Raw genomic sequence first — 72,089 nt, 5'->3', positions numbered from 1 at the left:
TTCCCTTGGTTTATGTTTGTCTGACTAGACTAGGATTACAGATTTGAGGGAAGAATGTTGCAGAGGTGAGGTGGCCTTTTCATCACATCCTGTGGGGGTAAGGCATCACTGGTGACATGAACCGCAATCACTCGGTTTAGCTTGTGTCTGCCAGGTTGCTCCTCTGCGAGGCTATTTTTCCCTTCCACCCTCTATATGTTAAAATTGAGTCACTAAATCCTGCCCACACTTAAGGAGAGGAAAATTAAACTCCACCTCTTTAAGGCAGAAATAACAATAAATTTGTGAATGTATATTAAAATAACCATGGTAATTAGTAAATATTCCGTTAAAGATACTTTCAGGCTTTGCAAAGATACTGTTTCCTCCTCAAGTTTCACCCACTAATATGGATCCCTCATTGGATCTTGCCAACAGCCACTATCACTGTAGTGTTCTAATGGTGATTTTCCTTTGCCCTTATGTTTTCTACATAAATTATTTGAAATTCTTCCATGGGAAAGATTAGTCTCTTCCTTCTCATTCATTTAATTAACAATTTATTTGCATAGTATGGACTCATGTCTCTTTATATTTTACTTTGGATTATGACGCATGCCACATCCTTGTGTTTTGAGCACTTTCTGGCCTGCTGGCACATCAGGATGCTCCAGGATCATCTTATGTTTTCACTGCCCCAGTCCTAGAAGCAACCATTGCTCCAGAGATCTGAATAATTATATTGGAGAATGTTATTTAGAAACCAAGATTTATGCTCATTGCTTATGGGATGCATGTATCTCTTAGCAGACAGAACTAGGAATAGTGTGTCCTAACCCATATATATATATATATCATCTATCAATCTCTAGGTATATGTGTCTATCTGTCTATCTATCTATCTATCATCTATCTATCTATCTATCTATCTATATCTATCATCATCTGCCTAACTACCATCTCTCTGTGAGTCTATCTTATCTACATATCTATCTGTGTATATATTGATATTTTTAACTCTAATCTGGCACCACAGGATTTTTTCTAGTCTTGTACCCTTTCTAACTTATAACTTCCTTCTGTAACAGTGAGGAATCTAGCTCACATTCTCTACAACGTATTCATTTTCTCTAGCCTAGTGTAAATGAAAATGAAAAGTAATGTCAGAATTAACTTTTGTCCCTGTGATAAACAAAATTACCAACTAGATACAGTGTTTACACACAGCTCAGTTTGTGTAAACCTTATCCAGTCAAAATACCATTTTCCAAAGTTAGTTTGGTCAATATCTTTTTCCTCTTGGTTGGTTGCTTGTTTTAATAAGCAAAGAATAAAGATCAGTGTTTGTGGTGTAGCATTTGGCAGTGTTTGACAAACCTGTAGAGTTATGGATCCATGATCCAGTACAGCCATAGCAATGATTATAAAATGTAAGTTCTTTTATCAAGGGTAGAGCAAACTTATAGGACAACGCAGCTCTGGCTACCATTTGCAGGTGAAAAAGAGTGGAGAGTAAACGTCAAACTGCAGTTACCTCATCTGTAACAACTAAAAGAATGCTAAGATGATTATGAATATATGTGCCAGAGGAGAGAAAAATGAACTTGGGTTTATAAATGAAATTCAAGTATAACTCCAAAATGGGAACCAAATTCCTGGGACTACATATTGCACTAGATTTGGTACATTATAAATAAATATGAATAGATAAATGGAATTTTTTCAATCCATAAATTATTAATTTTGAGACACCATCAATATTTTCAGAGGCTTGAAGGAAGAAAAATAGTAAACAAAATATGCGTATTTAAAAACTCATACTGACTAGAAATATTAAATATGAAAAATATGTCAGCTGGGTGCGGTGGTGCACACCTATAATCCCAGCATTTTGGGAGGCCGAGGTGGGCGGATCATGAGGTCAAGAGATTGAGACCATCCTGGCCAACATGGTGAAACATCGTCTCTACTAAAAATACAAAAATTAGCTGGGCACGGTGGCACATGCCTGTAGTCCCAGCTACTCAGGAGGCTGAGGCAGGAGAATCACTTGAACCCGGGAGGCAGAGATTGCAGTGAGCTGAGATCATGCCACTGCACTCCAGCCTGGCAACAGAAGGAGATTCTATCTCAAAAAATAGAAAAATATGTCTAACCATTGAAGAAATGCAGTTAGAGGTTCAACACAGTGATCAATAATCAGATGATTCTAGTTGCCTCATAATCAGAAAAAAAAACACATAATAAGGACAATAGTGAACAGAGATAACTCTAGAGGAAAGGAAGCAAGAGAATGAGGATTCTGAAAGTCTGTCCTCAGAACTCAATGGAAACCTCTAAGACTAGCTGAAAGTGTAAGATGCAAAGGGGAGAGAGTGACACAGGAAATAAGGTCCCAGTTGTTCATATGACAGGTCAAGAACACTGGCATCAATTTATAAAACATGGCATTTGTAATGAACTCATGCACTCCAAACCTGCCTGTAGCCCTTCCTCTGCAGATAGACTACAGCTCTAAAATGATGTTATAAAAAAGAACATCTGCAGGGACAGAATGTTAAGTTAGATATTCAAAATGAACCAGAGGATGTGTCTTTAGGAGGACCTTTATGGGTATTTAGTCTGACTCCCTGATTTTTTAGTTGGGTTAAGTAGGCCCAAAGAGAAGAGTAATAAGGCAGTCGGTAAGGAGCTGGGCTGTAGTGTAACTGAACTTTGCAAATTTAGTGACAAGACTCTAAAATTCTAGGGCTCATCATTTTCCATTCTGGGAAATTTGAATTTCAGACTCAATGCTGTTTGTTCTCAGGGGATTGGCTTTTAGACAACGGGTTCCTGGTGAGCATGTGTTGCCAACAAATTAAGAACTGACAGTCCTTGGTTACTTTGCTTACATTCTCACATCCCCATTTGTCATTTTAGACCTCATTAAGTATTCTAACCTTAGTCCAATATAAGTTTTAAACATATATGTATGCATATACATATGTAAAGCTTCTTTCATAAGTTTCCTGATTTTCTAGGGGCTTTATTACAAAAACATATTCCATGAAGTACATAGCTCAGGCAGTCAATCACATTTCCTTTCTAAATCTCACTTTGTTAACTCATGCTTTTAGCTGCATTTATATCACCAAACACAGCAATAAAAGGTAAATTTAAAGTTTTTCAAACTGAAATCTATACTTAGTATTTGTGGTGACACTCTGCAAAAATTTGAAGTCAGTTGAGCTTACTGTCACCAGAAGGCACTCATTGCTTTAATCGTGAATGCCACAAGCCTAGGTGAAGTTCTCTCTACAAGAGCTTTCATACACTTATAATTATTTCACACTCTAGAACAATTACTAATGGCAAAGCAAGGCAATTATAGTCACTCTGCAAAGTGGGACCACAGTGCTGCATAGACATTTAATTGACTAGGATGTTAGTGTAATGCAATTTTCTGATTAATCAAAATGTCTGGATTACAAAGAGTTATTTCACAATGCCAGTATAATGAGTCATACACATTTTAAATTTAACAAAAGAGGAACAAATTAGGACCTCTAATACAGGAAAACTAACATGCTTCAAAGAGTAATTATGCTTTACTATTAAAACTGATCCTTAGGGGAGTGAAGTCAAGACAAATGGCAAAGTACAAACTACCAAAAATCCATCTCTCTATCTGCACAATTATATTGGAAGAAATTGGCTTAGGCAAATGTTTTGAATCTCCATAGTTTATTTTGAACACTCACAGCTTCCAGGGGACAGCTTGGCTGGTACATTATGGTAATCTTTGCTTTATTTAAGCCACCAGCAGAGTTGCAACTACCATCCCCCAACCACAGTCTCTACAGTCTCATTTCATGTGGCATTGGGGTCCATAACCCACATTCAAGGGTGAAAGGTCTTGCTGGAGCCAGGGTGGGCAATAAAGACCTGGCCTTCCAAATATGAGGGCTCTGTGCTCTAATTATGGAATGCTTCTCTGATAAATGTGGTGTGGGCATGTAGGCTGGTCACCAGTTATCCAACCTCCATAAACTGAAGTAGCCACCAAGGGATTCAAAAGGGATACACCTGTTTTTGGAAACTAAAAAGTAATTGCATATGTGAGAGAATTTAGAAAGCCAACATACCTGCCTAGGGAAAGACAAAGGCCCAGTAATGACCTGAATAAGACCTTAAGTTTTTACCTCAGGCTAATCTCCAATAAGGAACACCATAAAACATTTTTTAAAGCCCAACAAGCCCTGGAGGAAGAGAGAAAATCTGCTTTCCAGTTTGTGCATTATAAGGTTCAGAGTCCAGTCAACAACAAAAACAACAAAGAAAGCATAAAAAAGGGGAAAGTATAATCCATTTAAAGGAGCCAAATAAATCAAAACCCAAGGAAGCCTGGATGAGTATATCAGACTTACTACTAGACAAAAACTTTTAAACAACTGTCCTAAAGATATTCAAAGAGCTAAGGAAGACAGGGACAAAACAGGAAAATGATGTCTGAAAAAATGTGTATTCCAAAAAGGATATGAAATTATAAAAAAGAGCCAAGAAATTCTAGATGAAAAGTACAATAACTGAAAATACTCTAGAGGGGTTTAAGAGCAGATTTAAGCAAGTCAAAAATAATAATAAATACACTTGAAGAAAGAACCGTTGAAATTATTGACTCTGAGAAAAAGAAAGAAAAAAGTAATAAAAACTGAACAGAGCCTAGGGAATATGTGAGATACCATCAAGCAAACAAACATATGTAGTATGGGAATCCCATTAGGAGAACACAGATAGACTGGGGCAAAAAGAATATTTGAATAAATACTGCCTTAAAAATTCCCAAATTTTATGCAAAAAGATGAATCTACAAGTCAAAGATGCTCAACAAACCCTGAATAGGATAAACTCAACAATACTCATACTGTGATACATTATAATCAAATATTAAAAGACAGAGAATACTGAAAGCAACAAAAGTGAAGTGACTGATCGCATACAACAAACCATCAGTAACATTATCAGGCAATTCCTCATGAGAAACCTTAGAGGCCAGAAGTTGGTGGTTGAATATATTTAAAATGCTTTGAGGCTGGGTGTGGTGGCTCACACCTGTAATCCCAGCACTTTGGGAGGCCGAGGTGGGTGGATTGCCTGAGGTCAGGAGTTAGAGACCAGTGTGGCCAACATGGTGAAACCATGAAACCCTGTTTCTACTAAAAATGCAAAAAAAATTAGCCAGGCGTGGTGGCAGGTGCCTATAATCCCAGCTACTCCAGAGGCTGAGGAAGGCAAATCTCTTGAATCCAGGAGGCAGAGGTTGCAGTGAGCAAAGATCGCACCATTGCACTCCAGGCTGGGTGACAAAGAGTGAAACTCCACCTCAAAAAGAAAAAAATGCTTTGAAAAATTTTTACTTGATGATTTTATATTCAGAAAAACTATTTTACCTCATGAATGAGACATAAATGAAGACACTCTCAAATTTTAAAGCTAAAGGGGTTCATTTTTCCATAGACCTGCCCTGCAATATATGCTAAAGAGATTCTTTCAGGTTAAAATGAAAGAAAGTTAGACAGTAACCTGAAGCCTCTGATATGTTTTGGCTGTGTCTCCACCCAAATCTCATCTTGAATTGTAATCCTCATGATCCCCATGTGTTGTGAGAGGGACTGGTGGGAGGTAATTGAATCATGAGGGTGGTTTTCCCCATGCTGTTCTTATGAGAGTGATTTCTCACAAGATCTGATGGTTTTATAAACTTCTAACATTTCCCCTGATGGCTCTCATTCTCTCCCCTGCCGCCTGTGAAGAGGTGCCTTCTGCCATGATTTTAAGTTTTCTGAGGCCTCCTCAGCCATGTGGAACTGTTGAGTCAATTAAACCTCTTTTCTTTAAAAATTACCCAGTATCAGATTTTAAGTTTTCTGAGGCCTCCTCAGCCATGTGGAACTGTTGAGTCAATTAAACCTCTTTTCTTTAAAAATTACCCAGTATCAGATACTTCCTTAATAGCAATTGGAGAACAGACTAATACACCATGTTTAAAAAAAAAAAAAAAGGTAAGGCAAAAGTAAATACGTGGACAATTATAAAGAATAATTTTGTTTTCTGATTTTGGTTTGTAATCTAACTTTCTATTTTCTATAGAATTCAAAAGACAAATGTGTAAAAATAATTAGTAATCTAAATTATTAAGCACACAATGAATAAAGATGCAGTCTGTAGCATTAATAACAGAAAATAGGATGAAACTGTAGAGAAATAGTTTTGTTTTGTTTTGTTTTGTTTTGTTTTGTTTTTTTGAGACAGAGTCTCACTCTGTCACCAGGCTGAAGTGTAAGTAGCATGATCTCAGTTCACTGCAACCTTCGCCTCCCAGGTTCAGGCGATTCTCCTGCCTCAGCCTCCTGAGTAGCTGGGACTACAGGTGCACACCACCACGCCCAGCTAATTTTTGTATTTTTAGTAGAGATGGGATTTCACCATGTTGACCAAGATGGTCTCAATCTCTTGATTTCGTGATCCACCTGCCTCGGCCTCCTAAAGTGCTGGGATTGTAGGCATGAGCCACCGCATCCAGCCAAGAAACAGTTTTTGTATGCTATTTAAGTGGTATCAATTCAAATTATATTGTTATAACTTTAGGATGCTAGATGTAATCCCTATAGTAACTATCAAATAGGTATCTAAAGAATATACGTATAAGTAAGTGAGATAAGAATCAAAAGTTTCACAACAAAAAATTACATAAAAAGGCAGTAATGAAGGAAGTAAGGAACAAAAATTTATAACGCATATCAAAAACAAGCAACAGGAACAAAAGGCAGCGGAAACTTCTGCAGACTTAAACATCCCTGTCTGACAGCTTCGAAGACAGTAGTGGTCCTCCCAGCATGGAGTTTGAGATCTGAGAATGGTCAGACTGCCTCCTCAAGTGGGTCCCTGACCCCTGAGTGGCCTAACTGGGTGGCACCTCCCGCAGGGGTCGACTGACAACTCATACGGCCAGGTGCCCCTCTAAGACGAAGCTTCCAGAGGAAGAATCAGGCAGTAACATTTGCCATTCTGCAACATTTGCTGTTCTGCAGCCTCCGCTGGTGATACCCAGGCAAACAGAGCCTGGAGTGGACCTCCAGCAAACTCCAACAGACCTGCAGCTGAGGGTCCTGACTGTTAGAAGGAAAACTAGCAAACAGAAAGGACATCCACACCAAAACCCCATCTGTATGTCACCATCATCAAACACCAAAGGTAGATAAAACCACAAAGATGGGGAGAAACCACAGCAGAAAAGGTGAAAATTCTAAAAATTACAACACCCCTTCTCCTTCAAAGGAACACAGCTCCTCACCAGCAACAGAACAAAGCTGGACGGAGAATGACTTTGATGAGTTGAGAGAAGAAGGCTTCAGATGATCAGTAATAACAAACTTCTCTGAGCTGAAGGAGGATGTCTGAACCCATTGCAAAGAAGCTAAAAACTTTGAAAAAAGATTAGACGAATGGCTAACTAGAATAAACAGCATAAAGAAGGCCTTAAATGACCTGATGGAGCCGAAAACCATGGCACAAGAACTACGTGATGCATGCACAAGCTTCAGTAGCCAATTTGATCAAGTGGAAGAAAGGGTATCAGTGACTGAAGATCAAATGATTGAAATGAAGTGAGAAGAGAAGTTTAGGGAAAAAAGAGTAAGAACAAATGAACAAAGCCTCCAAGAAATATGGGACTATGTGAAAAGACCAAATCTACATCTGATTGGTGTACCTAGTTCAACCATTGTGGAAGACAGTGTGGCAATTCCTCAAGGATCTGGAACTAGAAATACCATTTGACCCACCCATCCCATTACTGGGTATATACCCAAAGGATTATAAATCATGCTGCTATAAAAACACATGCACATGTAAGTTTATTGTGGCACTATTCACAATAGCAAAGACTTGGACCAACCTAAATATTCATCAATGATAGACTGGATTAAGAAAATGTGGCACATATACACCATGGAATACTATGGAATACTATGCAGCCATAAAAAAGGATGAGTTCATGTCCTTTGTAGGGACATGGATGAAACTGGAAACCAATCATTCTGAGCAAACTATCACAGGGACAGAAAACCAAACTGCACGTTCTCACTTATAGGTGGGAATTGAGCAATGAGAACACTTGGACACAGGGTGGGGAACATCACACATTGGGGCCTGTCATGGGATGGGGGGAGGGGGTATGGATAGCATTAGGAGATATACCTAATGTAAATGATGAGTCAATGGGCGCAGCACACCAACATGGCACATGTATACATATGTAACAAACCTGCACATTGTGCACATGTACCCTAGAACTTAAAGTATAATTTAAAAATAAATAATAAAAAACAAGCAACAAAGTGGCAAAATTAAGCCCTGTGTTACCAGTAATTACTTTAAATCTGAACAGATTAACAATTCCAATCAAAGAACAATAGCAGAATTAATTTTTTAAAAACATGATACAACAATATCAATACAAAATCTACAGGAGACACGCTGTATGTCTAAAGACAAAAATAACTTGAAAGTAAAAGTATAGTAAAATATATTACATGAAAATAGTAACTAAAATAAATCTGAGTGGCTATAATAATATTAAAACAAAATAAACTTTAAATCTTAAAGTTTAAAAGAGATAAAGGAGACTATATCACTAAGAGAGTCAATAGAGCAAAAAAAGTTGTAAGCATTTATGCAGCTAATGACAAACCCTCAAAATATATGACATAAAATTGACAGAATGGAAGGGAGAAATAAACAATTCTATAATAGTTGGTGACTTCAGTGCCCTACTTACAGTCACAAATAGATCAATCATATAGATGAAAAGTTAAAAAAAAAAGACTTGAACAATACAGTAAACCAACTACAGATGCACCTTGAGTTACCATGGGGTTACATCTCCATAAAGAGAGTTGAAAATATAAGTTGAAAATGAATTTGATATACCTGATCTACAAAACATCGTGGCTTATCTGGCCCATATAAACATGGTCAGAACACTTACATTAACCTACAGCAGGGCAAGATCATCTATCACAAAGCCTATTTTATAATAAAGTGTTGATTATCTTACTTTATTTATTAAATATTGTACTGAAACTCAAAATTCTCACAATTATAGATGCAAAAATTTTAAACAAAATATTAGTAAATTGAATTCAATAGTCTGTTGAAAGAATTATTCATTATGGGTGAATAGCATTTATCCCAGCAATGCAAGGGTGGTTCAGTACAAATATATCAACTAATGCAATACATATTATTAATAGAAGAAAGGGGGAAAAACCTATACATGATTGTTTCAGTTGATTGTTTCAGTTGAAAAAGGCATTTGAAAAATTCCAACACTATTTCATGATAGACTTTCAGAAAACTAGGAATAAAGGAATAATTCCTCTACATGACAAAGGGTATTTATGAAAGACCCATGGCTAACACCATAATCAGTGGTGAAAAACTAAAAAGATTTCCCACTAAGAACAAGGCAAGGATACTCCTTTTTACTGCTGCTATTTAACAGGAGGTTCTAGCCAGAGCTATTAGATAGGAAAAATAAAAACATCCAAAATAGAAAGAAAGAGGTAAAAATATCTCTATTTGAAGATGACATGAACCTATATGTAGAATATTCCAAAGAATCCAAAGAAAATCACCAGAGCTAATAAACAAATTCAGCAAGATTATGGGTACAAGATGAGAAATTTTGTTTGCTATACCATTGATGAAAAATCCAAAAAGAAAATTAGGAAGTGACTCCATTTACAATAGCACCTAAAAAGAATTAAATACATTGCAATAAATTTATTTAAGGAGTTTAAAGACTTATATACTAAAAATGATAAACTGCTGCTGAAAGAAATTAAAGAAGAAACGAATAAATGGGCAGACATCCCTGTTTGTGTATAGGAAGACTTAACACTGTTAAGATGCCAATATTACCCAAAGAGAGATACAAAATTCAACAGAAAAGGAAAAGCTAATTTTCAAATTCATATAAAATTACAGAGGGCACCAAATAGCCAAAACAATCTTCAGAAAGACGAATAAATTTGGGGTACTCCTACTTCCTAACTTTGAAACCTCCACAAAGCTACAATAATTAAAACACTGTGGTACTAATAGATCAATGTAATGGAGATCCCAGAAGTAAACTTTCAAATATATGGTGAATTGTTTTTGACAAAGATGCAGAGGCCATTCAATAGAAAAATGATAGTCTTCAAAAAACAGTGCTGGGAAAACTGGAGACCTACTTGCAAAACAATGAAGTTGGACCCTTACTTTACAACATATGCACAAATTAATACAAAATGGATTTATGATCTAAAGGCAAGACCTAAAACTATAAAGCTCTCAGAAGAAAGCATTGGAGAAAATCCTCATGACATTGGATTTGGGAACATGATACCAAAAACACAGACAACAGAATGAAAAAATTGGTCAATTGGACTTGATCAAAATTAAGAACTTTTTTTGCATCAAAGAATACTATCAAGAAAGCAAAGAGACAACCTACTGAATATGATAAAATAACTGCCAATCATGTGTGACAGGATAGTAATATCCAAAATATATAAAGAACATGAATAACACCACCACAATCAAAGAGATAACCTAACTAAAAGCAAGCAAAGGACTTGAAAATTCTTTGACATTACTCAAAGAATATACACAAATGACAACAATTGAAAAGATGCTTAACATCATTAGTCATTAGAGAAGTGCAAATATCAATCACAATTAGATACCCCTTTCTACTTAGTAAGATGTGTATGCTAAGAAAAAATGGAAAATAACATGAAGTGACAAGAAAGTGGTGAAGTTAGAACACTTGTGCATTGCTTGTGGGAATGTAAAATGGTCTATCTGCTGTTGAAAATAGCGTGGTGGGCTAGGCATGATGCCTCACACCTGTAATCCCAGCAGTTTGGGAGAGCGAGACAGGTGGATCACTTGAGGACAGGAATTCGAGACCAGCCTACCTAACATGGTGAAACCCAGTCTGTACTTAAAAAAAAAAAACAAAAACACAAAACTTCTCTGGGCAAGGTGGTGCACCCCTGTAATCTCAGCTACCTGGGAGGCTGAAGCAGGAGAATCACTTGAGCCCTGAAGGCAGAGGTTGCAGTAAGCTGAGATTGCACCACTGCACTCCAGCCTGGGTGACAGAGCAAGACTCTGTCTCAAAAACAAAAAGAAAGAAAAGAAAATAGTGTGGTGTTTTCTCAGAAGTTTAAACATAAAAGTGCCATGTAACCCAGCAATTCTGCTGTAAGGTGTACATCCAAAAACCTGAAAATAGAGATCTGAACAGACATATGTACATCACTGTACACAGGAACATCATTCGCAATAGCCAAAAGGTACAAATCACCCATGTGCCCATGAACAGATGAGTGGGTAAACAAATCATGGTATGAACATGCAAAGGAACATTATTCAGCCATAAAAATTAATTTTTAAATATATGCTAAACATGGATGGACCATGAAAATGTTATGCTTAGAGAAATAATCTAGACACAGAGTGACACATTTCTCATGATTCTCCCTACGTGCTGTACCTAGAATAAGCAAATCCATAAAGACAGAAAAGTAGAATAGAAGTGACCAGCGACAGGGAGGAGAGAAGGAAAGATTATGGTTGAGTAGATCAAGTTTTTGTTGGGAAAGTGAAAAAAATTTAGGTATAGATAGTATTGATGGTTATATAACATTGTGAATGTATTTGATGCCATTGAATTGTACACTTACAAATAAATTAAATGATATTGTTTATGTGTATTTTACCAAAGTAAATCACCCTCACAATTTTGAAATCAGGATGGAACAAGTAAGAATACTGATTTTTAGAAACAAACAAAACCCAAAACTACAAACATGTCAGTTGGGATAAGGGGTTTTTGGCAATAAATTTGAAGGCAAGTACTTAAATTGTACCTAAATATAGTGGAAAATGATAAACCTAGTACATGAAATCTCTAATGGCAGTTTTATGAGATGCAAAGAAACATGTTTTGAAGTTATAGTTTTTTTTTAAGTGAAAGCAAGTTTATTGAGAAAGTAAAGGAAAAAGAATGGCTACTCCATAGGCAGAGTAGCCAAGTTACAGTTTTTTAACACAGAAACAGAAAACTAAATGCCTCATGTTCTCACTTATAAATGAAAGCTAAATATTGACTACACATGGACACAAAGAAGGGAACAGCAGACACCAGGGCCTACTTAAGGTGGAGGGTGGCCATCTGTACACCAAGCCCTGCAACACACAATTTACCTATAAAATAAACGTGCACGTATACCCCTGAACCTAACAAAGTTATAGTTTTTTTTCTTTCTTTTTTTTTTTAGACAGAGTCTTGCTCTGTCGCCCAGGCTGGAGTTCTGAAGTTCTTAAGATCACTATGCCTCCTCTTATTTTGACTTTTTACCAGCCAAAAAATATAACCAAATATGCCTAATTATAACTCTAGAAAATCGAACAATGCAATGTAGGGAAGAAAAAATCCACGATCTAGAAAGCTATAATGTAAGTTGAGTTCTCCACTGTTATGAATGAGTTACTGAGTGCTCACAGAAACATTATTTAAAGAATTTCATTGGCCAGATGTGGTGGCTCATGCTTGTAACCCCAGCACTTTGGGAGGCCGAGGTGGGCAGATCACGAGGTCAAGAGTTCGAGACCAGCCTGGCCAACAGCGTGAAATCCCGTCTCTACTAAAAATACAAAAATTAGCTGGGCATGGTGGCAGACGCCTGTAATCCCAGCTACTCAGGAGGCTGAGGCAGGAGAATCGCTTGAACCCGGGAGGGGGAGATTGCAGTAAGCCGAGATTTTGCCACTGCACTCCAGCCTGGGCGATAAAGCTAGACTCTGTCTCAAAAAAGAATTTCATTGAATGAAAGTAGAACACTTCATGCCCATTGGGCATGAACTCAGGATGGAAGAGGCACTTATGCGATTTGCTGTCTCTGACTCAGCTTCCAGAATGTCATGGTGTACATCATGTAATGCACATCTTTAGAAAGAAGAAAACATGATTGGAAGAAATATGGAAAAAATTACTTTTTAAATTTTAGTTCCTGATCCAAAATTTTCAATGGTATCTCCTTATCGAAAAGATAAAACCCAAACTTTTTAACAGGGAATCATTTGTGACAGAAAGTATATTCTCAATCACTCCTAGTAAGTACTAGGACTGAATACTCAAATCTTGCTAGATTGAGATATCTTCTATTGAGTATACGTCTCTGCCATGGTTATGCTCAGATGTGTGCAATTACTTAATTTCTCCCACTGCATTTGATTGTAATATGGCTATTTCTGCTTGACACCACAACCCCAGGGCCCAACATGAATTAATGAATTAGTTAAGCCTGTTAGGTCCTCTCTGCATCCTCCCTCCTTATTATATTAACCCCCTCCTCACCCCTAGACTCTTACTGCTCAATGCATATTAAAATCTTCTGATTACTCTCTAAAACACAATTACGTCCCACACTTTGGTGCAGATATCTTTCCCTGTTCTCCAGTTTATTTCCAACAGCAAATTTCTAGATTCTCCACATAGATCTTACATTTTTTCCCCACTCAGCCAAACTGCATGACTCACATTAGCCCCAAACATCCCCTATTATATTAGATAACCACCCTCTCTCAGTTTCAACTGCCCATGTGTTTCTCTGCCCACTAGAATTATACCCAAGTATCAAAATCAGCTTAAATTGTCACTTTTTTCAGGTAACTTTCTTGTTCTTGTTCTACCTGAAAATGCAGTTCTTTCATTCTGCTTCCTTGGCACTACGGCCACACCTCTTTTATGGCATGCATTATGTTGAGTTTGTTATACTTCTGCAAATATTTACTTCAGCTCAAATTCTGTTGAAGTCATGAATTCGGCTAGTATTTACCTCTGTCTCAATGGAATCCTGCTGAGAGTAGATGCAGGCTTAGTGTGTTAGAGAAGCTGAGGAAAGGGGTCCTGAAATGAGTGGAGAACCAGAGACAGGTGTAGGAGGAAGTGGGAGAGCCTCTAACCCGGTGTTCTACTAACAAACTGGCCCCTTGCAACTACTCGTCATATACCAGAAGTGCACTCAGAGAAATGCACCACCTGAATGAGCTGTGTAACACTAGGAAAGCACATCTTTAGTTGGAACATTACTGGTTTCACTTAAAGCCAAGTATCACACACCTTATATACACCCTTTGTTTTCTATTTTTCATTTCTAACACTTGTGTATTAGTATTAAAGAGAGAAATATAATTTGAGTGCTTGTCATCAGTGAAGAAAGTGGTTGGCGTAAGTGAAAAGATGAAAAGAGCAGACATTCTGAGGGTCCTCAATCTGGACCTTATTGATTTTTAAAGGATTCTGGGGCTTGAGTGTCTCAACTAATCCAAAAAAGGCCAGCGGCAAGATCCATACAACTACAGATCTCACTAGGTACATCTCCCATTCCATGAATGTGGGAGGAGGTGAATATATCAGCCTTGCCCAGTTTCTCAGCTTACATTTATTTGGGGGTCAATCCAATACCATCATATGAATTATTTGGTAACTGGAATATTTGAGCAAAAATGTTTACTTTTTGCACTTGAAAATACGAAAAGATACGGACATAGAGTGCATCTTTATTAGAGAATACTGAAAGTCCCTATAAGTCCAAGTTTTTAAATCCTCAGTTGACTGTTTGGCAGAATAGCTCATTGTTAGGTAGAGCTCTTTTCTAGGGCCCAAACTACATGGCTTAGATACAATGCACAGAGAAATGGGCCAACCCCACCTTTCTAGCTCATTGGTTATTAGCAAAAAGCTTCGGCCTGGGCTGCAGTTATGGCTATAGTTGGCTTCACAAGTGTGTGAAGATTTCTGCTAGATGCAGGAGGAAAATAGGGTGATGACAGGGCTGCTGCATGTTGCTCTGGAGGCTTCTCACTGCACAGTGAACTGCCCGATCACAGCAGCCCTAGACAAAACTGGATAACATAGTTCTTAATGGTTTCTTCCTCATTGAGCATCCCCTGATCTGAGTGGCTGTGAGGCAAGTTTTCATAAGGCAAAGATATTAGCTCAGAGGATCAAGTAGAACAAATGTATTGTTGCTGAACACTAGGGGTTTGGCCTAGGTGTGGTTGCTCACTACACAGAAAGCCAGTCACTAAGACGAGTATTGCCAGGGAAGAGCTTTATTGTGGATGCTGTCAATCTAACCGTCAAATCTGTCTCTCCCAACTAAAATTAGGAGTTTATATAGGCAGGAATTAAGGGGAATAAGGAAGATGATCAACAGGCAGCAGGTGGTTAGATGAGAGGTCTAGCATCTCATTGTAACCACCTGTGGGAAAACAGGAATGAGAAAGAAGGAACAGGAGTTAGTCAACTGGCAACAGTTCTCATTGTCCAGTTGTGGTTCTCTGTAAAGTTTCAGGTCCATGAAACTATGTGGGAGTCCTAAAGATTGGTTTATTGAGAAAGAAATTCAGATGACAAATGTTAAACTTCTCAACCTTTAAGACTGGGAGGTCAATCCCATGCTTCGAATATTTTTGCCTGCCTAAATCTGATGTTGAATTTAATTCCCAGTGCTGGAGGTAGGTCCTCGTGGGAGGTGATCATGGGGATGGAAACCTCATATGGCTTAGTGCTGTCTTCCTGATACTGAATTCTCCCAAGATCTGGTCATCTAAAAGTATGTGGCACTTGCCCCAACTCCCTCTCTCTTGCTCCTGTTTTGCCTTCTGCTGTGACTGAAAGCTGAGGCTTCACCAGAAGCCAAGTAGATCCCAGCACCATGCTTCCTGTAAAGCCTGCAGAACCTGAGCCAATTAAACCTCTTCCCTTTATAAGCTCTTTTCTTTATATTACCCAGTCTCAGGTATTTCTTTATAGCAATGCAAGGATGGTCTAACAGTCAATTTCTGTTTATTCCCCAAAAAAGCCCCCATAAACATCAATGGTATAGGAAAACTGAGCTGGTTTCAAGATCAGAAATTTGGCCCATATTAAGAATAGTGGAATTATTGTATTGTGCTCCTACCGAGTGGTGTTGTAAATTGACAGCTACACATTTTATTCTGTTCTGTGGAAAATTATGATCCATTGAGATTTTATGTTTACAATTATTACTTCTGTTCATTTTACCATCTCCTCTCCCTCCATGCAGTAGGGGCATGTTGCAAATCACAAACTCCAAAAAATTAAACACAGGACATTTTAAAAATTAGCATTGGTATTGAACACTCTCCCCCAAATCAGGATAATTTGCCATTCATTTTTCTGTAATGAACTTTCCACACCATTCTTTCACCAATTTTCTTATTGGGATTTTTCTTCTATTCTTACCCAAAGCTGTTTTACAGGTATTTTTTTTAGTCCATAACTCACCTTTCCATTTCCTTAACTGTGTGCTTTGAAGAACACAAGCTTTTGAATTTAACAAAATCTAATTTAGCAAAGTTTAAAATGAGTAAATCATTTGTATTATTTTAAAGTGCATTAAATTTATTTTTGTATGTTCCATATTATTATTGTCCTATATAGAAATCATCATCTAACTCAAACCTACAAAAATTTTCTCATGTTTTCTTCTACAAGTTTTAAGTTTGAGCTCTTATATTTAGATCTATGATGAGTTGAGGCTTTATATATGCTTTGGGGAGTCAAAGGTAACATCACTTTTTGAAGACGTGTCTTCCCCTTGGATTTCATTGGCATATTTTCTGAAAATCTCCCAAGCACGTAATAGTTTATGGCTGTGATTCTGGACTCATGTATCCACAATTGTTTTGAATGTCCACATAAATTTATAATCCACTTGTCAAATTTTAGTTCAAGTGGTGTTTAATTAATAGAACAATTTGAGGAAAACTGACATCTCGAAAATAGTTTTCTTGCCTATTTTGGCCCTATTTCTGCCATACACATTTTGGAAAACTTTTTCCAGTACTAAGAATAAATATTGGGAGCTTTATTGAAATTGTATTAAATTTACAGAAACACTTAAAGAAAACTGTTATTAACTAATCATTGAAATTTTACTTTAACTTTTGTGGGTACATACCAGGTGTATATAACTATGGGGTATGTGATATATTTTGATATAGGCATGCAATGTCTAATAATCACATCAGGGTAAATGGGGTATCCATAACCTCAAGCATTTATCCTTTGCGTTACAAACAATTCAATTATACCTTTAAAATGCACAGTTATTACTGACTGTAGTAACCTTGTGCTATCAAATACTAGGTCTTAGTCATTCTACATTTTGTGCCTATTAACATTCCCCACTTCCCCCTCACCATGCCCCCACTACCTTTCCCAGCCTCTAGTATCCATCCTTCTACTCTCTATAAGTTCAGTTGTTTTCATCTTTAGCTCCAACAAATACGTCAGAACATATGATGTCTGTCTTGCTGTGCCTGGCTTATTTCACTTAATGATCTCTAGTTCCATCTATAATGTTGCAAATGACAGGATCTCATTCTTTTTTATGGCTGAATAGTACTCCATTGTGTATATGTGCCATATTTTATTTATCCATTCATCTGCTGATAGACACTTAGGTTGCTTCCAAATCTTGGCTATTGTGAGTAGTGCTACAGTAAACATGGTGCAGATATATCTTCAATATACTGATTTCCTTTCTTTGGGGTATATAACTACCAGTGGAACTGTGGGATTGTATGGTAGCTCTATTTTTAGTTTTTGAGGTACCTCCAAATTGTTCTCCATAGTGGTTGTACTAATATACATTTCCACAGTGCACAAGGGTTCCCTTTTCTCCACATCCTCTTCAGCATTTATTATCTGTCTTTTGGAAAGAAGACATTTTAACTGGGGTGAGGTGATATCTCATTGTAGTTTTGATTTGCATTTCTCTAATGATCAATGATATTAACTTTTCATATGCCTGTTTGCCATTTGTATGTCTTCTTTTGAGAAATGTCTATTCAGATTTTTGCCCAGTTTTAACTCAGATTAGATTTTCTTCTAAAGAATTGTTATAGCTCCTTATATATTCTGGTTATGAACACCTTGTCAGATGTTGATACAGTTTGGATATTAGTCCCTGCCCAAATCTCATTTTGAGAGGTAATGCTCAGCGTTAAAGGTGGGTCTTGGTGGAAGGTGTTTTGGTCAAGGGAGAGGATCCCTCATTAATTGATGCTGCCCTCACATCAAGGCCCATATTTCTGCCATATATGTTTTGGAAAACTTTTTCCAGTGTTAAGAATAAATATTGGGAGTTTTATTGAAATATTAAATTTATAGAAACTGCTATTATTTTAATAACAAGTCTTTAAACATTGAAATTAACTTTATTTTTAAATTTTTGTGGGTACAAAGTAGGTATATATGTTTATGGGGTACATGAGATATTTTAATACAGGTATGAAATGTGTATAAACACATCAGGGTAAATGGGGTATCCATGACCTCAGGCACCCCTCACAAAATCTGAGTACTCACAAGATCTGTTTGTGTGGCACTTCCCTTCCCCCCTCTCTTTGCCCCTGCTCCTGCCATGTGAGATACTTACTCCCCTTTTGCCTTCCACCATGGTTGGAAACTTCCTGACGCCTCCCTACAAGCTGATCAGATGTTAGCACCATGCTTCCTGTACAGCCTGCAAAACCGTGAGCCAATTAAACCTCTTCTTTATAAATTATCCAGTCTCAAGTATTTCTTTACAGTACTTCAAGAATGGCCTAATACAGATGGATAGTTTGCAAATATTCTCTCACATTCTATGGGTTGTCTCTTCACTTTGTTGTTTCCTTTGCAGTGCAGAAGCTTTTTAACTTGATGTGATCCCATTTGTCCACTTTTGCTTTGGTTGCCTGTTTGTCAGGTATTACACAAGAAATCTTTGCCCACTCTAATGTCCTGGAGAGATTCCCCAATGTTTTCTTTTTGCTGTTTCATAGTTTGAGGTCTTAGATTTAACTTTTTAGTTAATTTTGATTTTTGTATATGCTAAGAGATGGGGGTCTAGTTTCATTCTGCATATGGATATCCAGTTTTCCCAGCACCATTTATTAAAGACATTATCTTTTCCCCAATGTATGTTCTTCATTCCTTTGTCAAAAGTGAGTTCACTGTAGATGTATGAATTTGTTTCTGGGTTGTCTATTCTGTTCCTATGTGTCTGTTTTTATGCCAGTATCATGCTGTTTTGGTTACTGTAGCTCTGTTGAATAATTGGAAGTCAGGTAATATGATTCTTCCAGTTTGATTCCTTTTGCTCAGGATAGCTCTATTCTAGGTCTTTTGTGGTTCCCATATAAATTTTAGGATTGTGTTTTCTATTTCTTTGAAGAATGTTAAAGTTTTCTGGATGTTCCACAGTTTATCCATTAACCTGCTGAATGACATCTTTTTTCTTTTCTTTTTTCCTGAGATGGGGTCTCACTCTGTCTTCCAGGCTAGAGTATAGTGGCATGATCACAGCTCAAAGCAGCTTCAATCTGCCAGGCTCAAGTGATCCTCCCACATCTCTGCCTCCTGAGTACCTCGGAATACAGGTGCATGCCACCATGCCTGGCTAATTTTTGTATTTTTTGTAGAGACAGTTGTGCCATGTTGCCCAGGCTAGTCTCAAACTCCTGGGGTCAAGCAACCTACCCACCTCGACCTTCTAACATGCTAGAATTACAGGTATGAGCCACTGAGACCAGCCAGAGTATTTTCTTACTGTTAGGTACATGAGATGATCCAGGCTCATCTTGTATTTCTCCCAATCTCTGACTAGGAATCATCCCTGGTCCCCTTTTTTGTGGATAGTATTTAGGAACTAATAACTTGGCAGTTGGTCTGCTTACTATTTCTGAGGTGTCATTGTGTTTAGGTCCTCTCAGTAGAATGAACACACAATATATGCATACGTGCACACACAACAATTTCTCTATTTGTTCCTATATATTTAAAAGATATGAGTTCTATTCTAATGCCACACTCCAGGTTTTCTAGCTCTCCTCATTCCTATTTTTATAAATACCTTCTTTAATGGAGAAATCTTGCTGTCATCATTCTCAACGTATTTATTTGCTCAGTGTTACCAATCTCTCAACAATGCTGCCCATCTCCTCCCCCTGTCCCTTCCACACCTCACCCTCAGCCCTCTTGGTGCCAGCAGACACAAAGCCAAAACTCCTCTCATCCCACGAGGCAAGTCTAACTCCTCCACTCTGGGGGAGGAAGGCAGGAGAGATACATGAAAAGTCAAAGAGGGGAATCAAAAGAAAGAGGAATGGAAGGCCACATTGGTTTTTTTAAAATAATAAATCATCTTTTGATTGCCCTAATAAACATCTCTTGGTGATGATAATAGTTTATGGATATGGCTAGATGGTTTTTTTTTTCAATTTTAGGATTTTGCATCTAAATCTATGAGACTTTGGTCTATAGCTTTATAGGTTTTTCGTTTGTTTGTATAGGTTTTGGTATCAAGGTTGTACTGGCCTCAAAAACTGAATTGGAAAAGTTCCATCTTTTTTCTTCTAGAAAAGTTTATAAAAGCCTGATATTATTTCTTAAATATTTGGAATAACTTCAGTGGAGCCATCTGTTCCTAGAGCTTTCTTTCTAAGCAAGTTTTTGAATATTCCACTCAGGTATTGTTTGCAGTTGTGAGAAGGCAGAACCAATGTCTAGTATGACCTTGTTTCCAGGGCTTTTACTGATGGCATGTTCACCAACCTGCTGGCACTTCCTAAGTTCTAATAATTTCTCCTTTATACTGCAAAATGCAAAACAGAACAAAAATCCTACTTATTATCTTCTCAAATTAGCTTTTCAGGCTCCTGCCCTATGCAGCATGAGACATCTGGAAATTTCTTGAGAAATTATATGTGTTTGAAGCCCCTAATGTATCCATTTTTTTCATTGCAGTCTTGATTGTTCTCCTGGTTTCTGGTCCCCCCATGCCTTCCCCTGACCCCCAGGTTATGGTCCTCTGCCTGAATCAAGTTCAGTATTCAGGTTCTGCCCTATAGCCACAAGTGGAAAGGGCCCCCAGAGCTGCATTCTGTGCATGTGCTTTCTGAGATTTACCACTCTCTAGAATTTTGCCCCTTTAGTCCTCTTTGCTTCTATAGCAATTAGTTGCACTTAAATATTTTCTGTAATTTTATAGTTATCCTCAATGGGTCCATTCTGCTGCCAACTACTATACCTTACCCAATAGCAAAGTCTATTTTTGTGTTTGTTTCTTTGTTTTAATCTCTCTCTGTCACTCAGGCTGGAGTGCAGTGGCATGATCTCAGCTCACTGAAACTTCCACCTCCCAGGTTCAAGTGATCCTCCCACCTCAGCCTCTCTAGTAGCCAGGACTGCAGGTGTGCACCACCATGCCCGGCTAATTTTTGTATTTTTAGTAGAGACAGGGTTTCATCATGTTGGCCAAAGCTGGTCTGGAACTCCTGACCTCAGGTGATTTGCCCACCTCAGCCTCCCAAAGTACTGGGATTATAGGCACAAGCCACCATGCCCAGCCTATTTGTGCTTTTTGAAAGCTCCATATTTAAGTTATATCTACATATACATTTTTTTTTTTGAGACGGAGTCTCACTTGGAGTGCAGTGGCGCAATCTCGGCTCACTGCAAGCTCCGCCTCCCGGGTTCACGCCATTCTCCTGCCTCAGCCTCTCCGAGTAGCTGGGACTACAGGCGCCCGCCACCACGCCCGGCTGATTTTTTTTGTATTTTTAGTAGAGACGGGGTTTCACCGTGGTCTCGATCTCCTGACCTCGTGATCTGCCCACCTCAGCCTCCCAAAGTGCTGGGATTACAAGCGTGAGCCACCGCGCCCGGCAACATATACATTTTAAAAAGTTATATCACCTATGAAAGACGTGTTTCAGTATGGAGAGAAATAGAGTTGGGTACGATAAGTCACTCACCGCAGAATGTCCTGGCTTATGTGTTAGACATCTGCAGGGCAGAAACCACCAGAAATCTGTACCCACTCTCTTCTACTAATCCTCATAAGTTGCATACAAGGCAAATTGACTTGCCGCTTTGATCCACCATTCTGAGACGGGTCGTCCGAATTTAGTCTGCCCCAGGATTACTCAAAAATGCTGCTGGTGGGCTCCTGTACTATGGCCCCAGATTGAGGGTCTTTCTCTTTCTTCTAGACATACAAGAGCACTCTTGTTTGTGGGTCCCTTTGCTAAAAAATCTTCCCTTATTTTTCATATGGCTAAGCAATAAACCTTTGAACTACTTATAGCCATTGGCTCGAGTGGCATCTTTTCAAGTCTCTTAGAAAATAGCAGTCTTGACAATGAACTAAACTGGATATTAACAAAGTAAAATGCTATTTCTCAATAAAAATCTTTTTTCCACATTTTCTTAAATTGCTAGATATCCTGCAATTCAACCTGTTCTATGTTAAATTTAGATTTTAACTTAAAACGCCCACACATTCGATACAGTTAAAAATACTTTCTCTACTATCTGATATTCACTGAGAAGCTACTTCTTATTACATATACTCCATAAAATATAACCTCATAGTAAATGCTTTCCTATAGTTTCCTACAGTTTGTGCATTTTCTCTGGCCTCGACTTCACACAGAATGATTTTCCACATTCATTACATCCATAGGGTTTCTGTCTTATATGAGTTCTGTGGTGAACAATTAGGGCTGATGAAAGGTTTTCCCACATTCATTACACCCAAAACGTTTCTCCCCTGTGTGTCTTCTCAGATATTCTGTGAAACTGTAGTAGTAGCAGAAAAATGCATCGTCTCTCAACCTAGGGATGCTGACCCAGGTTTCACCCTATGTGAATTCTCTGATGTTTAATGAGGAGTGGCATTGGGCAAAATGTTTCCTATATTCATTCACTAATAAGTTTTTTCCACTTTTAGTTTTGTAACATAGCGTATGGTCCAAATTCCAGAATAATGTTTTCCTGCATTCCCTATCTTCATATTGTTTTTTTCCCTCTTTAAGTTCTCTTCTATACTGTGAGAACCGACTTCACAGCAAAGGCTATCATTATATTAACAGATTTCTCTCACCCTTTGTTCTGTGTTCTACAAAGTTCTGACTTCACCCAGAGTAATTTCCCTCATTTACTACATTTATAGGGTTTCTCCTCAAGTGTGTTCTCTGATGTACAGTTAGTTTTGACTTAACATAGAATGATTTTCCACAAACATTACATTCATAGGGTTTCTCCCCTGTGTGTGTTCTATGATGTGCAATGAGTTTTGACTTCACACAGAATGACTTTCCACATTCATTACATCCATAGGGTTTCTGTCTTATATGAGTTCTCTGGTGAACAATTAGGGCCGACTTCTGACGGAAGGTTTTCCCACATTTATTACATCCAAAAGGTTTCTCCCCTGTGTGTCTTCTCAGATGTTCTGTGAAACCGGAGTAGTAGCAGAAAAATTTTCCACACTGAATACATTCATAAGGTTTCTCACCTGTGTGAGTTCTTAGATGTTTAGTAAGGGTTGACTTCTCAGAGAATGACTTCCCACATACATTACATTCATAAGGTTTTTCACCTGTGTGAATTCTCTGATGTTTAATGAGATCTGATTTTCTGAGAAAGGCTTTCCCACATGCATAGCATTCATAGGGCTTCTCCCCTGTGTGTGTTTTCTGATGCACAGTAAGGACTGACTTAAATGAGAAGGTTTTCCCACATTCATGACATTCATATGGTTTCTCCCCTGTGTGTGTTCTTTGATGTTGAGTAAGGGTTGACTTTTCACTGAAGGATTTCCCACATTCATGACATCCATAAGGTCTCTCCCCTGTGTGAATTCTTTGATGTTTAATGAGGTCTGAATTCTTATAGAAGGTCTTCCCACATTCGTGACATTCATAGGGTTTTCCACCTGTGTGTGTTCTCTGATGTCTTGTGTGGGCTGACTTCTGGGTGAAGGTTTTTCCACATTCATGACATTCATAAGGTTTTTCCCCTGTATGTGTTCTGTGTTGTAAATGAAGGACTAATTTTTCACTGAAAAAGGTTCCACATTCATTATATTCAATAATATTGTTAATTGAGTGGGTTCTCTGAATTGGAGTGAGATTTAACTTCTGGCTGAATGGGTAAACACTCTGATGTTCAAGGAGAATGGATTCCTCAAAGATATTTTCTCCACATTCCTTACCATAGTGGTTCTCTCTTGGATGTGTTTGCTGATGAGTGATGAAAAATGACATATCACAGGTTTTCCCATGTTCAGTATATTTGCAGGTTTTCTGTCCTATGTAACCTCTCTTATGTACAAGGAAGAGTGAATTCTCAGGGAAAGCTTTCCCACATTCACTGTATTCAAAAGGTTGCTCCCAATTTTTAATTTTCTGATGCCAAACAAGGTCTTCATTCAGCCAGAAGCCGTTCCCATTTTTATTATATTCAGAAGGTTCCTCTTCAGAATGAATTATTTCATGCTTTTCATCACAGAAACATTTTCCACCTTTGTTAAACTCATTGAACTTCATTCTTGAATAGTTTCTACTGGTATTAATTAATTCTGAAATACAGAGTGACAAGAAAGGTTAGTTGACAAGGATATGTAAGAGTTAGCATTATACTTGAAGGCATGGCTCAGTTTAGGCCATTATCTCCTCAAACCTATGTTATGACAATGTGCACACTTCCAGTCTTATACCTCTTTTCAATTCAACACAGCAGCAGCAAATTAAATTTCTAAAAGTTCTAATTCATAGATAGTCCTATAATTCAGGCTCCAACTCTGTGTGGTTTTGTTGTTCTTGGTTGTTGTTGTTGGTGGTGGTGGTGGTGTTTTTGAGACAGAGTCTTGCTCTGTCACCCAGGCTGGAGTGTAGTGACATGATCTCGGCTCACTGCAACCTCCGCTTCCTGGGTTCAAGCGAATCTCATGCCTCAACCTCCCAAGTAGCTGGGACTACAGGCATACACAACCATGCTCGGCTAGTTTTTATGTTTTTAGTAGAGATGGGATTTTGCCATGTTAGCCAGGCTGGTCTTGAACTCCTAGCCTCAAGCAATTCATCCACATTGGCCTTCCAAAGTGCAGGGATTACAGGCATGAGCCACTGCACCTGGCTAAATTGTTTTTCTAGCTCTGATTCACTAGGAATAAAAGTATGCAACAATAAGAGTGAAATCAATGAGTGAACAAGCCATCTTGCCACAGGATCAGGTTTATGGTTCTATTCCAGCTATGGGATTTGCCCTTTATTCCATCAACTGTACTATACTATACCAAGTCCAATGTACCAAGAACAAACGCTATTTTTTTTTAACAAGGTATCACTGAAGTAAACATATCTTTACATTTAGATTCAGATTAGAACCAAGCCATTCTTTTACAAGTCTAGAGTGAATATATTTCACTCTAGGTAAGTTCAGCTGTTTGTCCCTCATAAATTGCTCATTCCCATCATAATCTCATACTGATTGTTTTTCCATTGTCAGTTTGCAGTCTAACAGTGTTTTTAAAAAGTTGCCTTCCCAAATTTTCCAAGTTCATTTACTAAAAAACATGAAAGGACTGTTTGTATAATTCATTTAAGCACAAATACCAGCTGGATTGCTATAACAATATTCTTTGTTAAACACTGATTTTAAAATATTTCATGCAGTTCTGTTCTTGTTCACCAACTATGTTCCTGGCAGCCATTACTTTACCTATGATTTTCTCTCAGAGCCCTACATAGATATTTAAATCAACAGTACTTAACAAATAATGTTTATCAGTATTATCCGGAGAGCTTTTTCAAACACAAATTTTTTCAGGCTTCACGCTGAAATCGTTACTGGTTGAATGCTTAATTTTAATTTTAATTGCTTTTTATTTTTTAGAGACAGAATCTTGCTCTGTCACCCAGGCTGCAGTGGATTGGCACAAACAAGAGCTAACCACAGCCTCTTCCCAGGCTAAAGCAAGACTCTCACCTCAGCTCCCTAGTAGGTGAGATCACAAAAATTAGCCAGGCATGGGACCACAGGTGTGTGCCACCATGCCTGGCTAATTTTTTAAGTTTTCATAGAGATGGGGTCTTCCTATTTTGCCCAAGGTGGTCTCAAATTCCTGGGCTGAAGCGATCCTCCCACCTCAGCCTCCCAAAGTCCTAGGATTACAGGCATGAACCACTGGGCCCAGGCTATTTTAAAATAATTCTGTAAAAAATGGTAAATATGGTAAAAAGCTAATGAATGAGCAACTCAAAAAAGCATGTATAGAAAAATATATTTAATCTTATAGAAGCAGGGATGCTTTTTACTGGGAAGAGTATACCAGGGAGCTTTCTGGGGGTGTTGAAAAATCACTCTGTATATTCATCTCAATGATGGGTACATGAGTGCTATATATATATATAAAATTTTATTAATCTCTGGCTTAACTATATAGTTTGTACCACAATTAAAAAAAAAAACAAGATGTGTGTATGGAAGTGATACTGGGAGATGCTGGGTGATTCAGAGTCACTGCATATTTGGGTCATGTCAACATGTTACTTCCAAAGGTCTGGAGCCTCTAAAACATGATTCCTAAAGAACATTTCAATGGTCTTATTATCCGAACTTACCCTTTGTGATCTACCTTCCTTTAAATTCCATCTGGCACATACTAACTCACCCAGATGACTCTGGCTTGGAAATTTTTCCTCTAATATCCATGGCTCCTCGCCTTTCTCCAACTTGAGAATCACTTCTGGTTTAGGAATGCAATACCCTGTGAATGAGAATTGTATTACTTGGGACAAACTGGGTAGGTTTTCCTGAAGGAGGAAGACAGTATACCCCAAACAGTACACACACACACACACACACACACACACACGCACACACACACACACTTCATTTAATCCTGTCATGGGGGCAGAGGAAAACATTCTTTCTGGTATCCAAAAGGGATAAATTGTCCTTGACCTCTGAATCTCAAATCTAAATATTATTATATTGTACAAAAGTTCCACAAGTTTCTATTGATAGGAAAGGACATGCATTCTGGCCTTCTACATGGGAAACAATTCCTACCTACCTACTGAGACAAGGTGGCTGTAGTTCTCCAGCATCACATCCCTGTACAGGGTCCTCTGAGCAGGGTCCAGATGCTGCCACTCCTCTTGAGTGAAGCCCACAGTCACATCCCTAAATGACACTGATCCCTGGAAAATCACAGTTCTGCTCAGTCTGAAGTGATAAGAATCAGTTGACGTGAAAAAAGATGTTTAGGGACAAATTCTTACCATTTTTATTGTTGAAAATTAAATAGAAACTGTTATAAAGGGCCTCTATGATATATGTTGTTTTATATTACACATTGTGGGTAAAGATCGTAGTAGAAATATCCTGTTGGTGCATTAATTTATTACTTAATACAAAAATATTTATTGCCTACATGTGCCTAGAGCTTTCTTAGTTTCTGAGTATTCCAATTTGAACACAAGAGTCTTCCTTACAAGAGAGGAACATATCTTCTCATAAGGAAACATACATACAGAGACATACCTACCACAGGACTTAAAGGACTCACACCACAGATATGTGTAACACATATGGATCATAAAAGTGTTCTGTGCAAATTCATGTGAGAGTGTGTCAACATATTAGATTTCACTAAAGTGATAAAACTTTAGTTCCTTTGCAAACATGTAACAAAAACTTAAGAAAATGTTAAAAACCTGAAAAAAATATGTGGCAAGTCAGTGGAACTGCTTAACAGGATAAGAGCATGTCTTACCTGTGAAGAGGTAAAGGTTGCAGAGGCATGGAAGATGAGGGAGACTAGGAAATACTTTTGGCTTTAATCCTGTTAGTGTTCTCCAAATATTTATCACTCATCTAATCTGTAAAAATTTTTAGCAACTACTAGTTTTATTTATATTTATTCATAAAGTAAATAAAATACAATCAATCCATATATAAGGAAAGCTTAATTTTCTTCTTATTTTTTAGATAAAAAATATAAATAGGCATGCTGATATTTTCCTCCCACGCCCTAAAGGACTGGCAGTATATGATATAAACACAATTATCTTGCATACTTCCTTTAGGCCATAGGCTCCCTGCTCCCCCGACCCCAGGTCATTGATGCGAATAGCAGAAGTTGATGGTGAACTGGAAATACACACCTGAATCTCTGTAACATAATTCAGTTTTCACTGAGGAAGCAATGCCACCAAAGTAGAGTTGAGACTGCTGGAGAGCAGCATTAGAAGAGATTGTCTATACTAAGGGACAGCAGTGGAGATGTGGAAGAGGGAATTCACTAAGCAAAGGAAGAGAGGAAGGGCTACTTCCAGAGGGCCTGCATAGAGGCCTTAGAAGGTCTGGAAATCAGAACCAGGAGGGTGGGTGTTGGGGGAGGGGAGAGTGCAGAGTGACAATAAGACACATGCAGGCCATGCTGCTCTTAGAACGTCTTCATGTCATGGAAGTGAGCATGTCCAGTGGAAGGCTACAGAGATGATTCTGAAGCTTGGGAGAAACCTAAGGTTTGGAGTTCAAGACCAGCCTGGCCAACATGGTAAAACCCCATCTTTACTAAAAAGACAAAGAATAGCCATGCGTGGTTGTGGACGCCTGTAATCCCAGCTACTTGGGAGGTTGAGGGAGGATAATCGCTTGCACCCAGGAGGCAGAGATTGCAGTGAGCCAAGATTGTGCCACTGCATTCCAGCCTGGGTGACAGAGTGAGACTCCGTCTCAAAAAAAAAAAAAAAAATCACAGATTAAAAAAAGAGCATTCCAAAATTAAATGTTAATATTTGCCTAACTGTGAAAACAAAACAAATACTCTCTGAACACTACTAGAAAACAAAATGGGCCAGGTGCAGTGGCTCATGCCTGTAATCCCAGCACTTTGGTAGGCCAAGGCAGGAGGATCACAAGGTCAGGAGTTCAAAACCAGCATGGCTAACATGGTGAAACCCTGTCTATACTAAAAATACAAAAATTAGCCAGGCATGGTGGCAGGTGCCTGTAATCCCAGCTACTCAGGAGGCTGAGACAGGAGAATCACTTGAACCTGGGAGGCGGAAGTTGCAGTGAGCCAAGATCACACCACTGTACTGCAGCCTGGGCAAAAAGAGTGAAACTCTGTCTCAAAAAAATGAAAGAAAGAAAGAAAACAAAATGGATGTAAAATACAGAATTGTACAAATCTAAATATATAAAATTGCACAAATTATAACAAAATAAAAACTAGAAAAAGAGATAATAAAAGAATAGCTTGTAAAATATACACAAATCCAGGAGATAAATACCATTCTAAAATGAATTCCGAAAGAAAAAAAAGCTAAGGAGAGACTTTTCTGGGGGGAAATGAGGGTAATCAAGAGCACTGTGTACATTATAGCCCATTTATGCCTGAGGTTGCAATTTTTTTAATTTTTGCAATCAGACCTTGAAAATGACCCTGAGCAGTAGGATATAAATAACTCCCACATGCTTAGCATTCCAATAATGGAACACTAGGCATACACGGTTTAGGGAATTCAGAACGCCAAGCACATACCCAGGACAGGAGAAGCTTGGCAAAGACCTCAAAAGACCTTAAGGTTTTACTTCTGGCTAATCTCTGTGCTCAGTGCAAGCAAGCAGTGAAGACTAAGATGAAGTTCTAAGTGGACCAGGCTAAGTGCTTAGAAAGTGCCCCAGGACAGAGCCAACTTGCAAATAATAGGAAAGGGGTTTTGCTGTTGTTCTTTTTAGTTTTTTTTTTGTTTTTTCTTTTTGGTTGTTGTTGCTTGAATCCTGGCCTTCCAGGAAAAATGCCTGTTAAAACAGTACCTGAACACAAGCTAAAGAGAGAGAATCCAGTGACCACATATGACTAGAAATTAAAATAGAGACTGCAAAAACCTGTTTGAAAAATTCATAAAAACAAATGGATGACTGAAGAGTTCAATAATGAAGAACAGCAAAGTCTACAGAAGAATGAGAAAGTGATTTCTAAAGTTACCAAATTATGATATTAAAATGCCCAGTTTCAACAGGAACAAGAAAATCACAAAGCATACAAAGAAACTGGAAGTGTTGTCCAATCACAGGAAAAATATAAATTGACATATATCCCTGAGGCAAACCAAACATAACACTTCTTAAACAAAGACTTTAAATCAACAGTCTTAAATATACTCAAAAGCTAAAAGAAAACATACAACAACTTACAAACCAAATATCAAAAAAGAGATTGAAATTATAATAAAGAACCAAATAGACATTCTAAAACTAAAAAGTACCATAATTGAAATAATGAATTCACCACAGGAGTTCAACAGCAGATTTGGGAATGCCAAAAAGAATCTGTGAATTTAAGTATAAGACTATTGAAATTAACAAGTTTGAGAATCAGAGCAAAAAAGAATTAAGAAAAATAAACGGAACCCAAAAGACCTATGGGACACCATCAAGCTGACCAACACAAACATTATGGGAAATGTAGAAGAATAAAAGAGAGGCAAGGAAATAGAGTATTTGCAGAAAAGCCAAAACTTCCTAAATTTGGTGGAAGACACAAATCTATACATGCAGGAAGCACAATAAACTCAAAATAAACTCAAATACATCCACCAAGACATGTTATAACCAAACAGTCAGGAAAAAAAAATGACAGAGAATCTTGAAGCAGCAAAGGAGAAGCAATTTTCACATACAAAAGAACCTCAAAAAGATCATCAGCAGGCCGGGCGCAGTGGCTCACACTTGGAATCCCAGCACTTTGGGAGGCCGAGGCAGGCTGATCATGAGGTCAGGAGATCGAGACCATCCTGGCTAACACAGTGGAACCCCATCTCTACTAAAACTACAAAAAATTAGCCAGGCGAAGTGGCGGGCACCTGTAGTCCCAGCTACTCGGGAGGCAGAGGCAGGAGAATGGCATGAAACCAGGAGGTGGAGCTTGCAGTGAGCCGAGATCGCGCCACTGCACTCTAGCCTGGGTGGCAGAGTGAGACTCCGTCTCAAAAAAAAAAAAAACAAAAAACCATCAGCAGAAACCTTGGAGGTTAGAAGGCACTGGATTGATATATTAAAAGTGCTGAAAGAAAAAGCTGTAGCTGAGAATTCTGTGCCTGGCAAACATGCCTGTCAATAATGAGGACATTCCCAAATGAACACCAGCTAAGGGAGTATGTTTTTACTAGATCTACTCTGCAAGGAATGCTAAAGGGAATCTTTTGGGTTGAAATGTGATTCACAACAAACAAGGGAACTGTTATAAGATTATAAGCCAAGTTTTCATCTGGATTTGGTCTTAAGAGAGAAATTAGGATTAAATAAATAAGAAAAATGGGAGACTGGCAAAGTGGATAAATTTCTTCAAATAATGCATACAAAAATGTAATTAGAATGAATAAGATTGAGTGATAGTAAAACAGGGTGACTACAGTCAACAGGTTTTTTTTATTATTATACTCTAAGTTGTGGGGTACATGTGCAGAATATGCAGGTTTGATACATAGGTATACATGTGCCATGGTGGTTTGCTGCACCCATCAACCAATCATCTACATAAGGTATTTCTCCTAATGCTATCTCTCCCCTAGCCCCCCACACCCTGACAGGCCCCAGTATGAGATGTTCCCCTCCTGTGTCCACGTGTTCTCATTGTCCAACTCCCACTTATGAGTGAGAACATGCAGTGTTTGGTTTTCTGTTCTTGTGTTAGTTTGCTGAGAATGATGGTTTCCAGCTTCATCCATGTCCCTGCAAAGGACATGAACTCATCCTTTTTTATGGCTGCATAGTATTCCATGGTGTATATGTGGCACATTTTCTTTATCCAGTCTATTACTGATGGGCATTTGGGTTGGTTCCAAGTCTTTGCTATTGTGAATAGTACCACAAAAAAACGTACATATGCATGTGTCCTTATAGTAGAATGATTAATAATCCTTTGGGTATATACCCAGTAATGGGATTCCTGGGTCAAATGGTATCTGGTTCTAGATCCTTCAGGAATTGCCACACTGTCTTCTACAATGGTTGAACTAATTTACACTCCCACCAACAGTATAAAATCGTTCCTATTTCTCCATATCCTCTCCAGCATCTGTTGTTTCCTGACTTTTTAATGATTGCCATTTTAACTGGCATGAGGTGGTATCTCATTGTGGTTTTGATTTGCATTTCTCTAATGACCAGTGATGATGAGCTTTTTTCATGTTTCTTGGCCGCATAAATATCTTCTTTTGAGAAGTGTCTGTTCATATCCTTCACTCACTTTTTGATGGGGTTGTTTTTTTCTTCTAAATTTGTTTAAGTTCTTTGTAGATTCTGGATATATTAGCTCTACGTCCGATGGATAGATTGCAAAAATTTTCTCCCGTTCTGTAGATTGCCTGTTCACTCTGATGACAGTTTCTTTTGCTGTGCAGAAGCTCTTTAGTTTAATTAGATCCCATTTGTCAATTTCGGCATTGGTTGCCATTGTTTTCGGTGTTTTAGTCATGAAGTCTTTGCCCATGCCTGTGTACTGAATGATATTGCCTAGGTTTTCTTCTAGGGTTTTTATGGTTTTAGGTCTTAGGTTTAAGTCTTTAATCCATCTTGAGTTAATTTTTGTATAAGGTGTAAGGAAGGGGTCCAGTTTCAGTTTTCTGCATATGGCTAGCCAGTTTTCCCAACACCATTTATTAAATAGGGACTCCTTTCCCCATTGCTTTTGTCAGGTTTGTCTAAGATCAGATGGTTGTAGACGTGTGGTGTTATTTCTGAGGCCTCTGTTCTGTTCCATTGATCTGTATATCTGCTTTGGTACCAGTACCATGCTGTTTTGGTTACTGTAGCCTTGTAGTATAGTTTGAAGTCAAGTAGTGTGATGCCTCCAGCTTTGTTCTTTTGGCTTAGAATTATCTTGGCTATCTGGGCTCTTTTTTGGTTCCATATAAAATTTAAAGTAGTTTTTTTCTAATTCTGTGCAGAATGTTAATGGCAACTTGATGGAGATAGCTTGAATCTATAAATTACTTTGGGCAATATACCCATTTTCATGATACTGATTCTTCGTATCCATAAGCATGGCATGTTTTTCCATTTGTTTGTGTCCTCTCTTACTTCCTTGAGCAGTGGTTTGTAGTTCTTCTTGAAGAGGTCCTTCACATCCCGTGTAAGTTGTATTCCTAGGTATTTTATTCTGTTTGTAGAAATTGTGAATGGGAATTAACTCATGATTTGGCTCTCTGTTTGTCTATTATTGGTGTATAGGACTGGTTGTCATTTTTGCACATTGATTTTGTGTCCTGAGATTTTCCTTAAGTTGCTTATCAGCTTTAGGAAATTTTGGGCTGAGATGATGGGGTTTTCTAAATATAGAATCATATCATCTGCAAACAGACAAATTTGACTTCCTCTTTTCCTATGTGAATACCCTTTATTTCTTTCTCTTGCCTGAATGCCCTAGCCAGAACTTCCAATACTATGTTGAATAGGAGTGGTGAGAGAGGGCATCCTTGTCTTGTGGTGGTTTTCAAAGGGAATGCTTCCAGTTTTTGCCCATTCAGTATTATATTGGCTGTGGGTTTGTCATACATAGCTCTTATTATTATTTTGAGATATGTTCCATCAATACCTAGTTTTTTGAGAGTTTTTAGCATGAAGGGGTGTTGAATTTTCTCAAAGGCCTTTTCTGCACCTACTGAGATAATCATGTGGTTTTTGTCATTGGTTCTGTTTATGTGATGAATTACGTTTATTAATTTGCCTATGTTGCACCAGCCTTGCATCCCAGGGATGAAGCTGACTTGAGCATGGTGGATAAGCTTTTTGAAGTGCTGCTGGATTCGGTTTGCCAGTATTTTATTGAAGATTTTTGTGTCAATGTTCATCAGGGATATTGGCCTGAAGTTTTCTCTTTTTGTTGTGTCCCTGCAATGTTTCAGTATCAGGATGATGCTGGCCTCATAAAATGAGTTAGAGAGGATTCTGTCTTTTTCTGTTGCTTGGAATAGTTTCAGAGGGAGTGGTATCAGCTCCTCTTTGTACCTCTGGTAGTATTCAGCTGTGAATCCCTCTGGTCCTAGACTTTTTTTGGTTGGTAGGCTATTATTTACTGCCTCAATTTCAGAACTTGTTATTGGTCTATTCAGGGATTCGACTTCTTCCTGCTTTAGACTTGGGAGGGTGTATGTGTCCAGGAATTTATCCATTTCTTCTAGATTTTCTAGTTTATTTGCACAGAGGTGTTTACAGTATTCTCTGATGGTAGTTTGTATTTCTGTGGAATCAGTGGTGATATCCCCTTTATCTTTTTTTATTGCATCTGTTTGATTCTTCTCTCTTTTCTTCTTTATTCTTCTGGCTATTCTATTTTGTTGATCTTTTCAAAAAACCAGCTCCTGGATTCATTGATTTTTTTCAAGGGTTTTTCGTATCTCTATCTCCGTCAGTTCTGCTCTGATCTTAGTTATTTCTTGCCTTCTGCTAGCTTTTGAATGTATTTGCTCTTGCTTCTCTAGTTCTTTTGTGATGTTAGGGTGTCTATTTTAGATCTTTCCTGCTTTCTGTTGTGGGCATTTAGTGCTACAAATTTCCCTCTAGACACTGCTTTAAATGTGTCCCAGAGATTCTGGTACATTGTGTCTTTGTTCTCATTGGTTTCAAATAACTTCTTTATTTCTGCCTTAATTTCATTATTTACCCAGTAGTCATTCAGGACCAGGTTGTTCAGTTTTCATGTAATTGTGCAGTTTTGAGTGAGTTTCTTAATCCTGATTTCTAATTTGATTGCACTGTGGTCTGAGAGACTGTTATGATTTTCATTCTTTTGCATTTGCTGAGGAGTGTTTTACTTCCAATTATGTGGTCAATTTTAGAATAAATGTGATGTGGTGCTGAGAAGAATGTATATTCTGTTGATTTGGGTGGGGAGAGTTCTGTAGATGTCTATTAGGTCTGCTTGGTCCAGAGCTGAGTTAAAGTTCTGAATATCCTTGTTAATTTTCTGTCTCGATGATCTGTCTAATACTGACAGTGGGTTGTTAAAGTCTCCCACTATTATTGTGTGGGAGACTAAGTGTCTTTGTAGGTCTCTAAAAACTTGCTTTATGAATCTGGGTGCTCCTGTATTGGGTGCATATATATTTAGGGTTGTTAGCTCTTCTTGTTGCATTGATCCCTTTACCACTATGTAATGCCCTTTGTCTCTTTTGATCTTCATTGGTTTAAAATCTGTTTTATCAGAGACTAAGATTGTAACACCTGCTTCTTTTGCTTTCCAATTGCTTGGTAAATATTCCTCCATCCCTTTATTTTGAGCCTATGTGTGTCTTTGCACATGAGATGGGTCTCCTGAATACAGCACACTAATGGGTGTTGACTTTTTATCCAATTTGCCAGTCTGTGTCTTTAAACTGAGGCATTTAGCCCATTTACATTTAAGGTTAACATGGTTATGTGTGAAGTTGATCCTGTCGTTATGATGCTACCTGGTTATTTTGCCCATTAGTTGATGCAGTTTTTCATAGTATCATTGGTCTATACAATTTGGTATGTTGTTGCAGTGCCTGGTACTGGTTGTTCCTTTCCATGTTTAGTGCTTCCTTCAGGAACTCTTGTAAGGCAGGCCTGGTGGTGACAAAATCTCTCAGCATTTGCTTGTCTGTAAAGGATTTTATTTCTCCTTCACTTATGAAGCTTAGTTTGGCTGGATATGAAATTCTGGGTTGAAAATTCTTTTCTTTAACAATGTTGAATATTGGCCCCCACTCTCTTCTGGCTTGTAGGGTTTCTGTAGAGAGATCTGCTGTTGGTCTGATGGAGTTCCCTTTGTCCTGACCTTTCTCTCTGGCTGCCCTTAAAATGTTTTCCTTCATTTCAACCTTGCTGAATCTGACAATTATGTGTCCTTGGGTTGCTCTTCTTTAGGAATATCTTTGTGGTGTTATCTGTATTTTCTGAATTTGAATGTTGGCCTCTCTTGCTAGGTTGGGTAAGTTCTCCTGGATAATATCCTGAAGAGTGTTTTCCAGCTTGGTTCCATTGTCCCCGTCACTTTCAGGTACACCAATCAAACACAGATTTGGTCTTTTCACATAGTCCCATATTTCTTGGAGGCTTTGTTCGTTCCTTTTCATTCTTTTTTGTCTAATCTTGTCTTCTCACTTTATTTCATTAAGTTGATCTTAAATCTCTTATATCCTTTCTTCCACTTGATCGATTCAGCTATTGATACTTATGTATGCTTCACGAAGTTCTTGTGCTGTGTTTTTCACCTCCATCAGGTGATTTATGTTCTTCTCTAACCTGGTTATTCTAGTTAGCAATTTGTCTACCCTTTTTTCAAGGTTCTTAGCTTCCTTGCATTGGGTAGAACATGCTCCTTTAGCTCGGAGGAGTTAGTTATTACCCACCTTCTGAAGCCTACTTCTGTTAATTTGTTAAACTCATTCTCTGTCCAGTTTTGTTCTCTTGCTGGCAAGGAGTTGTGTTGGAGGAGAAGAGGTGTACTGGTTTTTGGAATTTTCAGCCTTTTGCGCTGGCTTCTCCCCATCTTCGTGGATTTATTTACCTTTGGTGTTTGATGTTGGTGACCTTCGGATGGGTCTCTGAGTGGATGTCCTTTTTGTTGATGTTGATGTTGATGTTGATGTTATTCCTTTCTCTTTGTTAGTTTTCCTTCTAACAGTCAGGTCCCTCTGCTGCAGGTCTGCTGGAGTTTGCCGGAGGTCCACTCCAGACCCTGTTTGCCTCGGTGTCACCAGCGGAGGCTCCCAAACAGCAAAGATTGCTTCCTGTTCCTCCACATAATAAAGTGCATATGTGAAAAACTCATAGGTAACATACTCCATAGTGAAAGACTGAAAGATCCCCCCCTAAGATCACGAACAGGCAAAGGATAGTGCTTTCACCACTGCAATTCAACACTGTATTAAAAGTTCTAGCCAGAGCAAATAGGCAAGAAAAAGAAATAAAAGACATTCAAATTGAAAGGCAGAAGTAAAACTACTCTATTTGCAGATAACATTATTTAGCAAATAATCCACAAAACATCTACGAGCTAACAAATGGTTTTGGCATAGTTGCAAAGTGCAAAATCAACACACAACAATTAGGTTTTTTTTTTTAAAAAAATACTCCAACAATGAACAATCCAAAAGGAAATTCAGAAAATAATTCCATTTATGGTAGTATTCAGTAGAATAAATACTTAGTGCTATGGTCTGAATGTGTGTCCCCTTCACAACTTCATATGTTTAAATCTCATACTACTGCAATAGTATGAAGAGGCATGGCCTTTAGGAGGTGATTAGGAAGCTTTGCCTTCATGAATGGGATAAGTGTCCTTATAAATTAATAGACAAAGTAGAGGCTTGACAACCTGTAGAGACAGGTTTAGATACTGTGTTGCTAATAATCAGAAATTTTATTTTTGATAAGCTTACATAAACTAATGATGTCTTTCCAAAAATAAGAAGACTTAGTCAAATGGCCCCTTTTCTAAAATGTTTTAATACAGCAAATCTAATTTGAATATTTAATATGGCAACTATGGATAATTCCAGGAATGGTGATCTAAGGGATCAAACCAGAGCTGAGGAGACATGTAGCACTGGCAGGTTTAAGAGATTAGATACAGGCCAGGCATGGTGGCTTACACCTGTAATCCCAACACTTTGTTAGGCCAAGGTGGGCAGATCACCTGAGGTCAGGAGTTTGAGACCAGCCTGACCAACATGGAGAAACCCTGTCTCTACCGAAAATACAAAATTAGCCAGGCGTGGTGGCGCATGCCTGTAATCCCAGCTACTTGGGAGGCTGAGGTAGGAGAATCACTTGAACCCAGAAGGCAGAGGTTGTGGTGAGCTGAGATCATGCCATTGCATTCCAGCCTGGGCACCAAGAGCGAAACTCTATCTCAAAAAAAAAAAAAAAAAAAAAAAAGAAAGAAACAAAGAAAGATTGGATACAAACAGGGAGAAGGAGCAAATATTGTGGATAATGATATAGCCTGGTTTCTCACTGTTGAAGAAAGAAGTTACAAAGATGGAAAACAGAAAGGCTATGGGGTTAAGATTGAAACTGGGAAAGGTCTATGTAAACTCATTGTTTAAAAAATATGTATAGACAGACCAATACAAAAATAGGTGTACACATGTGTATTTCTATGTGTGTGTGTATGTATACATACACACATGTATTTCCTAACTCTGTCAATTGAGAGGGTCTCAGGCAGTGACAGCCTTTAGCAATGAGCATCCAGATCTTGGTTTTTAAATTCCATCCTCCACTAGAAAAGAACAATGTCCTTTGGAGAAATGGCTAATGGCAGAGGTAGTGCAGGAAAAGGACAAGATGGGCCAGGCACATCTATTGCTCCACAGAGTAATTACTCAAAAACTGATGTGGGAGGCAGGCTGAAAATGGAAAAGGTAATTCCAAAACTCCATCCCAAACTAAAGCAACAATTAAGCTGGAAAAAAAAAAAAAAAAAAAACACCTCTTAGCATCAAGCTTTTCAGAATTCTCCAATCTAATTAAAAACTTAGTACACCCAGAACATTCCTGGTATGGCTTGCTGATGCCTGTGCCAAAGTGGACAGTATGCATCTTGTTTTCAGAGAACCGTAGTTGTGTATTTTGATCTGTCTATGCGGGCTCTCTGAAGAAGTGGCTCACAGGCTTGTCTTTGTTTTGCCTGCCTTGAAACTTTCTCAGGGCTAGTCTTCCAGGAAGTGCTTGTTGAAAGCATTTGAAGGCAATCATCTGGCCACAACAGCCAGATGAGAAAAGCAGCAGATGGACTGAAAAACTGGGAATGTAAAAACTGGGAAGGAAACACATGGGGCCAGGGGTGGGGATAAGGGGTTTGAAAAGCTCCTGCATAAAGCAGGGAATTGAGGTCATGCGTAAGTCCAAGGCAATATGCATGCTCAGAAAAAACCTGAGAGGAACCTAAGCTTTCACATCTGGTTGACCTTCATGCTCTGTGTAAGCAGGAAGTAAAGGTTAATGCAGAGATGTAAATGGCCTGGCAAACCATTACAGGAGCGCCCTAAAACAGCGCCAATATGCACAGACCAGAAGAGTTTTTTGTTTTGTTTTGGCTCTGGGCATTTAAAGAAATCTCTGTCAAATCACAGACTGACCACTAAACTAACAGAACAGAGGTTTCAGTGACCATGTACAACAAAGAACACTGACTTTACAAAAATAGTTTATAAAAGTCACAAAATAAGCAAACAATACAAAATAAACAGCAACAACAAATTCTGAGGAAAAGAATCTGATTTCTAGAGAACATTTTAATATAGCACATTTTAATATTCCAAATGTTCAGTTTTTCAATAAAAAATTATGAGGAATGCAAAGAAGATAGTATGACCCACAGACACACAGAACAAAGAAATAAAACCTGTCCTCAAAGACACATTTGATATTGGTCTTACTAGATGAAGAATTTAAACCATCTGTTCTAAATGTGCTCAAAGAGCTAAATCAAACAAAGAACTAACAGAAACCAGGAGAATGATGCCATGCCAAATATAAAATATTAATGTAGAGTAGAAAATTATAAAAATGTAATTAGGACTGTCTGGAGCTGACAAGTATAACAACTAAAATTTTTTAAAATCAGTGAAAGGATTTAATAACAGATTGGAGCTCAAAGAGAACAAAGAATCAGCAAAATTGAAGACACTGATGGAGATTACTCATTCTGTGGAGCAGAGAAAAAGAATGGTGAAAAATGGACAGTGCCTAAGAAATCCAGGAGACAACATCAAGCATACCCACAAGTTAATAACAAGAGTTACTGACGAAGAGGAGAAAAGGGAACCAAAAAATATCTGAAGAAATAATGTCTGAAGAACTTCCAAATTGATGAAAGATATGAATCTCTATGTCCAAGACTCTCAAGAAACTACGATTATGATAACATCAAAGAACTTCAAACTGAGAGAAACAATAAACTGTCAAAAGACAAAGCGTCTTGAAAGTAGCAAGAGATAAGGGACTAACCATGTACAAAGGATCTGAAATAAGATTAACAGCCAGTCTTTCATTAGAAACCATGAAGGCCAGAGGCAGTAGGATAATGGCACCTTTAAAGTGCCAAAAGAAAAAAAAATAACAAAAATTCTACATTAGGCAAAACTACCTTTCAAAAAGGAAGGAGAAATTAAAACATTCCTAGATCAACAGAATCTGAGAGAATGTGTTAGTACTAGACCTGTCCTACAAGAAATGAAAAAAGGAAGCCCCTCAGGTTGAAACAAAAGGACACTAGACAGTAACTCCAATCCAAACAAACAAAAAATTCAAATGGTAAAAGTAACTACTGTAAGTAAATGCAAAAGCCAGTCTTATTGTATTCTTGGCTTTTATGTTCTCTCTTTTTTCTATGTAATTTAAAAGACAGATACATAAAACAATAATTATGCATCTATGTAATGTGCACACAATTTATGAAGGCATAATATGTGATAATAAGAAGAAGACAAAGGACAGGGACAAAGCTGTATAGGAGCAGAGTTTTTATATAATATTAAGGCTTAGTTGGTATTAATGCAAGCTAGATTGTTATAAATTCAAGATGTTAATTGCAATTCCAAGTATTAACACTAGGTAAATAATGAATACAAAGAAATACAAAAGGAATTAAAATGGCACATTAGAAAAAAACACAAAAGAAGGCATACACAGAAAAACTGAAAACAAAAAAGATGTAATACATATGGAAAATAAACAGCAAAATGGCATAAGTCCTTTATCAGTTTATCATTTACTCTAAATGTAAATAAACTAAACTCCCAACTAAAAGACAGAAATTGGCAAAATAGGCTGGGCATGGTGGCTCACACCTGAAATCCCAGCACTTTGGGAGGCCAAGGCGGGCAGATCACGAGGTCAGGAGTTTGAGACCAGCCTGGCCAATACGGTGAAACCCCATCTCTACTAAAAAAAAAAAAAACAAACAAAACAAACAAACAAACAAACAAAAATTAGCCAGGCGTCATGGTGTGCACCAGTAATCCCAGCTACTTGGGAGGCTGAGGCAGAAGAATTGTTTGAACCCTGGAGGCGGAGGTTGCAGAGTCAAGATCACACCACTGCACTCCAGCCTGGGTGACAGAGTGAGATTCTGTCTCAAAAAAAAAAAAAAAAAAAAAAAAAAAACAAAGAAAAGAAAAGAAAAGGAAAAACAAATTGGCAAAATAAATACAAATATATGATCCAACTATACATAGTCTATAAGACACTCTCTTTAGATACAAACACACAACACAATAGGTTGAAATTGAAATGACAGAAGAGGATAGTAACCTAAAGAGTGCCACAGTGGCTATACTGAGACAAAAGAGACTTTAAGTCAAAAACTGTTACAAGAGCAAAACATTACATATTGATTTAAAAAAAAAAAAAGGTCAGTCTACAAAGGAGACATAGTAACAGAAATGGAAATAAATCATCCTGAAGTTTACATGGAATTTCAAGGGATCTCAACTAGCCAAAATAATCTTGAAAACCCATGCATGTATGGTAAAATGATTTTCAACAAAGTTGTCAAGAACAGTCAATAAGGAAAGGATAATTTTTCTAACAAATAGCGTTGGAAAAACTGGATAGCCACATGAAAAACAAAACTAAAAAAAACAAAAAAAACTAACTCAAAATGTATCAAACACCTAAATCTAAGAATTAAAATTAAAGTTACAAAACTCATGGCAGAACACATCGGAGAATGGATTCTTGACATTATATGTGGCAATGTTTTCTTGGATATAATACCAAAAACCACAGGCAACAGTAGTAAAAATAAATTGGATATATCAAACTTAAAAATTTTGCATCAAAGGGCATGGTTAACTGAATGAAAAGGCAACCAACACAACAGGAGGAAATATTTGCAATTCATGTATCTGATGAGGAATTAATATAAAAAAAAAGAACCCCTACAACTCAAAGCAAACAAAATAATCTGATTCAAAGATGGACAAAGGACTTGAACAGACATTTTGTTGCGGGAAGTCAGTGACCCCAAATGGAGGGACCGGCTGAAGCCAAGGCAGAAGAACATGGATTGTGAAGATTTCATGGACATTTATTAGTTCCCCAAATTAATACTTTTATAATTTCTTATACCTGTCTTTACTGCAATCTCTGAACATAAATTGTGAAGACTTCATGGACACTTAACACTTCCCCAGTCAATACCCTTGTGATTTCCTATGCCTGTCTTTACTTTAACATCTTAATCCTGTCAGCTGAGGAAGATGTATGTCACCTGAGGACCATGTGATAATTGCATTAACTGCACAAATTGTAGAGCATGTGTGTTTGAACAAATATGAAATCTGGGCACCTTGAAAAAAGAACAGGATAACAGCAATTCTTCAGGGAATAAGAGAGAGAACCTTAAACTATGACCACTGGTGAGCCAGGCAGAACAGAGCCATATTTCTCTTCTTTCAAAAGCAAATGAGAGAAATATTGCTGAATTCTTTTTCTCAGCAAGGAACATCCCTGGGAAAGAGAATACATGCCTGGGGGAATAGGCCTATAGACAGCCCCCCAGGTGTGGCCGTCTCCTATGGTCTGTAGGCTGTAGGGGTGAAATAGACCCCGGTCTCCCATAGTGCTCAGGCTTATTAGGAAGAGGAAATTCCTGCCTAATTAATTTTGGTCAGACCGGTTGCTCTCAAAACCCTGTCTCCTAATAAGATGTTATCAATGACAATGGTGCCCGAAACTTCATTAGCAATTTTAATTTCACCCCGGTCCTGTGATCTCACCCCACCTCCACTTGCCTTGTGATATTCTATTACCTTGTAAAGTACTTGATGTCTGTGACCCACATCTATTCGCATACTCCTTCCCCTTTTGAAGCTCCCTAATAAAAACTTGCTGGTTTTATGGTTTGTGGGGCATCACGGAACCTACCAACATGTGATGTCTCCCCCAGACACCCAGCTTTAAAATTTATCTCTTTTGTACTCTGTCCCTTTATTTCTCAAACCAGTCAATGCTTAGGGAAAATAGAAAAGAACCTATGTGACTATCAGAGCAGATTCCCCAATACATTTCACCATAAAAGATATATAAATGGTCCACAAGCTTATGAAAATATGCTCAACATCACTAATCATTAGGGAAATACAAATCAAAACCATGATGAAAAATTACCATACACCCATTACAATGGCTGCTATCAAAACAACAAAAGAAAATACGAGTGTTGGCAAGGACATGGAGAAATCAGAATCCTGTACAACTGCGGATGGGACTGTAAAATGGTGCACCTTCTGTAGAAAACAGGTTGGTGTTTCCTCAAGAAATTAAAAATAGAATTACCATAGATTCCAGCCATACCACTTTTGACTATATAACCAAAAGAACTGAAAGAAAGATCTCAAAGAGATAGTTGTACACCCATGTTCACAGTAACATTATTCACAACAGTTAAAAGGAGGAAGGAACCCAAATGTCCACTGACAGATGAATTAATAAACAAAACATGGGTACAATGAAATATCATTCAACGTTAAAAAGGAGATAAATTCTGACACATGCTACAACACTGAGGAAGCTTGAGGACATTATGTTAGGTGAAATAAGCCAGTCACAATAAGACAAATACTGTATGATATCACTTAAATGAGATATAGCAAAAGTAGTGAAACTCAGAACAGAAAGTAGGATGGTGGTTGCCAGGGGCAAGGAGGAAGGGAAAATGGGGAGTTACTGTTTAATGGGTAAAGAATTTCCATTTCCCAAGATGAAAAAGTTCTGGAGATTAGATGTACAGTATGAATATACATAACACTGCTTCTGAATTGTACATCCCAAAATGGTTATTGCTAAAACAAAAAACTAACAATAAATAAAGATTCCTGCTTTGGCTACATATATTCAACATTGTACTAAAAGTTCCAGCCAGAGCAATTAGGCTAAATAAATACACACACCCGAATTGGAAAGAAAGAAATAAAATATTTTCGTTTGCAGATGACATGATCTTATATGCAGAAAATACTAAAGAATCCACAAAGAAACTACTACAAGTAGGAAACAAATTCAGCAAAATTACAGGATACAAGATCAACACTCAAAAATTAGTTGTGTACTCATTACAATGCACAGTCAAAAAGCAAATTAACAATTCCACTTACAATACCATTTAAACAAAAAATTTTAGGCTTATGGGCCATTACAGTCTCTACTGCAACCAGTCAATTCTGCCCTCATAGTGTGAAAGTACCCACAGACTATACATAAATACATGAGTATAGCTGAGTCTCAATAAAACTTTATAGACACTGAAGTCTGAATTTCATATAATTTACAATAGCATTTAAATGAAAAACTAATAAATTTAAGCAAGGATATGCAACACTTGTACACTGAAAACTACAAAACATTAATGAAGGAAAGAACACCTAGGGGAAAAAAATCTTACATTCATGGATTATAAGATTTAATATTAAGATGATAACACTCCCCAAGGTGTTATTACCCACTCCAATACTTACCCAATGCAATACTTATCAAAAACTCAACACACTTTCTTGCAGAAATAGAAAAGCTAACTAAAAATTCCTATGGATTGCAAAGCACCCTGCTGTGGAAAACTGTCAGTTTCACAATAAATTAAATGTAAAATTACCATATCACCCAACAATTTCACTTGTAGGTATATACCCAGAACAATTGAAAGCATGTATTCTAACAAATATTTGTACATGAATGCTCATAGGAGCACCATTCACAATAGCGAAACACAGGATGACCCCCAGTGTCCATCAACAGATGAATGGATAAACAAAAGTTGGTATACCCATATAATAGAATATTGTTCAGTCATAAAAAGGGACAAAGTACTGATATACAACTACAACATAAATGGGTCTTGAAAACATTATTCTAAGTGAGAGATCAGACACAAAAGGCCATATCTAAAACAGGCATATCTATAAAGACAGAAAGGAGATTATTGGTTGCTAGGGGCTGGAGCAGAGGGGAAAAAGGGAGCAACTGCTTATTAAGTTACAACACTGCTTATTAAGGGTGCCATGCTTCTTTTTGGTGTGATGAAAATATTCCAGAAGTAAATGGTGGTTATGGTGTTACAACATTGTGAATGTACTAAAGTCATTGAATTCTATACTTTAAAATGGCTTAATTGTGAATTTCATGTGATGTGTATTTTACCATAATTTTTTTTTTTAGGTAGACCCCCTTGAAAGTTATTGCAAATATTCCAGTTCTGCCCAGTCTCTAGGGCTGTCACAAAGCCTGCCACATCCTAACAACCCATGATCACTAGCCTACCAGGACTGTTTCTTTAAACAACCATAAGTCCTAATGCTACACAATTCATGTGAATTTTTTGTTTTTTTTTTTCTGAGACGGAGTCTCACTCTGATGCCCAGGCTGGAGTGCAGCGGTGCAATCTTGGCTCACTGCACCCTCCACCTCTTGGGTTCAAGCGATTCTCCTGCCTCAGCCTCCTGTCTTGCTGGGATTACAGGTGCACACCACCATGCCAAGCTAATTTTTGTATTTTTAGTAGAGACGGGGTTTTACCATGTTGGTCAGGCTGGCCTCAGACTCCTGACCTCGTGATCCACCCACCTCGCCCTCCCAAAGTGTTGGGATTACAGGCGTGAGCCACCTAGCCCGGCCTATTTGAATTTTTTAATCACATACTTTCTCTTGATATCTCTTAAGTTTTCCCCTGGACTGCACATGAATTATTCACTTTGTTGTACTACCTTTTCGTGTAATTGCAAGACTGTTATCGGAAGTTTCACAGTGTCACCTAATAAAGCCCATTGACAAACTGTTTTATGTTCCAGTTTCATAACTCTGTGAGATCACAAGATCTGAATTCACTTACATGACATTTTTGTCTTGCTCTTCATCAACTCTTTATCAGAAATCCGAAAACATTTTCTATAAAGGGTCTCATAGTAAATATTTTAGGCTTCTGGGCCATTACAGTCTCTGCTGCAACCAGTCAACTCTGCCATCGTAGTATGAAAGTACCAACAGACAATACATAAATACATGAGCATAGCTGAGTCCCAATAAAACTTTACAGATAATGAAATCTGAATTTCATATAATTCTTTTTTTTCCCTCAGCCACCTAAAAATATAAAAACCATCCTTCATTTGTGGACCATAAAAAAACATGAGGCAGGCTGCATTTGACCCCTGAACTGTAATGTGACCTCTCCTCTGTATTTTCCCTGAGGTTATTTCTAGAATGTATAGACATTTTTTAAACCTCAATAATTACTTTTAAACAAAACGGTGAAAAAATAAACAACTTACCTGGGATGTGATCATCTTCCACTGGTGTTGGAAAAGCAGAGCAAACTGTGAGGGTGTAGCTGAGAAATAAGAAAAGATCATGAGTGATGTCACTTGCCTTAAAAGGTCCACTTCGCAGCTGGCAAAACATCTCTGAAAGGGAGATACTCACATGCCCATGCATGACTCTGGCATGATTATGTACTGCTTGGACTCATTAGTTTTCAAATGCAAAAACGTTTGTTTTCTACTGACTTAAAAACAACTTACGCTGTATTCTAACAGAGTATGCAAACCGATATATTAAACTAATTAAGCAAGTTAGGAAAAGCCAAAGAGTGGAACATAATACTTTTATTAAAACTGATGCTAGACAAAAATACTCAGGTTTTAATCTTTATTACAAACCAGAGAATCCCAACAAGGTTTTGAAAAAAGTGATGTGGTATTTTTCAGCCCAGTTTTTTTTTGGTTGTTTGCTTTTTTGAGACAGAGTCCTGCCCTGTCGCCCAGGCTGGAGTGCAATGGCATGATCTCAACTCACTGCAACCTCCTGCCTCAGCCTCCCAAGTCGCTGGGACTACAGGTGCGCACCACCACTCCTAGCTAATTTTTTTTATTTTTAGTAGAGACGGCGTTTCACCATGTTGGCCAGGCTGGTCTCGAACTCCTGACCTCGTGATCCACCCACCTCAGCCTCCCAAAGTGCTGGGATTACTGGCGTGAGCCACCGTGCCCGGCCCAGCTCAGTTTTTTTGGAAGGAAAACGAACTTGCTCTAACTTGGTTTCAGGTTCTCAAAACCATCTTTGGATTTAAAAAAGCAAACTGATTTTTACTTACTCTGTTGTCAACGCAGCAAACACCCTCCTGAGTCCTCAAGCGACTCAGTGTCTGTTCTTGACTGCCACAACAAAATGTGTCAATGTCATCAGTCACTTAACACGTGAAGCTCGTTTCCTGTCTGCCCCACCCCACCCCATCTTTTAAATAAAGCGTAAATAGATAACTTACAGACCTTTCTCACAGCTGCACCTCTGATTCTGTGAGATCAAGATGGGGGCATCCGTACATCTCTAGTTGTGCTGCAGTGCGCCAACAGCTCAGCATCTAGAACGAGCGAGTAACGAATCCAGGCATGGAGGGTGCTGTCCTCCACTTGGCTGCTAAGCTCGTCCCTCCGCATGATGCCTTCACAACTCCCCAAGAAGCAGTGCTGTCTGCTCCTTCGGCCTTGCCCTCCTCTGCCCCCACATCTGAATGGGCACAAAGCTCCCACCATCACCCAGTCTGTGGGGGTCTGGACAGGACACAAATCGAGCCTCTGCTCCTCCCACCCGTGCTCTAGATCTCTAGTGAGGTCTCAGCCCAACTGATTGGGTGTCCTCCTAGGAGGGCCCCTGGGCCCTCACCCCCCACCCTTCCCTTCTTACCCCACAACAGCTGCTTTGCTCCGAGGCAGCTGGGCCTAAGCCCTTCAGTTCGAATCCTCATCCAAGACTGAAAGCTCCCTACCTCTTCCTGTCACTTGAGCCACGAGCTGGACCCTCTAGAAATGCCCACTGGTGCTACTGGGGACACAGGCGAGGCTGGACAGTGCTGGAGGGCCTGGGGTGCCTCCCTCCACGTGCGCAGCCTCACAGGTCAGTGGAAACAAATTCCTCAATCCACAGCCACGATGACTTCAAAATACTTCCCGAAGGCATCAGGCCATGAAGCTGCGACCTGCGAGGACACAGCAAGCCGAGTGACGCTGGCCAGAGGCTGGGTGTGGAGTCCGCGCCTGCTGGGTCCCTCCCCACCTCGCGGGCGCTTCCCGCCACCCCGCTCGCCTCGGCATCGCAGTGACACCGCGGCGACGCTGACGACAGGTGGTTGTGAGGTGACAGCGGATTCTGAGGGGAAAGAATAAGGAGAGAAGCGCGCATCTATTGGGCTGAAGGCGCGTTTCTGCGCCGTCCTGCGGAGGCCTCCGGGCGTCCTTCACCTCAAGGAAGAGAAAATCCAACCTCACTTGTCACAGGTGCGGGACCTGCGCGTTCCCTCCGGTAGCGCAAGAACCAAGGCAGGATTCGGACCCAGGCCAGGCGGCAAAGCCGCTCCCTCTCTCCCACCACCAGGCCGCGCGGAACCCCCAGTCCACCCTCGCCCCTGACCTCCCTTACTCACCCTCCGCGTCCTCTACCCCGACGCCAGGAGATGCCGGGAGCCCTCCCCCTCAGACTGCCGGGAAGAAAAACAAACCTGGAGCCATATGGCGGACATGCGCAGAAGGCCCGAAGCGGCTCCCGTGACGGGGGCCGGAAAGTGCACACTACATTTCCCAAAAATCCTCGCGCCGCTCCCTTAAAAAAAAAAAAATGCACGCTACATTTCCCACAAGCCCTCGCGCTGCTCCCTTAGAAAGTGCAGACTACATTTCCCACAAGCCCTCGTGCCGCTCCTTTAGAAAGGATACTTAGTTCCCAGATGCAGCAAGTGCAGTACTGCAGTTTTATTCGTTAGCTGAAAATAAATTATGAGTATTTAAATTACACAGCTTTCTCATGAATTACATCTCCCTGATGATTTGGCTTTCCTCAACACTTCCTCATTTGGCAAAATTCACGAGTGGAATTTCTCCAGACGCGGTCGGTTCCTGTGGCCCCGCGGCGCCACCGCAGCACCACCTCCACTTGCGCCCGTGTGGCTCTACTTGCTCACTTCTGGTCCATTGGACGCTCACCGTAAGAAAACACGCTGGACGTGAGCATTACCAACCTGTAAACTGTCGTAAAGATAACTCGGAATTGCTCTTCAAATTTTGTTAAACCATGTAATACCATCTTTCATGGCAAACATGCATTTTCCATTCTTCAGGAGTATGCTGGATCTCTTGATCACGATAACTTTTTAAAATGTTCACTGACAGAGGTAATCCAGGAGTGGAAAACCAAAAACCGTAGGTTCTCACTTATAAATGGGAGCTAAGCTATGAGTACGCAGAGGCATACAGAGTGATATAATGGACTTTAGAGACTCAGAAGGGGCTGGTAGGAAGGAGGCCGGAGATTAAAAAAACTACTATACATGGCCAGGCGCGGTGGCTCACGCATGTAGTCTCAGCACTTTGGGAGGCTGAGGCGGGTGGATCAAGAAGTCAGGAATTCAAGACCAGCCTAGCTAACACGGTGAAATCCTGTCTCTACTAAAAATACAAAATTAGCTGGGCGTGGTGGCACACACCTGCAGTCCCAGCTATTTGGGAGGCTGAGGCAGGGGAATCCCTTGAACTCGAGAGGTGGAGGTTGCAGTGAGCTGAAATCGCGCCATTGCACTCCAGCTTGGGCAACAAGAGCAAAACTCCATCTGAAAAAAGAAAAAAAAAACTACACATTAGGTACAGTGTACACTACTCAGGTGACAGGTGCACTAAAATCTCAGAATCCACCACTTTATAATTAATCCATAGCCAAAAACCACTTGTACTCCAAAAGCTATTGAAGTTTAAGTTAAAAATAAAAATAAAAAATAAATGTCCACTGACCAAAAAAGAAGCATTTTTCTCCATTTCTATTCCCTTCTTTGCCACCATTGATGATAATCCCACTTGTTCCCATGCTGGAAAAGCATTTAGTACCACCCACATAAAAGCATCAAATTATTCAAGGGTTGAGATGCATTTCAGAAGACAGTCATGGTAAGTACAATAATGATTATCACTTCAAGACACAATTTATTTTCCTGCTCATAATGTTTTCTTTCCTTTTTCTTTTTTTTTTTTTTTCTTTTTGTTTTTGAGACGGAGTCTGGCTCTGTAACCCAGGCTGGAGTGCAGTGACATGATCTAGGCTCGCCACAACCTCTGCCTCCTGGGTTCAAGTGATTCTCCTGCCTCAGCATCCCAAGTAGCTGGGACTACAGGCTTGTGCCACCACACCCGGCTAATTTTTGTAATTTTAATACAGACGGGGTTTCACTATGTTGGCCAGGCTTGTCTCGAACTCCTGACCTCGTGATCCACCCACCTCGGCCTCCCAAAGTGCTGGGATTACAGGCATGAGCCACTGCACCCAGCCTAATATTTTTCCATTTTAAGAACAGTCTTGACACTTGTGAATATTCCATTATTTCTTTTTTTTTTTTTTTAAGACCGGTTCTCATTCTGTTGCCCAGGCTGGAGTGCAGTGGCGAGACCTCGGATCACTGCAACCTCCGCTTCCCAGATTCAAGTGATTCTCCTGCCTCAGCCTCCCCAGTAGCTGGGATTACAGGCACATGCCACCACGCCTGGCTAATTTTTCATGTTTTTAGTAGAGACTAGTTTTCACCATATTGACCAGGCTGGTCTCAAACTCCTGACCTCAAGTGATCCATCGGCCTCGGCCTCCCAAAGTGCTGAGATTACAGGTGTGAGCCATGTCGCCTGGCCTCCATTATTTCTTTAATGCATTCAGGTTCCATTATGCCATGGATTATTTCAGTAACATTGTTTGCTCTTCTTTCAATTTGCATAATCCTATCCCTAAAGAGATTGAAAACTAGGAACATGCCACTCCCAGGCTCCTTGGGACTGGACACATCCTCCTGGGATCATATCAGGAAGGGGACTGGCTGTGCAGGCACCATGGAGGTGGGGCTGATCTTTCTATGCAGCCTGTTGGCCCTCATTGTCCTGGCCAGTGCAGCTGAGAAGGAAAAGGAAATTGACCCTTTTCATTATGACTACCAGACCCTAAGGATTCGGGGGTTGGTATGTGCTGTGGTCCACTTCTCCGTTGGGATCCTCCTTATCCTAGGTTGCAGATGCAAGTGCAGTTTCAATCAGAAGCCCAGGACCCCAGGGGAGGAGGAAGTCCAGGTGGACAACCTCATCACTGCAAACGCAACAAAACTCCAGAAAGCAGAGAGCTGAATGAAGTGCAGCCCTCCAGTTGGGAAGCCTCTGGAATCTGAAAGCAGCTACTTGAACTTTTAGATGCAAATGTTGATGCTTAAGAAAACAGCCACTTCAGCAACAAATCTTTCCTCAAGAGAAGCCAAGGACTTGTTTGTCCCCCCACGCCCTTCCCTGTCCCCTCTAACACCATTCCTCCACCTGATGATCCAACTAATCTCTTGCCTCACCACTGCAGCCTGCAGGCTCCTCCAACTCCTGTTATGTGTCTGTGTGTGTGTTTGCTGACTATAGTGTTCATGGCTACTTGTTCATGGTTATTATAGTTAGTGAACTGTGGACTCACTTTCCTGGGCAGGGGTTGAGCCATGTGGCCATCTGCTCCTCTCTGCCCCCTATCACCTCTTACTCCTGGGAGTCTGCTTTTTTTCCCTGGAGAGTCTAGCTCCTTCCCTTTAGAGCATGGGCAGGAGTCTCCAGTTGTCTTGGGACCTGGGAAGGTTTGCACCACTTTCCTCATCTTTCTTCCTCATCTTTCCTCATCTTCTTTTACAAGAACCTCGCTTCCTTATCCCACTCCAACCCCAGTCTGTTCTAAAGATCAGCAATTGGAGATACAAAGCAAAGCAAGGAGTTTGTGAGCCCAGCATTGCCTTCAGGAGGCTACTATACCCTTCCATGGTTATTTTTCTCCCTGGGGAAGCCCCAGGGAGCCCCATCTGCCCTGCCCTTCACATAGCACCCAGGGATTCCAGGCCCAGGGCTGCTGCTTTTTTCTTTTTTCTTTTTTTTTTTTTTTCAGACAGAGTCCCACTCTGTCACCCAAGCCAGAATGCAGTGGCATGATCTCAGCTCATAGCAACATGGGTTCAAGGGATTCTCATGCCTGGGCCTCCCGAGTAGCTGGGACTGTAGGCATGCAGCACCACGCCCAACTAATTTTTGTATTTTTAGTAGAGATGGGGTTTTGCCTGGCCTCAAGCAATCGACCTGCCTAGGCCTCCCAAAATTCTGGGGTTACAGGTGTCAGCCACTGTGCCCAGCCCAGGACTAATAATCTGTCCTTGGGGAATGTAGCCCTTGCATATCTTATCAGCAATAACCACAGGGGCTCTGGTACCCCACCCCTCTCCAACCTTCCTGCTTCTGAGACTTCAATCTACAGCCCAGTTTTTCTGGACACAGGCTCCCATCCCTGAAGCTGAGTCTCCAGCAGGTGATGACTGAAGGATTCCCATTCTGTTGTGGCCAGCACACTGGAATGGACAGAGGGAGGGTAAGGGGCCTTTGCTTCTCTGCCCATGTCCCCTTGGTCAGCAGAGACAACTCCCGCATCCTTTGCGCTGCCGGTCAGTGGTCAGAGAGGTGAGTGAAGTAGGTTAGAGACCCAGTAGGCTCCATGCAGCACTGCCGCAGAGGGTACAGGAAGAGGTCAAAGGTCATAATGAGACTGGGAGCTCAAACCAGATCCCACCATTCCTGTCTTCCATGTGCCTGTGGAAATCAACCAAACCCAGCCTCTGTGGCCAGACTGCTGTTTTCTGTATCACAATCTGTCCTCTGAGCAACAGAAAAAAGGAATAAAACATTTGTTTCCTAGTGAAAAAAAAAAGAACTATGAACAAAAAACAAGTAAACTTCACTCAATGGATTATTTCTAAAGTAAAGAAAAATTTTGGAATCTTTTCTTGAAAATTAAAATTATTACTTCAAGACTACATAAACTAACAACTTTCTCAACTGTGTTAGTTACAGGAGCCAATGAGTTTCTAACTGCAAAGGAAATGAAGAATATCGAGTGCCAAAAAAAAATCACACAATCCTTTAATCACTCAATTCTAATAGTGTAAATGCTGAAGTAAGAGAACAACTTTATGATAATTACTTCAATGAAAATGCAAAGAATATCAGATGCTATTTTGACATCATGATGCAGAATGTTGGCAGGACGACCCACAACTTGGAATCTTTACTTCAGCTTGGACCAAGCATGTCTGTGCCCTTATGCAAACATCAACCACAGTTTGTATTTGTATTATCACCACCAAAAGTAGTTCGGAAGCAAAGGGAAAATATCTTCTGCCTTGTGATTACTTGCATCCATGGCTCTGCTGAAAATAGGTGAGGCATTTAGATCATTGATCATCTCTGTGATCATAGTGAAGCTATTACTTTTGTTGTTGTTGCAGTAGATTTCATCTTGGCTCTTCAAAATTTGATTGCATCTTTGGAATCAGAAAATACTTCTAGCAGTAATACTTTCAGTAATACTTTCAAACGGCCATTTGAGCTGAAAGACTGCTGCTGTTATATAGTGTGGCAGATGTTTACAACTTCCATTGCAATTACTATATCTCAATCTGAATTCTCTTTTTTATTTTTTTGAGACAGTCTCACTCTGTCACCCAGGCTGGAGTACAGTGGCACAATCTCAGCTCACTGCAACCTCCACCTCCCAGGTTCAAGCAATTCTGTTGCCTCAGCCTCCTGAGTAGCTGGAATTACAGGTGCTCGCCACCACACCCAGCTAATTTTTTGTATTTTTAGTAGAGACAAGGTTTCACCATGTTGCCCAGGCTGGTCTCAAACTACTGAGCTCAGGCAATCCACCCATCTAGGCCTCCCAAAGTGCAAGGATTACAAGTGTGGGCCACCACACCTGGCCTTGAAATCTTTTTAATAAAAAAAGATCTGTTTACAATTTGATATAATATTAGTTGAGGAAATCATACATCTTCCATGTTTAGCTGTTATTATGTGCTGGTGTCTTTCTCCATTTTTGCATACCACACAAAAAGCTTCAAAAGGAATCATTCCTCATTTAATAAATCTCCACTTTTCAAACAATTCATCACAAAGTTTATGCTTGAATTTTGGTATTTGGCATTCAAATATACACAAATAAGAATAGATAATAGCAACCACCAAAAAATTAAGCTGAGTGAATTTGATAATCTCTCAGCTGCCTTAGTGTGTCTGTCACTCACAAGTCTGAACTCAGAACTGACATCAAACAGGGGTTGAACCATTGAAAGCATTACAAACCTGCAAACTAATAATCAATTGAAGTGGCTGGGTGTGGTGGCTCAAGCCTGTAATCCCAGCACTTTGTAAGGCCGAGGCTGGTGGATCACAAGGTCAGGAGATCGAGCTCCATACTTGCCAACACGGTGAAACTGTCTCTACTAAAAAAAATACAAAAATTAGCTGGTCGTGGTGGCACGTGCTTGTAATCCCAGCTACTCAAGGGCTGAAGCAGGAGAATTGCATGAACCCTGGAGCTGGAGGTTGCAGTGAGCCAAAAATCACACCACTGTGCTCTAGCCTGGTGACAGAGTGAGACTCCATCTGAAAAAAAAGAAAAAAATCAATTGAAGCAGAGTTGCCATTGAAGTGGCCTGAGATGGCTATCCTATCCTTGGCTGGTATCTGGGAACGTGAATTTTGGGAAGGTTTGGGAACCTTTATTTCAGAAGGGTTCCCCCAACCCTCACTGATCAAATGGCTCCATTGTACCTAAACAATAAGGTTTCTGTGGAACACCTGCTTTTTTTCTGGGAATCTGGAAATTTGATTTGTGCACAATAGACAATGTCTACATGACCAGCCCCTAATAAAAAGCCCAGGCACTGAGTTTCTAAGGAGCTTCTGTGACAACATTTTGCATTTGTTGTCACAGCGTTTTGCTGGAGGAATTCAGCACATCCTTGGAAGCTGGTACCAGATTTACTCTGGACATGGCCCTGTGACCTCTCCCCTTTGCTGACCTTGCTGTAATAAGTTGTAGCCATACTGTGACTATATGCCAAGTCCTGTCAGTCCTCCTAGCAATTTGTTTAACCCAGAAGTGTTCTTGGGAATCCCCAATACAGCTGGCATCAGAAGCAAATTTTTTTTACTTCTCACTCTGTCACCCAGGCTGGAGTGCAGTGGCACAATCATAGCTCACTGCAGCCTTGAACTCCGGCGCACAAGTAATCCTCCTGCCTCAGCTGGGATTACAGGTATGTATCCTGCCGAATAGCTGGGACTACAAGCAGGTGCCACCATCCAGGGCTCTTTTCTTTTTTTTTCTGTAAAGATAGGGTCTTGCTATGTTGCCCAGGTTTATCTTGAGCTGCTGGCCTCAAGTGATCCTCCTGCCTCAGCCTCTCTAAGTGCTGAGATTACAGGTATGACTCATTGAACCTGGCCCAGAAGTGGAATTTGCTAGAACAACCCTGACTCACTAAGATTTGGCTCCATCACTGTTTGGGAAAAGGAAGAATGAAGGGGAACGGTGATAAGCCTTTGATACCTGGGTGTCTATGGAGCCCTCCATGGTTTGAGAGCAGCAGCTGAACTGCCATCTGCTGGTAGAAGACACAGTGACCTATGGGGTTAGAAATGGATCCAACTCTGGCTTCTTTCCACTGTGCTGGATGAAGTGAGGGGGAAAATATGCACCTAGGTGATGCCTTTGTTTTTTGTTCTCTTCTCCAGGTGGGAGGTAAGAAAAACAACAGTGACAAATTATAAAGGTGAGTGTTGGGTGGCCCCAAAATGTTAAAAGTTCTCAGGGCTGGAGTAAAGCTGGAGTGGGAGGGTGGGAGGGTGGGGAGGACGCCAACACTCCATCCAGCCTTTTCTTCATCCCAGCTGCTGCCCTATTGCAAGAGCTGCCTCCTTCTTTGCCACCCCTGTACCCTCCCTCGTCTGCTTTCCAACCTGAATAGTTCCCACAGCAGTAATGCTAACCTAACTGCAAATGCTGGATTTACTGCTATGGGTTTAGTTTGCAATAGAAAAAAAAAAAGTTTAATGGCTTTGTGTTTTGTGGCTATTACATCTAGATGTATTAATATGATAAAATTGATATAAAATGTTAAATGCTTTCAATTTCATTAATTCTAGAGGGAACACACTGATCAGGAAAAGCTGCAGAGGAAAGTAAGTGTGACACAACTTCCTTGCTTTTTGCAGCTAGCGGACAGCTTGGAATTTAAATTCTCAATACTGGAAACAGAACAAGTCTCCAAAATTAACAATTTTTCTATGTTTTTTGCCTATTGGAGCCACTGGAAAAAAGGAGACAATATGAAGAGGGGCAATCTTGAGCTAGAGGTATGCTCTGGAATTTACAAAGCAGTTTTTCATCGCTAATGAGCTCTTGTAAGATCATACAGCTGACCCTCAGAGGCTGATGATTTTCTGGCCCCATGTGTATAGTTTTGAGTTGGTCAGCTTGGACTCTAAGGTGAATAAGGTAAAAAAAGCCCAGCAAAGCCTTGCTTGTCACTCGGCTAAGAACACAGCTGTCTGGCCCTGCAGCACATCAGTCTCCAGTTACTGGAAGAACATATATTAGATGCCAAATTATAAACAAGACCTAAGGCCATACCAGGCAAGGGTTAGGTCAAGCACCTTAAACTTAAAGATTAACTATGGTCTAACTGCCACAAGGTTTTTCTTTTTTTTCTAGCAGCTAAATAAGCACTGGCCTTGAGATAAGCAAAATGAAAACAACTGTAGCTCTTCAGCAGACACTAATTGGCTCCCAACCCCTGTCCCAAGCACCATAACTACAGCTTTGATTAGACAAGAGACTGATTTCAGTAACTTTCTCCTGATAAGAAGACCACCCACCATAAACTGGTTCTGGCTGGGTTTACAGAGGTTGCACGCTTGAGTGCCTTTGTGTCCTGAAAAGACCTTTTGACTGATAGGGCCTAATTATAATACATTCAAATGTTAGGTCTCCACCCCAGAGTGAACACAGGTCATATGTTACGTGCATATTGGTTCAATACATGTGCATCAGGACCACCTTCATGCATATTCATAGCTCCTCCTCTAACCAGTTGAAGATGTATGTTTAGCTAACTTGTCCAGCATAATGCTCCTACCCCAACCTATCTTCCTTCAAAGTGCCTGTTCCTGGTCTCTGGTCTTAGCCAGAGGCATTCTTCTCAGCCTGTTGCAGGCTGTAAACCCTTATAAGAAATAAAGCCTCCTCTCCATTCCAAATAGTTAAATCTTGTGATTTTTTTTTTAGATGGAGTTTCGCTCTTGTCGCCCAGGCTGGAATGCAGTGGTGCAATCTTGGGTCACTGCAACCTCTGCCTCCCAGTTTCAAGCTATTCTCTTGCCTCAGCCTCCTGAGTAGCTGGGACTACAGGCACCTGCCACCATGCCCAGCTAATTTTTGTATTTTTAGTAGAGGTGGGGTTTCACCATATTGGCCAGGTTGGTCTCGAAATCCTGACCTCAGGTAATCCACCTGCCTCGGCCTCCCAAAGTGCTGGGATTACAGGCGTGAGCCACCGCGCCAAGCCTAAATCTTGTGATTTTTAAATTTAACAGTCAATTAAATGGTTTCTTGATAGAGCAACATTTAAGGCAGACATTAGTTTTTATTGCCCCATAATGCAATGTTATGTTTGCATTTACTTGTCAATCAACTCACAGGGACTGAGGCAGAAGTAAAACCCACAATTACCTTACTCCTGGCCTATGTGATAAAGTAACATATCTTTTATCAACGTATTTGAGAGGCATCTCTGCTACTGAGAACTTTTTTTTTTCTACCTTTTATTTTAGGTTCGGGGGATACGTGCAGGTTTGTTATGTAGGTAAACTCGTATCATAGGGGTTTGTTGTACAGATTATTTCATCACCCAGGTACTAGGCCTAGTACCCAATAGATATTTTTTCTGATCCTCTCCCTCCTCCCACCCCACCCTCGTAGGCCCAGTGTCTGCTGTTCCCCTTTGTGTCCATGAGTTCTCATTATTTAGCTCCCACTTATAAGTGAGACTGGGCAATTGCTGACCTGCATCTCTCTTGGGTGGATCTCCCAGGATATAAGCAAAAGACCCTTGGCCACAACCACTACCAAGGTCCCTTTCTCTGCTTCCTCCAAGTTGAGAAGGAAACGTAAGCCCTAAGATCAACCCAGAGCTGTGGTGGGAAGCCCAGAAGAGATAAAACCTGAGTAGTTTTAAACTAGAATATGCATGTGGCTTTTTAAAGATGTTTGCAATTTTTTTTGCTCTTCTCCCCTTGAGATTTGGGGGTCTATACCCACCCTTACCAGACTGGACACTAGTGCTCACTTGTCACTGACACATTACATGAAAGTGATGCTGTGTAACTTCCAAAGTTATGTTTAAAAAGGCCATGAGCATCTGCCTTGTTCACTCAGGTCACTCACCTATGGTGCCCTTGATCACCAAGTCAAAGCTCTGAATGTCCTGAGACTGCTCTGCTACCTGGAAGGCCAGGGTACCTGAGAGATCTCCTATAGGTCCTGCAGCCAAGCCCCATGTCCTCTGCAGACATGTGAGTGAAGTCACCTCCAGATGATGCCATCCCTTTGCTGTGGATTCAACTCCAGCCAATGAGTCTTCTCTGCAGTCCCCAAACACCAATAAGCAGCAATAAGCCATCTTTTCTGTGTCTTTCTAGCCTTGTGAACCATGAACAAAATAAAGTGGTTGTTTTACACATTATTTTGGTGGTGATGGTTCTTTCTTAAAAAAAATTCACAGTAAAAGCACCAAGAATAACACACTTGTAGGACATTCATAAGGTACAAAATAACATACACTGAAATCTAGGTTTCCTTCTTTCCCTCTTCCGCAGCCTATCAGGTTCTGCCTCTGGAAGTAACAATGGTTAAGTTTCTGCACCTTTCCAGATTTATTAATTAAACAATCATATAGCACTGACACTGTGAGGAAGCTTTTTAAGGGCTTTGCTTATATTTACTCATTTACTCTTCCTTCACTGTGGACACTCAGGTGGCAGCAGGAAGGAAAGTACTTTGCTCAACCAAATGAAAGTTTGATCTGCTCTTTGAATGCTGTTCCTTCAATCAGATGTTCTATTTTCTTGATATATTCCCAAATCTTTTTTACTTTCTCCCCTAATTGAGCATTCAGAGATGTAACACTGTTTTCTAGTTTTTCTTACGTTTCACCACCAAATCTTAAATTTCATGAGACAGGCAGTGATGAAATTCCTGAGTCACTGGACATGTATATGTATATTTGTGATGGTGACACACACACACACACACAATTTTTCTATCTAGCTATTAACCATTAAAATGCTATACTCAAGAGTGAGGAAATATTACACATTTCTTCCCAAACTCTGTCAACTACCCCCTCAATTAAATAATCCCTGAAAAAATGGCAACAACCATATTAATGCAGTTTTTATCTTATCAATGACCCATTTGATAAAATAGTTCTAGAAACTTGTAATGAAGCAGCAGTGATGGAAATTTGTACTGAAACATTTCATATCTAAAATGGTATCTACTTTGTTTTAGACACGATAACTCTCTCATGTTTATTTTAGAATTTTCCGTTGTTGTGTTTTTAAAGCGCTTGTCAATTCCCTTCCCTTTCCTAACTCTCATGAGCAGATTATAAGAATGTGTGTGATCAGGCTGACTGATGTGCCACGACACATATTTAATCCTGGAATTTAGGGTTATCAGAAGTTTCCATCTAGGGTACATGTGCACAACATGCAGATTTGTTACATATGTATACATGTGCCATGTTGGTGTGCTGCACCCATTAACCCGTCATTTACATTAGGTATATCTGCTAATGCTATCCCTCCCCCCTCCCCCCACCCCATAACAGGCTCTGGTGCATGATGTTCCCCTTCCTGTGTCCAGGTGTTCTCATTGTTCAGTTCCCACCTATGAGTGAGAACATGCGGTGTTTGGTTTTTTGTCCTTGCGATAGTTTGCTGAGAATGATGGTTTCCAGCTTCATCCATGTCTCCCTACAAAGGACATGTACTCATCATTTTTTATGGCTGGATAGTATTCCATGGTGTATATGTGCCACATTTTCTTAATCCAGTCTATCATTGTTGGACATTTGGGTTGGTTCCAAGTCTTTGCTATTGTGAGTAGTGCCACAATAAACATACGTGTGCATGTGTCATTTTTTCTGCTTATTATTACAGTTATCTGGAGACATCAGTAAATAGGCTGCATTATAAATAATCTTTCCCATGTATCTTAGCTTGTTTTGTGTTGCTATAACAGACTATCGCAGACTGGTTAATTAATAAAGAATTTATTTCTCACAAAAAAAGAAGTCTCCATTTAAAAAAGTATTAATTATATGTTTTCATACAACTGACTGGTGAATATATAGTGCTTCATTTTTCTTACTGTTTCAGTGAATAGCCAGCCTTTTGTGTATACATTAATAGAGGATCTCTCAATAAATTCAGAGATTCAGAAATAAGTACATAAACTTGGTTGGATAGAGAGAAAAAGTAGGTACTATATATAAGTGATAAAAGAAGGTTTTATGTAATTACTTTTTAAAACTAAATTTATAATAATGCTTTTTAAACTAAATCTGGAACAAATTTTAAATTATTTAATATAGAAATGTCCAGTGATTCAGGAACAGTAGAAATGGGGGGGAGGGCATTTCAACTCAAGCATGGAACTCCTTTTATTCTCAACGTGTTAGCTTTTTCCCTCTTTACTCTGAAATGTTCACTATCAAATATATTTGAAAGACAGGTCTTTTTTCCTCATTTAACATTTATTTCATACACAGAGAATAATACTGTGGGTCTGGGATTCAGTTTTTGAAATGCAACATATCCTCTAAGTGACCCTTTTACCCATGTCAAAATAGCAGCAGTTGGACCCCATAATGTGGCATGTATTCATTTGAAAATTCTATGGCGACCTATCACTGTGATCATGTGATGAGGCATATCTTGCCTTCCATTCTATCACTCTATGAGCTTCGAAGTTCAAGTTTGACAGCATTTGTCAATTTCGGAACGTCATACAAAGAATGCTCAAATATGCGGAATTTTGTGTACTGTTGCTGAGGCATGTTCACTTTTTCATCTTCTGATTGTGGTTTCTTCAAATAAGCCAGTTCACTTGTACTCAAAATGTCTTCCTCATTTTTTTGTTTCCCCCACTCTAATTCATCTATGGATTTATGAACATGTTTTATAGTATTATTACTGATTTGTACTTTTGATTCTTCCACCAAGCTTTTTGTCTTAAATATTTTCCTATTTTCAGAAAAATGTACTGTTTCCACACACCACTTTTGTACACAGTCTTTCATAGAATAGATACAGAAAAAACACAACTACACTGCCTTCATCAGACGAGGAGAATCTTGATACCAAATACAGTATGAGATATTCAATGAAAGGGAAATTATAGACCAAATTCTTCTGAGTATAAATGTCAAAATCTGAAACCAAACATTAAAGTGGCCTAAATCTGGAGATTTTTAGGAAAAAAACTGAAATTTCATGGTGGGAAACATAATTTTGCCTAGTTTAGAAGTTTTGAGAGATTGTTTTAAAGAAAAATTTAAAAGATAAATAACATTAAATGGATATAAAAGGTTATAAAATAAAATATTATCAAAGCTTATAAAAATGTTTATGAAATTCTTTTGCAGTCAAGATTGGGATTAGATTTGTTTATAAGGTCTTATTAAAATTAGCCATAATATTAAAATACATTAATACCCAAATAAAATTTTTTTTAAAATTAAGCTTAGGATTTGTTCTCCATCGAACTTAACAAAGAGTATGTATTCCCATGTGCCAGAGTGCCAGCTCACCACATACTATTACGTTGGGTTTGCATATTTGATGATGTGTCGCTACCAGGATGGCATCTGGGTCTTTGCCAACATCCTCCTCTACATCCAGAGGACCAAGAACATGTTCCAGAGGACCACATACAAGTATGAGATGATTAACAAGCAGAATAAGCACATGCATGCGCTGCTGGCCATTACCCTCATGATGCACCCCATGAGTATCGATGAGAGCATTCACCTCCAGCTGCAGGAGAAATACGGGGACAAGATGCTGCACATGCAGAAAGGTGTCCCACAAGTCTATGAAGAACTTTTCAGTTACTTCTGCCCCAAATTCCTGTCGCCTGTAGTGCCCAACTATGATAATGTGCACCCCAACTACCATAAAGAGCCCTTCCTGCAGCAGCTGAAGGTGTTTTCTGATGAAGTACAACAGCAGGCCCAGCTTTCAACCATCTGCAGCTTCCTCAAGCTCTACACCACGCCTGTGGCCAAGCTGGCTGGCTTCCTGGACCTCACAGAGCAGGAGTTCAGGATCCAGTTTCCTGTCTTCAAACACAAGATGAAGAACCAGGTGTGGACCAGCGGCATCACAACCCTGGATGATGAATTTCAGTCAGCCTCAGAGGTTGACTTCTACATTGATAAGGACATGATCCACATCACGGACACCAAGGTCGCCAGGTGCTATGGGAATTTCTTTACCTGTCAGATCCACAAATTCGAGGAGCTTAATCGAACCCTGAAGAAGATGGGACACAGACCCTGACGACATTCACACACATTATTCAGGAACCTGTTTTGATATATTATAGGCTACCGTGAAACCTTTACCTAGATCAGCCATCAGCCTGTCAACTCAGTTAACAAGTTAAGGACCAAAGTGTTTCAAGGGGATCTCAGTAAAGGATCTTTGGAGCCAGAAAAAAAAAAAAAAAAAAATTGTTCTCAATGAGATTACACGTGGTAATAATTTTTAATTCTCAAATCTATTTCTTTTTAAAACTTCTGAGATTTATATCAGAAATTCAACCTTTACTATTGTTTTACACATTATTTACAGATCACACATCATTGCCCTCTGTTTCTTTTCCCCTTCAAAAGGTGTATATTTTTACTTCACTAGAATGGTAATTTTGTCCTTCAACTTTTCCATCAGCTCTTTTAACTTTTCCCTCATATTCTATTTCTGCTGTTATAATACTAAAATACTGATCTCAAAGGTTAAAAAAAATTTTCACAGATGTAACATGATTTTATACTCTTAACTTTTTGATATGTCTGAATTGTTGCAAATAATCAGGAAACTTCCCATTCTATTATTAGGTTGGTGCACAAGTAATTGTGGTTTTTGCCATTACTTTCAATGGCAAAAACTGCAATTACTGCACCAACCTAATACTAGGAGCCATATATCCACCTGCTTAAAGTGCTAGTTTTCATGTTTACATTCCTCTATAATACAATGTTCACTCATGACCTTGAATACATTGTGCCTGTGTCTAATTAAATTCAAGTATCCATTTCATCAGGTTTGACTTCCAAGTTATTTAAATAGACTTTATTTAGGCACTCCCCATTCTCAAATTATGCCTTACTCCAGGTTGCTCAGATAGTTGCCCAGATTAAGTTAGTGAGACAGTTGGGATCACAGATTTAATTCATTAAACCACTAAAGCATCAGCCCAGATAGGCATATTTTCAGTTAATTTCAATTAGCTGCTCATGAAGGGTTGGCCAGTTGAATGGAAGTTGGTTCTTGGCACAGCCATCAAGTGGCAATTGGTTTAAAATGTCCTGAGTTCTGAGCCAGATTGGGGGCTGATATAGTTTGGATATGTGTCCCTGCCCAAATCTTATGGTGAATTGTAATCCTCAGTATTGGAGACGACTGAGTGAGAGGTGACTGGGTCATGGGAGTGTATACCTCATAAATGGTTTAGCATCATCCCCTTGCTGCTCTTGCAATAGTGCGATCTGTTTTAAAAGTGTGTGACACCTCCTCCTACCTTGCTCCTGCTCTGGCCATGTGATGTGCATGCTCCCACTTAGCCTTCTGTTATGATTCTAAGTTTCCTGAGGCCTCCCCAGAAACCATGCAGATGTCAGTATCATGCTTCCTGTAAAGCTTTCAGAACCCTGAGCCAATTAAACCTCTTTTCTGTATAAATCACCCAGTCTCAGGAATTTGGTTTTTGGTTGTTGTTGTTGTTTGTTTGTTTGTTTGTTTTTGGGGGGTTTTTTTGTTTTGTTTTGAGACAGAGTCTCGCTCTGTCGCCCAGGCTGGAGTGCAGTGGCGTGATCTCGGCTCACTGCAACCTCCTCCTCTGGGGTTCAAGCAATTCTCCTCCCTCAGCCTCCTGAGTAGCTGGGATTACAGGCGCATGCCACCACGCCCGGCTAATTTGTATATTTTTAGTAGAGACAGGGTTCCACCATGTTGGTCAGGCTGGTCTCAAACTTTTGACCTTGTGATCTGCCCACCTCCCGAATTGCTGGGATTACAGGCATGAGCCACCGCACCTGGCCAGGAACTTCTTTATAGCAATGTGAGAATGGCCCAATACAGAAAATTGGTACCAAGGAGTGGGGCATTACTATAAAGGTACCTGAAAATGTGGAAACAGCTTTGGAACTGGGTAATGGACAGAGGTTGAAAGAGTTTGGAGAACTTGGAAGAAGACAGGAAGATGAGGGAAAGTTTAGAACTTCTTAGAAACTGGTTAAATGATTGTGACCAAAATGCTGATAGTGATATGGAAAGTGAAGTCCAGGCTGATGAAGTCTCAGATGGAAATGAGGACTTATTGGAAACTAGAACAAAAGTCACACATGTTATGCCTTAGCAAAGAGCTTGGCTGGATTTCATCCATGTCCTAGGGATCTATGGAAGTCTGAAATTGAGAGTGATATTGTAGACTATCTGGCAAAAAAAAAAAAAAAAAATTCTAAGCAGCAAAGTGTTCAAGTGGCATGGGCCAGGTATGGTGGCTCACACCAGTAATCCTAGCAAGTATTTCTTTATGTCAATGCAAGGATGGACTAATACGGGGCCAAGCAGACCATGGTCCCTAAGGATGTTCAACTGATTATAAGCTGGTTTATACTGCAAGGTGAGGTCAGGGATTAAAACCTAGAGGTTGAAGGATTCTTTTTTTTATTATTGTTTCAGCTCTTCTTTTGACCTAGCCACATCTTCCAGGGCATTAGCCTTTCTGAAGAAACTTTGGGGTAGGAGCAGTTGAGAAAGCAAGTGAAAATAGCTATTTGTTCAGGGTTCAGGGTATTATTTCAAGGTCTCAGGTCTTCAGAGACCTCAGTCCACAGAAAACCAATTAGTTTCTTGTGCCAGATCCATCACTCATCAGTGCTGTGGTTCTGGGCAGACCACTTCAAATCTCTCCATTTCACTTCCCTGAACTGTCAAATATGGATTGTAGTCCCTGCTCTGCCCATTCCTCCAGGCTGGTGTAAGCATCAGCAGAAATAACAGATATTCTCCATGAGCTGTAAAGCATCATACCCATGGAAAGAAAGAAGAAAATTCCATCCTCCACTCCCCTGGAGCCACTCACGTTTCTTCTCTGTATTCAACCACTACCAAGGTTCTGGCGTATTCTTCTAGACATATAATGATCGAACACTTTAGGGCACTTATGAATCACCAGTCTTCTAAAAGCTTTACCTCCATTTCACCATTTTTAGCCTTATAACATAACATAGGCCATATTAACATTTCAATACCTCAGAACAGGGAACTGAGGCACAGAGAGGTCTCTATAACTTTCTCAGGTTTGTGCATCTTCTAACTAGGACTTGAACCCATACCTTTATGTACCAGGCCCAGTGCTCTTGGTCACTCCAATAGTTCTGTATTGTTTCATCTCAATACAGGTATTTGCCTACACAGTCAGTCTGCTGGTTATGAGTGCAGCCCGCACTGCAGGTTCTTGTTAAAATCCAACTAAGATTCAGGGGGTTTCACTATGCAGATGGTGAACAATGGGTCAAACATTTAAGCTGTAAATAAATGATTACTCATTTATCTGTGGCCTCTGGCAGGAAGATGTCAAAAGCTGTCTTTTTCATAGTACATTTCCCAACATCTTGCCTCCAGGATATGAGAGTAGATCTTGAGGGATCAAGAGAATCTACTGTCCACACCAAGCTGAGGAAGAGAATAATCTGCCACTGGCCTCATAACTAGGTGCACCCTGGAAAGCAGTCAACTGAAAGTACTGTGGAAATTAAATTGTTAAGTTCATTCAAGGATAACAATTCTAGATTATTCAGCGTCCCATATTTCAGACAACTCTAAAATTGCTATGCTATATTCTTTATTTCACGTGTGCTAATTTAAGTTTATTAAGTCAATCACTAGTGCTACAACTACAGAAGATATATTTACAACTTCAAAATTGTTTCAGTTTTAATACCATAGAATATCTCAGTGTAGTATTTAGATATTTAGCTGCTTGTTAAACATTAACTAAAATGAAACACTTCCTGAAAAATGCTGCCATATTTTTTAAATTAATGGACATTATGTGAAACTGTTCTGAATTAACATAAAAACTGAAGAAGTAGTACAGAAAGTTCTCATATACCCTTCCCCCACCTCAGCATCCTTTTGGTAATCACATCTTACATGACTGTGGTAAATGTTACAATGACTGAACCAATATTGTTTGATACATTCTTATTAATTAAAGTCTAGAGTTTGGCACAGAATGTAGAGATGGACAATCTTGATGTCCAGTTTTTTCATAATTGTATGTATCCAGTGATTAATTTCCCATTTGGTAAGAGGGCAAGTTTTAACTTCATCAATATTTGTATCGTATGTTAGTGTATGTGACATTACTTCTCCATTAGATGCTGGCTTCATTTCTTGTTTTACCTGAAATTAGACCAGCAAGGGGCCTGCAAACATTCACAGACTACTCAGGGTTGCCATGGTTATGCTGGCCCTACAGGAGCTTGACAAACTGTAGGTGGTCTTCTTATCAGGAAAAGTTACTGAAATCAGTCTCTTCTCCAATCAAAGCTGCAGTTACGGCTTGTGGAACCGGGGTTGGAAGTTAGTCAGTATCTGGTGTTGAGCTACAATTATTTTAATATTGCTTATCTTGAGGTCAGTGCTTGTTTAGCTGCTAGAGAAAAATTAACTTGTGGCAGTTATAACACAGTTTATTCTTTAAGTTTAGGGTGCATGACTTAACCCTTGCCTGTTGTGGCCTTGAGTCCTGTTTATAATTTGGTATCTCACTGCCGCAAAGAGTCCATTATTTCTTTTTTTTTTGAGATGGAGTCTCGCTCTGTCACCCAGGCTGGAGTGCAGTGGCACAATCTCGGCTCACTGTAAGCTCTTCCTCCTGGGTTCACGCCATTCTCCTGCCTCAGCCTCCAAAGTAGCTGGGACTGCTGGCGCCTGCCACCGTGCCCAGCTAATTTTTTGTATTTTAGTAGAGGCAGGGTTTCACCGTGTTAGCCAGGATGGTCTCGATCTCCTGACTTCGTGATCTGCCCGCCTCGGCCTCCCAAAGTGCTGGGATTACAGGCGTGAGCCACCATGCCTGGCTATGTCAGTGTTCTTATCTCTATTTTCACACTAATGCTGGGCAGTTCTGTCTAAACCATAAACATGAAGGGATATAATGAGATGTGTCTGAACCTCCTCCCATCTCATCATGGCCAGAAACTCAGTTTTAAGGTTTTCCTGGGGTCTCTTTGCCTAGCCTGTTCAGTCAGTGGGGGGTTATAATTTTATTTTTAGTTTACAACTCCCACAAAGGCAAAGGCTGCTGATAAACATCTGCACTTGTGTTTCAAAGCAACACACACATTTGTTTTTCTTTTGAGATGGAGTCAAAAGACGGGGCACACAGAAAAGTCATGCAACATGGTGGTCGTACCACTACCTACAGCCTCTCCTCCTCATTAAAGTGGCCTGTGGAGGGCTTAGCCCAGCAGGCTTAGAGCTTCTGCAGAATGGGTATCTGCTCCCTGGGAAGATGTTCTCAGGACATTCTTCATTTGCCTGCAGGGATTTTGGGGGTTGTTTTCAAAGTGCAAGGGTCCCAGCTAAGAGCAGCCTCATCAGCACTCTCCTCAGATGTGTTGGTCTCCTTGATGGGCCAAAAGAAAGTGAGAAGCCACTGAGAACACATATACTTATTTGCCTTCCCTTTTTTATGTTACCCACTGCACCATCACATTTCCTCTTCCTCTTTCTCTCCATCCTTCATATCCCCCTTATCTTCTCCGAGATGGAGGACAAGAAGTCAGCAAGTTTGTGCCTCAGTGAGTTATTTCAAGGTACATACCACTCTCCCCTGAGGCTGATGACATCTGCAATCATATTTTAAAAGCACTGTGAGGATTATATTATGCTGTGCAATTCACACAGGTCTGTTTTTTCTCTTGATGACTTTAGAAACCCAGAAGGGGTACAGTGGTTAAGTCAAAAATCAAAGTTCCCCAAAACTAGCACAGAGGATACCTGTGGAAAAGATAAGACATTTTCCTGCCACATTTATCTTTCAAGTTGATTTAGATTAGCTGTGGCAGAGTCCTTAATTTAAAGGGGAAAACTAGTGCCTCTACATTACAGTTTATAATGGAAACTGTCAGTTGGTAAGAGATGCCCACCTAATACCACCTCAACCAAGGGTATTTTATGTCTCCCATAATGGACATTGTCCGATTTTTATCTCTAAATTTGATTGGAAAAGAAATAAACCAGGAAAGCAAAATTTCTGTATAAGAAAGAAGCATGGTCTTACATTGACAAGGTCTTCTTTACTTGGAGATGACTTGTCCAAAAGTTTCTCCAAAAGCTGGGAAGACACAGAGTGACTGTCAGTGCCCTGGAGGTCGATGATTATGTATCACTCAAGGAGCTGTGCTTAATGTGGTGCATGGAGGTGGTGGGTTCACATGCACGCACTGAGTTGATGCAGGGCCATCCTGCTGGGTGGAGGAAGGATGGCAAATAGGAGGAGCAGGAAAGAAATAAGAAACCACCAGGAGCCAGGAAGAAGGACAGGTTTCCCCTAGAAGCATCAGAGGGAACCTGGCCCTGCCTATGGATTTTGCACTACTAGCTCCAAGAACTGAGACATTTCTGCTGTTTTAACCTGCCCAGTTTGTGGTCCATGTGATTTCAGGCCTAGGAAGCTGATACACCAAGACAAATCAATATACCTATATTTTGAATTTGCTTTCATTTCTTTCATGTATACCCCTAATATTTCCACAATTGTGATTATTTTTCTGTTTATCTTTCTATATTTTATATACCACTAGTGTCATTTTAGGTTAATTTAAATAATTTCCCTGGTCGTGAAGATACACCAAATATATATATATATATTTTAGATGGAGCCTCACTGTGCAGCCCAAGCTGGAGTGCAGTGGCGCAATCTCGGCTCACTGCAACATCTGCCTCCAGGGCTCAAGCGATTCTCGTGCTTCAGTCTCCCCAGTAGCTGGGACTACAGGCACACGCCACCATGCCTGGCTAATTTTTTTTTTTTTTTTTTTTTTGAGACGAAGTCTTGCTCTTGTCCCCCAGGCTGGAGTGCAATGGCGTGATCTCAGCTTATGCAACCTCCGCCTCCGGGTTCAAGCAATTCTCCTGCCTCAGCCTTCTGAGTAGCTGGGATTACAGGCACCTGCCACCATGCCCAGCTGATTTTTGTATTTTTAGTAGAGACAGAGTTTCACCATGTTGGCCAGCCTGGTCTCGAACTCCTGACCTCAAGTGATCTGTCTGCCTCAGTCCCCCAATAATTTTTCATATTTTAGTAGAGACAGGGTTTCACCATGTTTCCCAGGGTGGTCTCGAACTTCTGAGCTCAGGCAATCTGCCTGCCTCAGCCTCCCAAAGTGCTGGGATTACAGGTGTGAGCCACTGGGCCTGGCCACAATATTATTTTTATCATAGGTACTAATACATATTGATTTTTAGCTAATTCTAACTGCTTATTAATAGCAATAAAAATGTGCAGATAATCTTGTTATTGAAGCTCTATGGATCTGTGAGCTCAGGGGAGATGCCTCCATGTGCAGTGGGAAGCCTCAAGTGCAGCATGCCTGGCATCTCCTGCTCAACACAGAGTGCAGGCAGGGAGCTTGCTGGGCATGTTTGCAGGAAGGAGACTAGACTGAGGCATGAGAAACAATCTGTCACCCACACCCACCAGTGCATTCACGCCTGAGTCAGACCAGAGCTTTTCAGATGTTACTGTGCGCACACATCATCTGAGATCATATAAAGTGTGAATTCTGATTCCGTGGGTCTAGAATAGGACCTGACTTTGCATTTCTAAAGGGTCCCTTCCCCCAAATTTTCCCATACATATTTTAATATCCTCAAATTCATAAGAATGGTGGAAAACAAGAAGGAAAGCCATGAGCAGACAGAAACCAAAGAGTAATCTCTTGCAGAGAGAACTAAAGACTTTTGACTTAAACATTTCCCAGTCCAGGGCCGGGCACCGTGGCTCACGCCTATAATACCAGCACTCTGGGAGGCCAAGGCAGCTGGATCACCTGAGGTCAGGAGTTCGAGACCAGACTGACCAACAAGGTGAAACCCCGTGTCTACTAAAACTACAAAAATTAGCCAGCTGTGGTGGCAGGCACCTGTAGTCCCAGCTACTCAGGAGGCTGAGACAGGAGAATTGCTTGAACCAGGGAGATGGAGGTTGCAGTGAGCGGAGATCATGCCATTGCAATCTAGCCTGGGCGACAGAGCAAGACTCCATCTCAAAATAAATAAATAAATTTAATTTAATTTAAAAATTCCCAGTCCAGATAGGAAGATGGCTAGAGAGGACAGCTGAGATGCTGACAGAGGTGCCACTTTAAGAAACAAACCAGAAATGAAAGTAAACACACCCCAAACCTCAACCTGCCCTCTGACTCCTGTTCAATCTCCCCACTGGTGCCTCCTCCAGTCTTTGATAAAGTGTGGAACATCCTCACCCTCTCCCATTCCTCATCTCTGATTCACAATTACCTGTCTTGATTCTCCAGTCTTTCTTTCCTACCATCTCCTTCTCCCCTGTGACCTCCTCACTTAGTCAGCAAGTTCTCTATGTCCAAAAAGCCATGGGAAGTTTTTCAGATCTTGGAAGTTGTCACTCGCATCCCCTTCCTTTAGTGAATCTCTCTAACCCCTCACTTCAGAAAAAGCCCCAAGTCTTCTGATTTTCCAGTACTTTCTCCTTCTACTCCCGGGGTTCTCCTCACTTGACAGAGAATTCAGTGGATCTATCAATCAGGTGAATTTGTCCTCCCCAGCACTCACCAGACTGCTCACTATGTGCTGATCTCCTGAGCAATCAAGAGGGGAGACAGAAACCTGGCTTCGTGAGTACCCTGGCAAGTGGATTCAGGGCTGAATCACCCCTGCTTGTAGATAATGTATGCTTATTTCAGCTGCAATTTGTATATGAGATAACCCTTCCCTTAAGAACTCCTTATAAAGTGAGAATTGTGCAACCTGTTCCCACGGAGGAGGCCTACATAGAAAACTAAAGACTGAGACATCAGGCGGCTGTCCTGAGGAAGAACCTCACTCTGTCATTGGGCAGTGAGTGGGCAGGGGTCCTGGCCTAGGTGGAAGCAGGAGCCTCTGTGAAAACCACCCCACTTTTGCCATGTTGGCCAGGCTGGTCTCGAACTCCTGGCCTTAAGTGATTCATCCACCTTGGCCTCCCAAAGTGCTGGGGTTACAGGAGTGAGCCACTGTGCCTGGCCTCTACTAAGTGTTTTCATGTGGGCTTTACACACTGGAAAGTTTAATGCCTGATCCCGTTTTGGAATATTTTGAGTGGAATAATGGATATAAAACTCAAACCGGCTGGGTGCGGTGGCTCATGCCTGTAATCCTAGCACTTTGGGAGGTCAAGGCGGGTAGATCATGAGGTCAGGAATTCAAGACTGGCCTGGCCAAGATGGTGAGACCACGTCTCTACTAAAAATACAAAAATTAGCCAGGTATGGTAGCGGGCACCTGTGGCAAAGAATTGCTTGAACCCCGGGGGCAGAGGGTGCAGTGAGCTGAGATCGTGCCACTGCACTCCAGCCTAGGTGACAGAGCAAGACTCTGTCTCAATAACTAAATAAATAATAAAATAAAACCCTTCTGTTTCTCCAGTTAAGAAAGAAATAGCTGGAAAGATCACAATCACACCAGGAGAAGTGTATCCAGACTGTCAATAACTAAGTAAAAAGGACTGTGTTGAAGAAAAGCCTACAGTCAGGGTTTTATATCAAATGCTATAATCCTGAGTAAGCCCTGGGATACAGGGTTCTGAGTTTCAGGCAGGCCAGATGAAGATGTATTTCCTTCTCTTTATGCAC

General features: G+C 39.9%; 3 protein-coding genes and 1 long non-coding RNA gene across 11 annotated transcripts; 3 read left to right on the top strand and 1 right to left on the bottom strand.

Moving 5' to 3' along the window:
* Positions 1–18,310: 18,310 nt before the first annotated feature.
* Positions 18,311–48,544, bottom strand: LOC129480816 (zinc finger protein 37A). 8 transcript variants are annotated; one of them, XM_063637361.1, is made up of 7 exons: positions 48,405–48,525; positions 47,751–47,960; positions 47,254–47,345; positions 46,258–46,316; positions 27,021–27,147; positions 26,616–26,711; positions 18,311–24,521 (listed from the first exon to the last, which is right to left on the bottom strand). In XM_063637361.1, the coding sequence occupies exons 4-7, from the start codon at positions 46,270–46,272 to the stop codon at positions 23,074–23,076; spliced, it is 1,686 nt and encodes a 561-aa protein (XP_063493431.1). In that variant the 5' UTR covers positions 46,273–46,316; positions 47,254–47,345; positions 47,751–47,960; positions 48,405–48,525; the 3' UTR covers positions 18,311–23,073. The 8 variants fall into 8 exon arrangements, with proteins under 8 accessions (XP_063493431.1, XP_063493434.1, XP_063493435.1 ...); XM_063637364.1 differs by having other exon boundaries at positions 47,669–47,960; positions 48,405–48,490; XM_063637365.1 differs by having other exon boundaries at positions 47,669–48,130; positions 48,405–48,481.
* A 2,297-nt stretch (positions 48,545–50,841) lies between these two features.
* LOC129480830 (FXYD domain-containing ion transport regulator 6-like) lies at positions 50,842–51,334 on the top strand. The gene has a single exon (XM_055275209.2). It carries the CDS (start codon positions 50,842–50,844, stop codon positions 51,127–51,129), a length of 288 nt encoding a protein of 95 aa, XP_055131184.1. The 3' UTR covers positions 51,130–51,334.
* Positions 51,335–53,079: 1,745 nt separating this feature from the next.
* LOC134736370 (uncharacterized) lies at positions 53,080–56,202 on the top strand. Its single transcript, XR_010120346.1, has 3 exons — positions 53,080–53,232; positions 55,594–55,631; positions 56,005–56,202. It is a non-coding gene; the product is annotated as an uncharacterized lncRNA (long non-coding RNA).
* Positions 56,203–61,701: 5,499 nt separating this feature from the next.
* On the top strand, positions 61,702–62,526 carry LOC129480832 (eukaryotic translation initiation factor 3 subunit L-like). The gene has a single exon (XM_055275210.2). It carries the CDS (start codon positions 61,702–61,704, stop codon positions 62,482–62,484), a length of 783 nt encoding a protein of 260 aa, XP_055131185.1. The 3' UTR covers positions 62,485–62,526.
* Positions 62,527–72,089: the final 9,563 nt, after the last annotated feature.

This window comes from Symphalangus syndactylus, chromosome 4 (assembly GCF_028878055.3).
Source record: "Symphalangus syndactylus isolate Jambi chromosome 4, NHGRI_mSymSyn1-v2.1_pri, whole genome shotgun sequence".
In the NCBI taxonomy this organism is placed as follows: Eukaryota; Metazoa; Chordata; class Mammalia; order Primates; family Hylobatidae; genus Symphalangus; species Symphalangus syndactylus.
This window is presented reverse-complemented; position numbering and strand designations above follow the sequence as displayed.

Excerpts from the sequence above, each read along its gene's own strand:
- LOC129480816 (XM_063637359.1), bottom strand. Across the intron at positions 26,712-27,020 it reads CAGCCACCTTGTCTCAGTAG|GGTATTGCATTCCTAAACCA; the intron begins GTAGGTAGGAAT and ends TCTCATTCACAG. Across the intron at positions 24,522-26,615 it reads TCCAAGCCAGAGTCATCTGG|AATTAATTAATACCAGTAGA; the intron begins GTGAGTTAGTAT and ends TCTGTATTTCAG.
- LOC129480830 (XM_055275209.2), top strand. The coding sequence starts at position 50,842 with ATGGAGGTGGGGCTGATCTTTCTATGCAGCCTGTTGGCCCTCATTGTC.
- LOC129480832 (XM_055275210.2), top strand. The coding sequence starts at position 61,702 with ATGTATTCCCATGTGCCAGAGTGCCAGCTCACCACATACTATTACGTT.